Here is a 71,075-nt window from a genome sequence, read left to right on the forward strand (position 1 = left end):
GAGCATTTCCTTCATGGAGCAACAGGGACACTGTGTGGCCATGCGGGGTAATGCACAGAGCATTTCCTTAAGGAGCAAAAGTGACACTGGGTGGCCACGCGGGGTAATGCACAAACCATTTTCTACATGGAGCAACAGTGACACTGTGTGGCCACGTGGGGTAATGCACAAAGCATTTCCTTCATGAGGGGTCTGGGGTGGAGGTGTGGATGAGGAGTTTGGGATGTGGGAGGGGCTTAAGGCTGGGGCAGAGGGTTGGGATGCAGGGTTCAGGAGGGGGCTCAGGGCTGGGGCAGAGGCTTGGGATGCGGGGGGAGGGGGGAGAGCTCTGACTGGGGGTTCAGGCTCTAGGGTGGGGCCAGGGAGGAGCAGTTTGGGGTGCAGGCAGGCTGCCCTAAGGCTGGTGCCAGAGGACTCCCCCCAGCCGGAGGGCCGACAGGGAGGGAGCAGGGGGCTCCGGAGAAGGGCCCGCTCTCCCCCTTGCCGGCAGCAGGGAGCTCCGGGCCTGGGGAGAGGCCCACAGCAGCCCTGCAAGCCCCAACTTGCTCCCCTACCCAGTTCCCGCCCACCCCCTATCTCTCTCCTCTTCAGGTCCCTGCCGCGTGGCCCTTTAGAGCTGCTGCACGGCTAGTTATAGCCAGCTGCGCGGCCGCGCAGCTTAGAGGGAATTTAGCACACTTAGGGTCGATGGGAGCCGCCACTGGCTCGCGGGCCTTGCAATGCAGAACATTGATTTATTATCTGAATTATCGTAGCAAATGGCCCATGACCCCATTGTGCTAGGCGCTGTACGCAAAGGGAATAAAGAGACAGTCCCTGCCCCTGCCCTAGTCTATGCCATCTCTAACAATAACAACTCCTGGCTAATGTCCCATGTAAGGGACAGCCCCAAATCCCTGCCTTTGTATCTCCTCTGAACAACCCGGGAATAGCAACACTTGCTTCTCCAGTCCCATGACGCACCCAAACAACCCTGTAGTTCAGTTAACAGCACAGCTGCAGGGGCTGGGGGCGCTGCCCTCACAGGTGTTCCCCTTACCTTGCGCTCTGATGGGCTGGGAGCACAGAGCGCAGTTTGTATGGGAGCAGGGCAGCAGCAGCTGCTCCTGAGGACTTCCAATAAAAGTCATAAGAACTTAAGAATGGCCCTACCGGGTCAGACCCAGGGTCCATCTAGCCCAGTATCCTGTCTTCCCACAGTGGCCAGTGCCAGGTGCCCCAGAGGTAATGAACAGAACAGGGAATCATCAAGAGATCCATCCCCTGTCGCCCATTCCCAGCTTCTGGCAAACAGAGGCTAGGGACACCATCCCTGCCCCTCCTGGCTAATAGCCATTGATGCATTTATCCTCCGTGAACTTATCTAGTTCTTTTTTGAACCCTGTTATAGTCTTGGCCTTCACAACATCCTCTGGCAAGGAGTTCCACAGGCTGACTGTGCATTGTGTGAAGAAATACTTGCTTTTATTTCTTTTAAACCTGCTGCCTATTAATTTCATTTGGTGACCCCTAGTTCTTGTATTATGAGAAGTAGTAAACAACACTTCCTTATCTACTTTCTCTACACCAGTCATGATTTTATAGACCTCAATCATATCTCCCCTTAGCCGTCTCTTTTCCATGCTGAAAAGTCCCAGTCTTATTCATCTCTCCTCATACGGAAGCCGTTCCATACCCCTAATCATTTTTGTTGCCCTTTTCTGAATCTTATATTAGAATTGGATATCTTTTTTGAGATGGGGTGACCACATCTGCACACAGTATTCAAGATGTGGGCGTACCATGGATTTATATAGAGGCAACATGATATTTTCTACCCTATCTTTTAACCAGTTACCAATCCATAAGAGCACCTTCCCTCTTATCCCATGACAGCTTACTTTGCGTAAGAGCCTTTGGTGAGGGACCTTGTCAAAGGCTTTCTGAAAATCTAAGTACACTATAGCCACTGGATCCTCTTGGTCCACGTGCTTGTTGACCCCCTCAAAGAAGTCAACGTTCAGTGGTCCGGCGCTTCTCCCTGTTGTCTGCGTATGTCCCTGTCATAAACATACAACTAAGGGTAGCATAAAATCCCTCTTTACCCTGTAAAGGGTTAATTCCTCTTTTACCTGCCCTGTTGTCATTTGTGCCCCCTAAACTCGCACCCTGCTCTGCCATTGCCTGAATGTGCTGCTGAATGGGGGTCTCTTGCAGGGCAGACAATGCATTGCCTCTGCCCTGGTGCAATCTAGCCTTCGAGGGGAAGGAGGACCGGTCATCAGGCTGAGCAGGGCTGACTTTGTCAGCTCCTTGGAGTTATTATGCTGATCTAGTGCTCTTTAATCCAGTCATCTAAGTAGAAAAGCATATGCTTGTCCAAAAAGCCCCTGACAGATTGCAGCCTGCAGTGGTCTAAAGATGTACGGAGCAACTTGGCACCACATCAGCCAGTAAACCGATTGCCCACTGAGCTGAAAATACAGACGTATCAACTGCAAAACTGACCATGCAAAAACAATAACAAAAGTCTGGTTTTTGATCAATACAATGCTGGCAACTGCACTGCCAAGGTCACCCAGCGTCCCTGGGCTTACCCCACTGGGCCCAGAGCTGCAACTCCTCCTGTATTTTTATAGCACCTTTTATCCCCAAATGCGTTCCAACCCTACGCAAAGAGCACCGCTGAAATGCAGCCACATCTGGGGGTCAGGGTGACAGCTGACTGGCTAAGTAGCAGATTGTAGAACAGGGACGGCTGGGAGAAGGGATATTTCGCTAAGGACTTCCAAGGAAAACCCCATCCTCTTGCAGAAAAAAACATCTCTGGCAGGTCCTGCTGCTCTAAGGACTTACCTGGAAGCCCCACACAGAATACTGTACGGTGTATGGAGCTCAGCTTCTCCAGCTATCTGCCGCCAATAGCAGGCTCACTGGAAATAGCTACAACAGGGAGCTTAGAGGCCGTCATAAAGTGAAGGGCTGGGCCCATGCTGTCATTTACCAAAGAGTCCTGGAGAGTTCACACCAGGTGGTCCAGTCCCCAAAGCCATCCCCTCCTGCATTCCATGGCTCTCAGCATGGCAGTGAGGATCATATGCATACAAAAGAGCCAGGCCTGGGCAAAGCAGCTAACTTTGGCAGGGCCGCCCAGAGGATTCAGGGGGCCTGGGGTTTTCGGCGGCGGGGGGTCCCTGCCGCCGAAGACCCGGCACTTCGGCGTCGGGTCCCGGGGCGGAAGGACCCCCCGCTGCGGGTCTTCAGGGCACTTCGGCGTCGGGTCCCGGAGTGGAAGAAGCTTCGGGGGCCCGGGCCCCGCAAGAGTTTTCCGGGGCCCCCGGAGCGAGTGAAGAACCCCGCTCCAGGGGCCCCGAAAAACTCTCGTGGGGGCCCCTGTGGGGCCCGGGGCAAATTGCCCCACTTGCCCCCCCCCCCCCCCCTCTGGGCAGCCCTGAACTTTGGGCCCATTCCTGCTCCAGCTGGACTCAGCAGCAAAGCTCCAATTGGTTTCAATGGCAGCAGGATCAGACCCGGTGGATTCACCCCCGCCCCCACCCACCCCCGAACCCTCCAGGTACAGCCTTTCTCCGCTGACATTCCTTAGCCAAAATCCGCTCCTGCCCATGTTTTTAGACTAGAAATGTCTCCTACAACAGCACTTTAATGTACACTAATGTAGGAAACTGCACTGCCTGGCTTCCTGCCCCTCAGTCATCTAGGCCCTAACATTCAGAGCTGAGCTACATTTCCAAATATATTGATTTCAGTTACAACACAGAATGCAAAGTGTACAGTGCTCACTTTATATTACTTTTGATTACAAATATTTGCATTGTAAACAGATAAAAGAGGTGTTGGGAGGAAAAATCACTAAGGGGGCTGGCGCTGACAGGGCAGGATGTGTTGGGAGGGAAATCCCAGAGGTAGGTTTTGCTGATTGGGCAGGAGGTGGTGGGCGGGGAAATCACTGAGGCACCTTGCACTGATTGGGTAGGAGGCGCTGGGCGGGAAAAGTCACTGAGGTGGCTGGCGCTGACTGGGCAGAAGATGTTGGGAGGGAAAGTCCAGAGGTGGGTCGTGCTGACTGGGTGGGAGGTGCTGGGCTAGAAAATCACTGAGGGGGCTGGTGCTGACTAGGTAGGAAGCGCTGGGCGGGAAAGCCCTGAGGTGGGTTTTGCTGGTTGGGCAGGAGGTGCTGGGCAGGAAAATCACTGAGGCAGCTCGCACTGACAGGGTAGGAGGCGCAGGGCGGGAAAAGTCACTGAGGGGATTGGCGCTGACTGGGTAGGAGGTGTTGGGAGGGAAAGCCCAGAGGTGGGTTTCGCTGACTGGGTGGGAGGTGCTGGGCTAGAAAATCACTGAGGGGGCTGGTGCTGACTAGGTAGGAAGCGCTGGGCGGGAAAGCCCTGAGGTGGGTTTTGCTGATTGGGCAGGAGGTGCTGGGCAGGAAAATCACTGAGGCAGCTCGCGCTGACAGGGTAGGAGGCGCAGGGCGGGAAAAGTCACTGAGGGGGTTGGCGCTGACTGGGTAGGAGGAGTTGGGAGGGAAAGCCCAGAGGTGGGTTGCGCAGACTGGGTAAGAGGTGTTGGGTGGGAAGATCACTAAGGCTGCTCGCGCTGACTGGGTAGTAGGCGCTGGGCAGGAAAGGTCACTGAGACGGCTGGTGCTGATTCGGTAGGTGGTGCTGGGCAGGAAAAGTCACTGAGGGGCTGGCACTGACTGGGCAGGAGTCTCTGACTGGGAAAATCACTGAGGTGGCTCGTGCTGAGTGGGTAGAGGTGTTGGGAGGGAAAGCCCAGAGGTGGGTTTTGCTGACTGGGTGGGAGGTGTTGGGCTGGAAAATCACTGAGAGGGCTGGTGCTGACTAGGTAGGAGGCGCTGAGCGGGAAAGCCCTGAGGTGGGTTTTGCTGACAGGGCAGGAGGTGTTGGGCGGGAAAAGTCACTGAGGGGGTTGGCGCTGACTGGGTAGGCGGTGTTGGGAGGGAAGCCCAGAAGTGTGTTTTGCTGATTGGGCAGGAGGTGCTGGGCAGAAAAATCACTGAGGCATCTCCTGTTGACTGGGCAGAAGGTGATGGGTCAAAAACCATGGAAGCCAACCTCAAGGAGTGGGCAGGAGGTACTGGGCAGGTAACCCTGTAGATGATACCCTTACTGGAGAAGAGACATGGAAAGGAAAGGGGAACAGACTCTACTACTGATATTACAAAAAGTACTGGGTAGGAAACTCCTAAAGCAGCTTGCACTCACTAGACAAATGGCCCTAGGGGGCAAATGTGTGTGCAGGCTTGAGCTTACCCAAAAAAAGATGCTAAGCAGGAAACCTAAAGCAGTTTGTGCTGACTAGGCAGAAGGTGCTGAGTTCTCGAGAAAGCACTCCTAACTTCTGCAACACACAAGTGCTGAAAACTAGGAATTAGGCTAATTTCCATACGGGAAGATTACCTTGTAATCCTGCTGTCTAATGAGCCACACCTAAACTAGGGGAGCCTTTCTGGGCCTGTGGCTGAGAGATTCCCCATTCCCCTCCCCCATAAGAAGGATTGAGGTTCTGTTTCTATTAGTCACAGTAAATTCCCCCAGAATGATTTCTATTTGGCTTTTTTGAGATTTGAAGTGAAATCTTACTTCGGACCTATTCCGGTCAGATGGAACATGGTGTGGCGAAGGGGCGGCTGTAAGGGGATGGCGGAGGCCGTGGAAAATTCGCCCCTTTTCTCAAAAAAGACAAGAAATGGCCCAACCAAGCAAATGTCACAAAGTATGGAAATGAACAGGTGAGGTGGGGGGCTCCTTTCAGACCCTCACTTCCGTCTAATCCTTCCTCAAGTCCTTTTGCCCTGCCCAATTTACACCGCTCAACCAACCACAACTTTCACCCTTTGTTTTCTTGTGCACAATAAAGAACACTGTCGGACTGATGAGTGTCAACTGTAGGGATTCGGACAGCTCCGTTAGTTGTGTCCGAATTCCAGGCCTTGTGTCTCTTTGGTGATAAAGAGAGGAGATTCCTCGGGCTACGTTCGAAGAGATTCATGTGGCGGTCCTTTCTGAAATGTGTGGATGTTGAGATGTTGTAGGTAGATGCGGTGGTTTTCAGAGCTGGCACGTGGGTGCACCTAACCCTACTAACAGGACCGCGTCACAAGTAAGAGGGGTCTTTTCTGGTAAAGGTAGGGGGCACAAAGTTGTCATTTTCTTGGTGGGGTAGGAGGTAAGTCGGGAAGGGTGTCGCTGAGGGATGGAGGATTGATTGGAAAGGGGACACTCAGCAGGATCCCTCCCTTACCTGTTCATTTCCAGATCTTTTCACATTGGGGACTCCCCCCCCGCCCCATTGTGTACAGGAGGAGTATTTTACTAAAGAAAGGGTGACTGCCCTGTAATCAGGGTTCAGGTCGCTTTCCCTTTTCTCCTCTCTGCATTGGCCCTCTTCACGCCAAGGTCCAAAGTGAGCTCCCTCTAACTAGGGGTGGGTCTTTCCCTGCCTTTCACAAGGTAACACTGCCATTTGGAAGGTAGTTCTAGAAACCAGCCTCTTGAGAGGGTTCAGGGTTTGTCCTACTAGCTGTCCCGTGCCCTCCTCACTCACGCACTCAGCCAAGTCAAAGCCCGCGTCCTCTGCATCCACCTGGACCCGCGTTCTGCCGCAAGCTCTCCTGCGCTCTGAAAGAGATCGGTGCCGAAAAGTAGGTATTGGGGTCATTTCCGGCAGGGCCGTGTACCTTGCCAATGTAATCTGAATGTACACTGTACACGTGCTCTCTACTGAGCCACACCTAACCCGCTTCACCTCTCTCTTTCTAGCAACTCAAAGGACAAAATGGACAAGACGACACAAGCACCAAAGAAACTGCAGGAAAAGGGAAGAAAAAGCCACGGCCAAAGGCTGCACACACCGCACACCTGTACCGTGGGCTCGGGTTCGACACTTCTCCGCACAGGCTTAATCCCCCTTCAGGTGCCCGGTAAAAGGACCTCCCTGTAAATAAGGATCAAGGTCCATTCCTTGCCAACCAAAATGCTTTATGGGTCCCTTCCATAGCTGAGGCTGAGCGACCCCCCTTTAAAAAGGGTTGAGGTCTCTCTGGGTTTGAGCTCCTTAGGACCTATTCTTTAAAATGCCCCGTGCCGTTGACCTCTCCCTGTCAGAAGGGTGCAGGTCTCCCCTTTCTAATTCCTCTTGGGCCGTTGGCACTCGCTGGGCAACGAGACCACCCACTTCTGAGGGAACGGAGGTCTCTCCTTTACAGCGCTTTTCGCTCTGGCCCATTGGAACGCCCCTGGCTTAAGGACCACCCTGTAAGGAGGGTTTCGGTCTCCTTTGCCATGCAAATTAAGCCACAGGTCACTTTGACAAGCCCGGCAAAATGACCGCCCTGTAACCAGGGTGTAAGGTCTTATACCTCTCACGCTTAAGCTAGGGGAGCCTTTCTGTGCCTGCGGCTGAGCGACTCCCCCTGACCACACACCCCTTGAGAAGGGTTGAACTTCTGTTTCTCTTAGTCACAGTAAATTCCCACAGAATGATTTCTACTTGGCTTTTTTGAGATTTGAAGTGAAAGCTTACTTGGGACCTATCCCGGTCAGATGGAACATGGTGTGGCGAAGGGGCGGCTGTAAGGGGATGGCGGAGGCCGTGGAAAATTCGCCCCTTTTCTCAAAAAAAGCCAAGAAATGGCCCAACCAAGCAAATGTCACAAAGTCTGGAAATGAACAGGTGAGGTGCGGGGCTCCTTGCAGACCCTCACTTCCGTGTAATCCTTCCTCAAGTCCTTTTGCCCTGCCCAATTTACACCGCTCAACCAACCACAACTTTCACCCTTTGTTTTCTTGTGCACAAGAAAGAACACTGTCGGACTGATGAGTGTCTACTGTAGGGATTCGGACAGCTCCGTTAGTTGTGTCCGAATTCCAGGCCTTGTGTCTCTTTGGTGATAAAGAGAGGAGATTCCTCGGGCTACGTTCGAAGAGATTGATGTGGCGGTCCTTTCTGAAATGTGTTGATGTTGAGATGTTGTAGGTAGATGCGGTGGTTTTCAGAGCCGGCACGTGGGTGCACCTAACCCTACTAACAGGACCGCGTCACAAGTAAGAGAGGTCTTTTCTGGTAAAGGTTAGGGGGCACAAAGTTGTCATTTTCTTGGTGGGGTAGGAAGGTAAGTCGGGAAGGGTGTCGCTGAGGGACGGAGGATTGATTGGAAAGGGGACACTCAGCAGGATCCCTCCCTTACCTGTTCATTTCCAGATCTTTTCACATTGGGGACTCCCCCCCCCCCCGCCCCATTGTGTACAGGAGGAGTATTTTACTAAAGAAAGGGTGACTGCCCTGTAATCAGGGTTCAGGTCGCTTTCCCTTTTCTCCTCTCTGCATTGGCCCTCTTCACGCCAAGGTCCAAAGTGAGCTCCCTCTAACTAGGGGGTGGGTCTTTCCCTGCCTTTCACAAGGTAACACTGCCATTTGGAAGGTAGTTCTAGAAACCAGCCTCTTGAGAGGGTTCAGGGTTTGTCCTACTAGCTGTCCCGTGCCCTCCTCACTCACGCACTCAGCCAAGTCAAAGCCCGCGTCCTCTGCATCCACCTGGACCCGCGTTCTGCCGCAAGCTCTCCTGCGCTCTGAAAGAGATCGGTGCCGAAAAGTAGGTATTGGGGTCATTTCCGGCAGGGCCGTGTACCTTGCCAATGTAATCTGAATGTACACTGTACACGTGCTCTCTACTGAGCCACACCTAACCCGCTTCACCTCTCTCTTTCTAGCAACTCAAAGGACAAAATGGACAAGACGACACAAGCACCAAAGAAACTGCAGGAAAAGGGAAGAAAAAGCCACGGCCAAAGGCTGCACACACCGCACACACCGCACCCCTGTACCGTGGGCTCGGGTTCGACACTTCTCCGCACAGGCTTAATCCCCCTTCAGGTGCCCGGTAAAAGGACCTCCCTGTAAATAAGGATCAAGGTCCATTCCTTGCCAACCAAAATGCTTTATGGGTCCCTTCCATAGCTGAGGCTGAGCGACCCCCCTTTAAAAAGGGTTGAGGTCTCTCTGGGTTTGAGCTCCTTAGGACCTAGCCTTTAAAATGCCCCGTGCCGTTGACCTCTCCCTGTCAGAAGGGTGCAGGTCTCCCCTTTCTAATTCCTCTTGGGCCGTTGGCACTCGCTGGGCAACGAGACCACCCACTTCTGAGGGAAGGGAGGTCTCTCCTTTACTGCGCTTTTCGCTCTGGCCCATTGGAACGCCCCTGGCTTAAGGACCACCCTGTAAGGAGGGTTTCGGTCTCCTTTGCCATGCAAATTAAGCCACAGGTCACTTTGACAAGCCCGGCAAAATGACCGCCCTGTAACCAGGGTGTAAGGTCTTATACCTCTCACGCTTAAGCTAGGGGAGCCTTTCTGTGCCTGCGGCTGAGCGACTCCCCCTGACCACACACCCCTTGAGAAGGGTTGAACTTCTGTTTCTCTTAGTCACAGTAAATTCCCACAGAATGATTTCTACTTGGCTTTTTTGAGATTTGAAGTGAAAGCTTACTTGGGACCTATCCCGGTCAGATGGAACATGGTGTGGCGAAGGGGCGGCTGTAAGGGGATGGCGGAGGCCGTGGAAAATTCGCCCCTTTTCTCAAAAAAAGCCAAGAAATGGCCCAACCAAGCAAATGTCACAAAGTCTGGAAATGAACAGGTGAGGTGCGGGGCTCCTTGCAGACCCTCACTTCCGTGTAATCCTTCCTCAAGTCCTTTTGCCCTGCCCAATTTACACCGCTCAACCAACCACAACTTTCACCCTTTGTTTTCTTGTGCACAAGAAAGAACACTGTCGGACTGATGAGTGTCTACTGTAGGGATTCGGACAGCTCCGTTAGTTGTGTCCGAATTCCAGGCCTTGTGTCTCTTTGGTGATAAAGAGAGGAGATTCCTCGGGCTACGTTCGAAGAGATTGATGTGGCCGTCCTTTCTGAAATGTGTTGATGTTGAGATGTTGTAGGTAGATGCGGTGGTTTTCAGAGCCGGCACGTGGGTGCACCTAACCCTACTAACAGGACCGCGTCACAAGTAAGAGAGGTCTTTTCTGGTAAAGGTTAGGGGGCACAAAGTTGTCATTTTCTTGGTGGGGTAGGAAGGTAAGTCGGGAAGGGTGTCGCTGAGGGACGGAGGATTGATTGGAAAGGGGACACTCAGCAGGATCCCTCCCTTACCTGTTCATTTCCAGATCTTTTCACATTGGGGACTCCCCCCCCCCGCCCCATTGTGTACAGGAGGAGTATTTTACTAAAGAAAGGGTGACTGCCCTGTAATCAGGGTTCAGGTCGCTTTCCCTTTTCTCCTCTCTGCATTGGCCCTCTTCACGCCAAGGTCCAAAGTGAGCTCCCTCTAACTAGGGGGTGGGTCTTTCCCTGCCTTTCACAAGGTAACACTGCCATTTGGAAGGTAGTTCTAGAAACCAGCCTCTTGAGAGGGTTCAGGGTTTGTCCTACTAGCTGTCCCGTGCCCTCCTCACTCACGCACTCAGCCAAGTCAAAGCCCGCGTCCTCTGCATCCACCTGGACCCGCGTTCTGCCGCAAGCTCTCCTGCGCTCTGAAAGAGATCGGTGCCGAAAAGTAGGTATTGGGGTCATTTCCGGCAGGGCCGTGTACCTTGCCAATGTAATCTGAATGTACACTGTACACGTGCTCTCTACTGAGCCACACCTAACCCGCTTCACCTCTCTCTTTCTAGCAACTCAAAGGACAAAATGGACAAGACGACACAAGCACCAAAGAAACTGCAGGAAAAGGGAAGAAAAAGCCACGGCCAAAGGCTGCACACACCGCACACACCGCACCCCTGTACCGTGGGCTCGGGTTCGACACTTCTCCGCACAGGCTTAATCCCCCTTCAGGTGCCCGGTAAAAGGACCTCCCTGTAAATAAGGATCAAGGTCCATTCCTTGCCAACCAAAATGCTTTATGGGTCCCTTCCATAGCTGAGGCTGAGCGACCCCCCTTTAAAAAGGGTTGAGGTCTCTCTGGGTTTGAGCTCCTTAGGACCTAGCCTTTAAAATGCCCCGTGCCGTTGACCTCTCCCTGTCAGAAGGGTGCAGGTCTCCCCTTTCTAATTCCTCTTGGGCCGTTGGCACTCGCTGGGCAACGAGACCACCCACTTCTGAGGGAAGGGAGGTCTCTCCTTTACAGCGCTTTTCGCTCTGGCCCATTGGAACGCCCCTGGCTTAAGGACCACCCTGTAAGGAGGGTTTCGGTCTCCTTTGCCATGCAAATTAAGCCACAGGTCACTTTGACAAGCCCGGCAAAATGACCGCCCTGTAACCAGGGTGTAAGGTCTTATACCTCTCACGCTTAAGCTAGGGGAGCCTTTCTGTGCCTGCGGCTGAGCGACTCCCCCTGACCACACACCCCTTGAGAAGGGTTGAACTTCTGTTTCTCTTAGTCACAGTAAATTCCCACAGAATGATTTCTACTTGGCTTTTTTGAGATTTGAAGTGAAAGCTTACTTGGGACCTATCCCGGTCAGATGGAACATGGTGTGGCGAAGGGGCGGCTGTAAGGGGATGGCGGAGGCCGTGGAAAATTCGCCCCTTTTCTCAAAAAAGCCAAGAAATGGCCCAACCAAGCAAATGTCACAAAGTCTGGAAATGAACAGGTGAGGTGCGGGGCTCCTTGCAGACCCTCACTTCCGTGTAATCCTTCCTCAAGTCCTTTTGCCCTGCCCAATTTACACCGCTCAACCAACCACAACTTTCACCCTTTGTTTTCTTGTGCACAAGAAAGAACACTGTCGGACTGATGAGTGTCTACTGTAGGGATTCGGACAGCTCCGTTAGTTGTGTCCGAATTCCAGGCCTTGTGTCTCTTTGGTGATAAAGAGAGGAGATTCCTCGGGCTACGTTCGAAGAGATTGATGTGGCGGTCCTTTCTGAAATGTGTTGATGTTGAGATGTTGTAGGTAGATGCGGTGGTTTTCAGAGCCGGCACGTGGGTGCACCTAACCCTACTAACAGGACCGCGTCACAAGTAAGAGAGGTCTTTTCTGGTAAAGGTTAGGGGGCACAAAGTTGTCATTTTCTTGGTGGGGTAGGAAGGTAAGTCGGGAAGGGTGTCGCTGAGGGACGGAGGATTGATTGGAAAGGGGACACTCAGCAGGATCCCTCCCTTACCTGTTCATTTCCAGATCTTTTCACATTGGGGACTCCCCCCCCCCCCCGCCCCATTGTGTACAGGAGGAGTATTTTACTAAAGAAAGGGTGACTGCCCTGTAATCAGGGTTCAGGTCGCTTTCCCTTTTCTCCTCTCTGCATTGGCCCTCTTCACGCCAAGGTCCAAAGTGAGCTCCCTCTAACTAGGGGGTGGGTCTTTCCCTGCCTTTCACAAGGTAACACTGCCATTTGGAAGGTAGTTCTAGAAACCAGCCTCTTGAGAGGGTTCAGGGTTTGTCCTACTAGCTGTCCCGTGCCCTCCTCACTCACGCACTCAGCCAAGTCAAAGCCCGCGTCCTCTGCATCCACCTGGACCCGCGTTCTGCCGCAAGCTCTCCTGCGCTCTGAAAGAGATCGGTGCCGAAAAGTAGGTATTGGGGTCATTTCCGGCAGGGCCGTGTACCTTGCCAATGTAATCTGAATGTACACTGTACACGTGCTCTCTACTGAGCCACACCTAACCCGCTTCACCTCTCTCTTTCTAGCAACTCAAAGGACAAAATGGACAAGACGACACAAGCACCAAAGAAACTGCAGGAAAAGGGAAGAAAAAGCCACGGCCAAAGGCTGCACACACCGCACACACCGCACCCCTGTACCGTGGGCTCGGGTTCGACACTTCTCCGCACAGGCTTAATCCCCCTTCAGGTGCCCGGTAAAAGGACCTCCCTGTAAATAAGGATCAAGGTCCATTCCTTGCCAACCAAAATGCTTTATGGGTCCCTTCCATAGCTGAGGCTGAGCGACCCCCCTTTAAAAAGGGTTGAGGTCTCTCTGGGTTTGAGCTCCTTAGGACCTAGCCTTTAAAATGCCCCGTGCCGTTGACCTCTCCCTGTCAGAAGGGTGCAGGTCTCCCCTTTCTAATTCCTCTTGGGCCGTTGGCACTCGCTGGGCAACGAGACCACCCACTTCTGAGGGAAGGGAGGTCTCTCCTTTACAGCGCTTTTCGCTCTGGCCCATTGGAACGCCCCTGGCTTAAGGACCACCCTGTAAGGAGGGTTTCGGTCTCCTTTGCCATGCAAATTAAGCCACAGGTCACTTTGACAAGCCCGGCAAAATGACCGCCCTGTAACCAGGGTGTAAGGTCTTATACCTCTCACGCTTAAGCTAGGGGAGCCTTTCTGTGCCTGCGGCTGAGCGACTCCCCCTGACCACACACCCCTTGAGAAGGGTTGAACTTCTGTTTCTCTTAGTCACAGTAAATTCCCACAGAATGATTTCTACTTGGCTTTTTTGAGATTTGAAGTGAAAGCTTACTTGGGACCTATCCCGGTCAGATGGAACATGGTGTGGCGAAGGGGCGGCTGTAAGGGGATGGCGGAGGCCGTGGAAAATTCGCCCCTTTTCTCAAAAAAGCCAAGAAATGGCCCAACCAAGCAAATGTCACAAAGTCTGGAAATGAACAGGTGAGGTGCGGGGCTCCTTGCAGACCCTCACTTCCGTGTAATCCTTCCTCAAGTCCTTTTGCCCTGCCCAATTTACACCGCTCAACCAACCACAACTTTCACCCTTTGTTTTCTTGTGCACAAGAAAGAACACTGTCGGACTGATGAGTGTCTACTGTAGGGATTCGGACAGCTCCGTTAGTTGTGTCCGAATTCCAGGCCTTGTGTCTCTTTGGTGATAAAGAGAGGAGATTCCTCGGGCTACGTTCGAAGAGATTGATGTGGCGGTCCTTTCTGAAATGTGTTGATGTTGAGATGTTGTAGGTAGATGCGGTGGTTTTCAGAGCCGGCACGTGGGTGCACCTAACCCTACTAACAGGACCGCGTCACAAGTAAGAGGGGTCTTTTCTGGTAAAGGTTAGGGGGCACAAAGTTGTCATTTTCTTGGTGGGGTAGGAAGGTAAGTCGGGAAGGGTGTCGCTGAGGGACGGAGGATTGATTGGAAAGGGGACACTCAGCAGGATCCCTCCCTTACCTGTTCATTTCCAGATCTTTTCACATTGGGGACTCCCCCCCCCCGCCCCATTGTGTACAGGAGGAGTATTTTACTAAAGAAAGGGTGACTGCCCTGTAATCAGGGTTCAGGTCGCTTTCCCTTTTCTCCTCTCTGCATTGGCCCTCTTCACGCCAAGGTCCAAAGTGAGCTCCCTCTAACTAGGGGGTGGGTCTTTCCCTGCCTTTCACAAGGTAACACTGCCATTTGGAAGGTAGTTCTAGAAACCAGCCTCTTGAGAGGGTTCAGGGTTTGTCCTACTAGCTGTCCCGTGCCCTCCTCACTCACGCACTCAGCCAAGTCAAAGCCCGCGTCCTCTGCATCCACCTGGACCCGCGTTCTGCCGCAAGCTCTCCAGCGCTCTGAAAGAGATCGGTGCCGAAAAGTAGGTATTGGGGTCATTTCCGGCAGGGCCGTGTACCTTGCCAATGTAATCTGAATGTACACTGTACACGTGCTCTCTACTGAGCCACACCTAACCCGCTTCACCTCTCTCTTTCTAGCAACTCAAAGGACAAAATGGACAAGACGACACAAGCACCAAAGAAACTGCAGGAAAAGGGAAGAAAAAGCCACGGCCAAAGGCTGCACACACCGCACACACCGCACCCCTGTACCGTGGGCTCGGGTTCGACACTTCTCCGCACAGGCTTAATCCCCCTTCAGGTGCCCGGTAAAAGGACCTCCCTGTAAATAAGGATCAAGGTCCATTCCTTGCCAACCAAAATGCTTTATGGGTCCCTTCCATAGCTGAGGCTGAGCGACCCCCCTTTAAAAAGGGTTGAGGTCTCTCTGGGTTTGAGCTCCTTAGGACCTAGCCTTTAAAATGCCCCGTGCCGTTGACCTCTCTCTGTCAGAAGGGTGCAGGTCTCCCCTTTCTAATTCCTCTTGGGCCGTTGGCACTCGCTGGGCAACGAGACCACCCACTTCTGAGGGAAGGGAGGTCTCTCCTTTACAGCGCTTTTCGCTCTGGCCCATTGGAACGCCCCTGGCTTAAGGACCACCCTGTAAGGAGGGTTTCGGTCTCCTTTGCCATGCAAATTAAGCCACAGGTCACTTTGACAAGCCCGGCAAAATGACCGCCCTGTAACCAGGGTGTAAGGTCTTATACCTCTCACGCTTAAGCTAGGGGAGCCTTTCTGTGCCTGCGGCTGAGCGACTCCCCCTGACCACACACCCCTTGAGAAGGGTTGAACTTCTGTTTCTCTTAGTCACAGTAAATTCCCACAGAATGATTTCTACTTGGCTTTTTTGAGATTTGAAGTGAAAGCTTACTTGGGACCTATCCCGGTCAGATGGAACATGGTGTGGCGAAGGGGCGGCTGTAAGGGGATGGCGGAGGCCGTGGAAAATTCGCCCCTTTTCTCAAAAAAGCCAAGAAATGGCCCAACCAAGCAAATGTCACAAAGTCTGGAAATGAACAGGTGAGGTGCGGGACTCCTTGCAGACCCTCACTTCCGTGTAATCCTTCCTCAAGTCCTTTTGCCCTGCCCAATTTACACCGCTCAACCAACCACAACTTTCACCCTTTGTTTTCTTGTGCACAAGAAAGAACACTGTCGGACTGATGAGTGTCTACTGTAGGGATTCGGACAGCTCCGTTAGTTGTGTCCGAATTCCAGGCCTTGTGTCTCTTTGGTGATAAAGAGAGGAGATTCCTCGGGCTACGTTCGAAGAGATTGATGTGGCGGTCCTTTCTGAAATGTGTTGATGTTGAGATGTTGTAGGTAGATGCGGTGGTTTTCAGAGCCGGCACGTGGGTGCACCTAACCCTACTAACAGGACCGCGTCACAAGTAAGAGAGGTCTTTTCTGGTAAAGGTTAGGGGGCACAAAGTTGTCATTTTCTTGGTGGGGTAGGAAGGTAAGTCGGGAAGGGTGTCGCTGAGGGACGGAGGATTGATTGGAAAGGGGACACTCAGCAGGATCCCTCCCTTACCTGTTCATTTCCAGATCTTTTCACATTGGGGACTCCCCCCCCCCCCGCCCCATTGTGTACAGGAGGAGTATTTTACTAAAGAAAGGGTGACTGCCCTGTAATCAGGGTTCAGGTCGCTTTCCCTTTTCTCCTCTCTGCATTGGCCCTCTTCACGCCAAGGTCCAAAGTGAGCTCCCTCTAACTAGGGGGTGGGTCTTTCCCTGCCTTTCACAAGGTAACACTGCCATTTGGAAGGTAGTTCTAGAAACCAGCCTCTTGAGAGGGTTCAGGGTTTGTCCTACTAGCTGTCCCGTGCCCTCCTCACTCACGCACTCAGCCAAGTCAAAGCCCGCGTCCTCTGCATCCACCTGGACCCGCGTTCTGCCGCAAGCTCTCCTGCGTTCTGAAAGAGATCGGTGCCGAAAAGTAGGTATTGGGGTCATTTCCGGCAGGGCCGTGTACCTTGCCAATGTAATCTGAATGTACACTGTACACGTGCTCTCTACTGAGCCACACCTAACCCGCTTCACCTCTCTCTTTCTAGCAACTCAAAGGACAAAATGGACAAGACGACACAAGCACCAAAGAAACTGCAGGAAAAGGGAAGAAAAAGCCACGGCCAAAGGCTGCACACACCGCACACACCGCACCCCTGTACCGTGGGCTCGGGTTCGACACTTCTCCGCACAGGCTTAATCCCCCTTCAGGTGCCCGGTAAAAGGACCTCCCTGTAAATAAGGATCAAGGTCCATTCCTTGCCAACCAAAATGCTTTATGGGTCCCTTCCATAGCTGAGGCTGAGCGACCCCCCTTTAAAAAGGGTTGAGGTCTCTCTGGGTTTGAGCTCCTTAGGACCTAGCCTTTAAAATGCCCCGTGCCGTTGACCTCTCCCTGTCAGAAGGGTGCAGGTCTCCCCTTTCTAATTCCTCTTGGGCCGTTGGCACTCGCTGGGCAACGAGACCACCCACTTCTGAGGGAAGGGAGGTCTCTCCTTTACAGCGCTTTTCGCTCTGGCCCATTGGAACGCCCCTGGCTTAAGGACCACCCTGTAAGGAGGGTTTCGGTCTCCTTTGCCATGCAAATTAAGCCACAGGTCACTTTGACAAGCCCGGCAAAATGACCGCCCTGTAACCAGGGTGTAAGGTCTTATACCTCTCACGCTTAAGCTAGGGGAGCCTTTCTGTGCCTGCGGCTGAGCGACTCCCCCTGACCACACACCCCTTGAGAAGGGTTGAACTTCTGTTTCTCTTAGTCACAGTAAATTCCCACAGAATGATTTCTACTTGGCTTTTTTGAGATTTGAAGTGAAAGCTTACTTGGGACCTATCCCGGTCAGATGGAACATGGTGTGGCGAAGGGGCGGCTGTAAGGGGATGGCGGAGGCCGTGGAAAATTCGCCCCTTTTCTCAAAAAAGCCAAGAAATGGCCCAACCAAGCAAATGTCACAAAGTCTGGAAATGAACAGGTGAGGTGCGGGGCTCCTTGCAGACCCTCACTTCCGTGTAATCCTTCCTCAAGTCCTTTTGCCCTGCCCAATTTACACCGCTCAACCAACCACAACTTTCACCCTTTGTTTTCTTGTGCACAAGAAAGAACACTGTCGGACTGATGAGTGTCTACTGTAGGGATTCGGACAGCTCCGTTAGTTGTGTCCGAATTCCAGGCCTTGTGTCTCTTTGGTGATAAAGAGAGGAGATTCCTCGGGCTACGTTCGAAGAGATTGATGTGGCGGTCCTTTCTGAAATGTGTTGATGTTGAGATGTTGTAGGTAGATGCGGTGGTTTTCAGAGCCGGCACGTGGTGCACCTAACCCTACTAACAGGACCGCGTCACAAGTAAGAGAGGTCTTTTCTGGTAAAGGTTAGGGGGCACAAAGTTGTCATTTTCTTGGTGGGGTAGGAAGGTAAGTCGGGAAGGGTGTCGCTGAGGGACGGAGGATTGATTGGAAAGGGGACACTCAGCAGGATCCCTCCCTTACCTGTTCATTTCCAGATCTTTTCACATTGGGGACTCCCCCCCCCCCCCCGCCCCATTGTGTACAGGAGGAGTATTTTACTAAAGAAAGGGTGACTGCCCTGTAATCAGGGTTCAGGTCGCTTTCCCTTTTCTCCTCTCTGCATTGGCCCTCTTCACGCCAAGGTCCAAAGTGAGCTCCCTCTAACTAGGGGGTGGGTCTTTCCCTGCCTTTCACAAGGTAACACTGCCATTTGGAAGGTAGTTCTAGAAACCAGCCTCTTGAGAGGGTTCAGGGTTTGTCCTACTAGCTGTCCCGTGCCCTCCTCACTCACGCACTCAGCCAAGTCAAAGCCCGCGTCCTCTGCATCCACCTGGACCCGCGTTCTGCCGCAAGCTCTCCTGCGCTCTGAAAGAGATCGGTGCCGAAAAGTAGGTATTGGGGTCATTTCCGGCAGGGCCGTGTACCTTGCCAATGTAATCTGAATGTACACTGTACACGTGCTCTCTACTGAGCCACACCTAACCCGCTTCACCTCTCTCTTTCTAGCAACTCAAAGGACAAAATGGACAAGACGACACAAGCACCAAAGAAACTGCAGGAAAAGGGAAGAAAAAGCCACGGCCAAAGGCTGCACACACCGCACACACCGCACCCCTGTACCGTGGGCTCGGGTTCGACACTTCTCCGCACAGGCTTAATCCCCCTTCAGGTGCCCGGTAAAAGGACCTCCCTGTAAATAAGGATCAAGGTCCATTCCTTGCCAACCAAAATGCTTTATGGGTCCCTTCCATAGCTGAGGCTGAGCGACCCCCCTTTAAAAAGGGTTGAGGTCTCTCTGGGTTTGAGCTCCTTAGGACCTAGCCTTTAAAATGCCCCGTGCCGTTGACCTCTCCCTGTCAGAAGGGTGCAGGTCTCCCCTTTCTAATTCCTCTTGGGCCGTTGGCACTCGCTGGGCAACGAGACCACCCACTTCTGAGGGAAGGGAGGTCTCTCCTTTACAGCGCTTTTCGCTCTGGCCCATTGGAACGCCCCTGGCTTAAGGACCACCCTGTAAGGAGGGTTTCGGTCTCCTTTGCCATGCAAATTAAGCCACAGGTCACTTTGACAAGCCCGGCAAAATGACCGCCCTGTAACCAGGGTGTAAGGTCTTATACCTCTCACGCTTAAGCTAGGGGAGCCTTTCTGTGCCTGCGGCTGAGCGACTCCCCCTGACCACACACCCCTTGAGAAGGGTTGAACTTCTGTTTCTCTTAGTCACAGTAAATTCCCACAGAATGATTTCTACTTGGCTTTTTTGAGATTTGAAGTGAAAGCTTACTTGGGACCTATCCCGGTCAGATGGAACATGGTGTGGCGAAGGGGCGGCTGTAAGGGGATGGCGGAGGCCGTGGAAAATTCGCCCCTTTTCTCAAAAAAGCCAAGAAATGGCCCAACCAAGCAAATGTCACAAAGTCTGGAAATGAACAGGTGAGGTGCGGGGCTCCTTGCAGACCCTCACTTCCGTGTAATCCTTCCTCAAGTCCTTTTGCCCTGCCCAATTTACACCGCTCAACCAACCACAACTTTCACCCTTTGTTTTCTTGTGCACAAGAAAGAACACTGTCGGACTGATGAGTGTCTACTGTAGGGATTCGGACAGCTCCGTTAGTTGTGTCCGAATTCCAGGCCTTGTGTCTCTTTGGTGATAAAGAGAGGAGATTCCTCGGGCTACGTTCGAAGAGATTGATGTGGCGGTCCTTTCTGAAATGTGTTGATGTTGAGATGTTGTAGGTAGATGCGGTGGTTTTCAGAGCCGGCACGTGGGTGCACCTAACCCTACTAACAGGACCGCGTCACAAGTAAGAGAGGTCTTTTCTGGTAAAGGTTAGGGGGCACAAAGTTGTCATTTTCTTGGTGGGGTAGGAAGGTAAGTCGGGAAGGGTGTCGCTGAGGGACGGAGGATTGATTGGAAAGGGGACACTCAGCAGGATCCCTCCCTTACCTGTTCATTTCCAGATCTTTTCACATTGGGGACTCCCCCCCCCCCGCCCCATTGTGTACAGGAGGAGTATTTTACTAAAGAAAGGGTGACTGCCCTGTAATCAGGGTTCAGGTCGCTTTCCCTTTTCTCCTCTCTGCATTGGCCCTCTTCACGCCAAGGTCCAAAGTGAGCTCCCTCTAACTAGGGGGTGGGTCTTTCCCTGCCTTTCACAAGGTAACACTGCCATTTGGAAGGTAGTTCTAGAAACCAGCCTCTTGAGAGGGTTCAGGGTTTGTCCTACTAGCTGTCCCGTGCCCTCCTCACTCACGCACTCAGCCAAGTCAAAGCCCGCGTCCTCTGCATCCACCTGGACCCGCGTTCTGCCGCAAGCTCTCCTGCGCTCTGAAAGAGATCGGTGCCGAAAAGTAGGTATTGGGGTCATTTCCGGCAGGGCCGTGTACCTTGCCAATGTAATCTGAATGTACACTGTACACGTGCTCTCTACTGAGCCACACCTAACCCGCTTCACCTCTCTCTTTCTAGCAACTCAAAGGACAAAATGGACAAGACGACACAAGCACCAAAGAAACTGCAGGAAAAGGGAAGAAAAAGCCACGGCCAAAGGCTGCACACACCGCACACACCGCACCCCTGTACCGTGGGCTCGGGTTCGACACTTCTCCGCACAGGCTTAATCCCCCTTCAGGTGCCCGGTAAAAGGACCTCCCTGTAAATAAGGATCAAGGTCCATTCCTTGCCAACCAAAATGCTTTATGGGTCCCTTCCATAGCTGAGGCTGAGCGACCCCCCTTTAAAAAGGGTTGAGGTCTCTCTGGGTTTGAGCTCCTTAGGACCTAGCCTTTAAAATGCCCCGTGCCGTTGACCTCTCCCTGTCAGAAGGGTGCAGGTCTCCCCTTTCTAATTCCTCTTGGGCCGTTGGCACTCGCTGGGCAACGAGACCACCCACTTCTGAGGGAAGGGAGGTCTCTCCTTTACAGCGCTTTTCGCTCTGGCCCATTGGAACGCCCCTGGCTTAAGGACCACCCTGTAAGGAGGGTTTCGGTCTCCTTTGCCATGCAAATTAAGCCACAGGTCACTTTGACAAGCCCGGCAAAATGACCGCCCTGTAAGGTCTTATACCTCTCACGCTTAAGCTAGGGGAGCCTTTCTGTGCCTGCGGCTGAGCGACTCCCCCTGACCACACACCCCTTGAGAAGGGTTGAACTTCTGTTTCTCTTAGTCACAGTAAATTCCCACAGAATGATTTCTACTTGGCTTTTTTGAGATTTGAAGTGAAAGCTTACTTGGGACCTATCCCGGTCAGATGGAACATGGTGTGGCGAAGGGGCGGCTGTAAGGGGATGGCGGAGGCCGTGGAAAATTCGCCCCTTTTCTCAAAAAAGCCAAGAAATGGCCCAACCAAGCAAATGTCACAAAGTCTGGAAATGAACAGGTGAGGTGCGGGGCTCCTTGCAGACCCTCACTTCCGTGTAATCCTTCCTCAAGTCCTTTTGCCCTGCCCAATTTACACCGCTCAACCAACCACAACTTTCACCCTTTGTTTTCTTGTGCACAAGAAAGAACACTGTCGGACTGATGAGTGTCTACTGTAGGGATTCGGACAGCTCCGTTAGTTGTGTCCGAATTCCAGGCCTTGTGTCTCTTTGGTGATAAAGAGAGGAGATTCCTCGGGCTACGTTCGAAGAGATTGATGTGGCGGTCCTTTCTGAAATGTGTTGATGTTGAGATGTTGTAGGTAGATGCGGTGGTTTTCAGAGCCGGCACGTGGGTGCACCTAACCCTACTAACAGGACCGCGTCACAAGTAAGAGAGGTCTTTTCTGGTAAAGGTTAGGGGGCACAAAGTTGTCATTTTCTTGGTGGGGTAGGAAGGTAAGTCGGGAAGGGTGTCGCTGAGGGACGGAGGATTGATTGGAAAGGGGACACTCAGCAGGATCCCTCCCTTACCTGTTCATTTCCAGATCTTTTCACATTGGGGACTCCCCCCCCACCCCCCGCCCCATTGTGTACAGGAGGAGTATTTTACTAAAGAAAGGGTGACTGCCCTGTAATCAGGGTTCAGGTCGCTTTCCCTTTTCTCCTCTCTGCATTGGCCCTCTTCACGCCAAGGTCCAAAGTGAGCTCCCTCTAACTAGGGGGTGGGTCTTTCCCTGCCTTTCACAAGGTAACACTGCCATTTGGAAGGTAGTTCTAGAAACCAGCCTCTTGAGAGGGTTCAGGGTTTGTCCTACTAGCTGTCCCGTGCCCTCCTCACTCACGCACTCAGCCAAGTCAAAGCCCGCGTCCTCTGCATCCACCTGGACCCGCGTTCTGCCGCAAGCTCTCCTGCGCTCTGAAAGAGATCGGTGCCGAAAAGTAGGTATTGGGGTCATTTCCGGCAGGGCCGTGTACCTTGCCAATGTAATCTGAATGTACACTGTACACGTGCTCTCTACTGAGCCACACCTAACCCGCTTCACCTCTCTCTTTCTAGCAACTCAAAGGACAAAATGGACAAGACGACACAAGCACCAAAGAAACTGCAGGAAAAGGGAAGAAAAAGCCACGGCCAAAGGCTGCACACACCGCACACACCGCACCCCTGTACCGTGGGCTCGGGTTCGACACTTCTCCGCACAGGCTTAATCCCCCTTCAGGTGCCCGGTAAAAGGACCTCCCTGTAAATAAGGATCAAGGTCCATTCCTTGCCAACCAAAATGCTTTATGGGTCCCTTCCATAGCTGAGGCTGAGCGACCCCCCTTTAAAAAGGGTTGAGGTCTCTCTGGGTTTGAGCTCCTTAGGACCTATTCTTTAAAATGCCCCGTGCCGTTGACCTCTCCCTGTCAGAAGGGTGCAGGTCTCCCCTTTCTAATTCCTCTTGGTCCGTTGGCACTCGCTGGGCAACGAGACCACCCACTTCTGAGGGAAGGGAGGTCTCTCCTTTACAGCGCTTTTCGCTCTGGCCCATTGGAACGCCCCTGGCTTAAGGACCACCCTGTAAGGAGGGTTTCGGTCTCCTTTGCCATGCAAATTAAGCCACAGGTCACTTTGACAAGCCCGGCAAAATGACCGCCCTGTAACCAGGGTGTAAGGTCTTATACCTCTCACGCTTAAGCTAGGGGAGCCTTTCTGTGCCTGCGGCTGAGCGACTCCCCCTGACCACACACCCCTTGAGAAGGGTTGAACTTCTGTTTCTCTTAGTCACAGTAAATTCCCACAGAATGATTTCTACTTGGCTTTTTTGAGATTTGAAGTGAAAGCTTACTTGGGACCTATCCCGGTCAGATGGAACATGGTGTGGCGAAGGGGCGGCTGTAAGGGGATGGCGGAGGCCGTGGAAAATTCGCCCCTTTTCTCAAAAAAAGCCAAGAAATGGCCCAACCAAGCAAATGTCACAAAGTCTGGAAATGAACAGGTGAGGTGCGGGGCTCCTTGCAGACCCTCACTTCCGTGTAATCCTTCCTCAAGTCCTTTTGCCCTGCCCAATTTACACCGCTCAACCAACCACAACTTTCACCCTTTGTTTTCTTGTGCACAAGAAAGAACACTGTCGGACTGATGAGTGTCTACTGTAGGGATTCGGACAGCTCCGTTAGTTGTGTCCGAATTCCAGGCCTTGTGTCTCTTTGGTGATAAAGAGAGGAGATTCCTCGGGCTACGTTCGAAGAGATTGATGTGGCGGTCCTTTCTGAAATGTGTTGATGTTGAGATGTTGTAGGTAGATGCGGTGGTTTTCAGAGCCGGCACGTGGGTGCACCTAACCCTACTAACAGGACCGCGTCACAAGTAAGAGAGGTCTTTTCTGGTAAAGGTTAGGGGGCACAAAGTTGTCATTTTCTTGGTGGGGTAGGAAGGTAAGTCGGGAAGGGTGTCGCTGAGGGACGGAGGATTGATTGGAAAGGGGACACTCAGCAGGATCCCTCCCTTACCTGTTCATTTCCAGATCTTTTCACATTGGGGACTCCCCCCCCCCCGCCCCATTGTGTACAGGAGGAGTATTTTACTAAAGAAAGGGTGACTGCCCTGTAATCAGGGTTCAGGTCGCTTTCCCTTTTCTCCTCTCTGCATTGGCCCTCTTCACGCCAAGGTCCAAAGTGAGCTCCCTCTAACTAGGGGGTGGGTCTTTCCCTGCCTTTCACAAGGTAACACTGCCATTTGGAAGGTAGTTCTAGAAACCAGCCTCTTGAGAGGGTTCAGGGTTTGTCCTACTAGCTGTCCCGTGCCCTCCTCACTCACGCACTCAGCCAAGTCAAAGCCCGCGTCCTCTGCATCCACCTGGACCCGCGTTCTGCCGCAAGCTCTCCTGCGCTCTGAAAGAGATCGGTGCCGAAAAGTAGGTATTGGGGTCATTTCCGGCAGGGCCGTGTACCTTGCCAATGTAATCTGAATGTACACTGTACACGTGCTCTCTACTGAGCCACACCTAACCCGCTTCACCTCTCTCTTTCTAGCAACTCAAAGGACAAAATGGACAAGACGACACAAGCACCAAAGAAACTGCAGGAAAAGGGAAGAAAAAGCCACGGCCAAAGGCTGCACACACCGCACACACCGCACCCCTGTACCGTGGGCTCGGGTTCGACACTTCTCCGCACAGGCTTAATCCCCCTTCAGGTGCCCGGTAAAAGGACCTCCCTGTAAATAAGGATCAAGGTCCATTCCTTGCCAACCAAAATGCTTTATGGGTCCCTTCCATAGCTGAGGCTGAGCGACCCCCCTTTAAAAAGGGTTGAGGTCTCTCTGGGTTTGAGCTCCTTAGGACCTAGCCTTTAAAATGCCCCGTGCCGTTGACCTCTCCCTGTCAGAAGGGTGCAGGTCTCCCCTTTCTAATTCCTCTTGGGCCGTTGGCACTCGCTGGGCAACGAGACCACCCACTTCTGAGGGAAGGGAGGTCTCTCCTTTACAGCGCTTTTCGCTCTGGCCCATTGGAACGCCCCTGGCTTAAGGACCACCCTGTAAGGAGGGTTTCGGTCTCCTTTGCCATGCAAATTAAGCCACAGGTCACTTTGACAAGCCCGGCAAAATGACCGCCCTGTAACCAGGGTGTAAGGTCTTATACCTCTCACGCTTAAGCTAGGGGAGCCTTTCTGTGCCTGCGGCTGAGCGACTCCCCCTGACCACACACCCCTTGAGAAGGGTTGAACTTCTGTTTCTCTTAGTCACAGTAAATTCCCACAGAATGATTTCTACTTGGCTTTTTTGAGATTTGAAGTGAAAGCTTACTTGGGACCTATCCCGGTCAGATGGAACATGGTGTGGCGAAGGGGCGGCTGTAAGGGGATGGCGGAGGCCGTGGAAAATTCGCCCCTTTTCTCAAAAAAGCCAAGAAATGGCCCAACCAAGCAAATGTCACAAAGTCTGGAAATGAACAGGTGAGGTGCGGGGCTCCTTGCAGACCCTCACTTCCGTGTAATCCTTCCTCAAGTCCTTTTGCCCTGCCCAATTTACACCGCTCAACCAACCACAACTTTCACCCTTTGTTTTCTTGTGCACAAGAAAGAACACTGTCGGACTGATGAGTGTCTACTGTAGGGATTCGGACAGCTCCGTTAGTTGTGTCCGAATTCCAGGCCTTGTGTCTCTTTGGTGATAAAGAGAGGAGATTCCTCGGGCTACGTTCGAAGAGATTGATGTGGCGGTCCTTTCTGAAATGTGTTGATGTTGAGATGTTGTAGGTAGATGCGGTGGTTTTCAGAGCCGGCACGTGGGTGCACCTAACCCTACTAACAGGACCGCGTCACAAGTAAGAGAGGTCTTTTCTGGTAAAGGTTAGGGGGCACAAAGTTGTCATTTTCTTGGTGGGGTAGGAAGGTAAGTCGGGAAGGGTGTCGCTGAGGGACGGAGGATTGATTGGAAAGGGGACACTCAGCAGGATCCCTCCCTTACCTGTTCATTTCCAGATCTTTTCACATTGGGGACTCCCCCCCCCCCCCCCGCCCCATTGTGTACAGGAGGAGTATTTTACTAAAGAAAGGGTGACTGCCCTGTAATCAGGGTTCAGGTCGCTTTCCCTTTTCTCCTCTCTGCATTGGCCCTCTTCACGCCAAGGTCCAAAGTGAGCTCCCTCTAACTAGGGGGTGGGTCTTTCCCTGCCTTTCACAAGGTAACACTGCCATTTGGAAGGTAGTTCTAGAAACCAGCCTCTTGAGAGGGTTCAGGGTTTGTCCTACTAGCTGTCCCGTGCCCTCCTCACTCACGCACTCAGCCAAGTCAAAGCCCGCGTCCTCTGCATCCACCTGGACCCGCGTTCTGCCGCAAGCTCTCCTGCGCTCTGAAAGAGATCGGTGCCGAAAAGTAGGTATTGGGGTCATTTCCGGCAGGGCCGTGTACCTTGCCAATGTAATCTGAATGTACACTGTACACGTGCTCTCTACTGAGCCACACCTAACCCGCTTCACCTCTCTCTTTCTAGCAACTCAAAGGACAAAATGGACAAGACGACACAAGCACCAAAGAAACTGCAGGAAAAGGGAAGAAAAAGCCACGGCCAAAGGCTGCACACACCGCACACACCGCACCCCTGTACCGTGGGCTCGGGTTCGACACTTCTCCGCACAGGCTTAATCCCCCTTCAGGTGCCCGGTAAAAGGACCTCCCTGTAAATAAGGATCAAGGTCCATTCCTTGCCAACCAAAATGCTTTATGGGTCCCTTCCATAGCTGAGGCTGAGCGACCCCCCTTTAAAAAGGGTTGAGGTCTCTCTGGGTTTGAGCTCCTTAGGACCTAGCCTTTAAAATGCCCCGTGCCGTTGACCTCTCCCTGTCAGAAGGGTGCAGGTCTCCCCTTTCTAATTCCTCTTGGGCCGTTGGCACTCGCTGGGCAACGAGACCACCCACTTCTGAGGGAAGGGAGGTCTCTCCTTTACAGCGCTTTTCGCTCTGGCCCATTGGAACGCCCCTGGCTTAAGGACCACCCTGTAAGGAGGGTTTCGGTCTCCTTTGCCATGCAAATTAAGCCACAGGTCACTTTGACAAGCCCGGCAAAATGACCGCCCTGTAAGGTCTTATACCTCTCACGCTTAAGCTAGGGGAGCCTTTCTGTGCCTGCGGCTGAGCGACTCCCCCTGACCACACACCCCTTGAGAAGGGTTGAACTTCTGTTTCTCTTAGTCACAGTAAATTCCCACAGAATGATTTCTACTTGGCTTTTTTGAGATTTGAAGTGAAAGCTTACTTGGGACCTATCCCGGTCAGATGGAACATGGTGTGGCGAAGGGGCGGCTGTAAGGGGATGGCGGAGGCCGTGGAAAATTCGCCCCTTTTCTCAAAAAAGCCAAGAAATGGCCCAACCAAGCAAATGTCACAAAGTCTGGAAATGAACAGGTGAGGTGCGGGGCTCCTTGCAGACCCTCACTTCCGTGTAATCCTTCCTCAAGTCCTTTTGCCCTGCCCAATTTACACCGCTCAACCAACCACAACTTTCACCCTTTGTTTTCTTGTGCACAAGAAAGAACACTGTCGGACTGATGAGTGTCTACTGTAGGGATTCGGACAGCTCCGTTAGTTGTGTCCGAATTCCAGGCCTTGTGTCTCTTTGGTGATAAAGAGAGGAGATTCCTCGGGCTACGTTCGAAGAGATTGATGTGGCGGTCCTTTCTGAAATGTGTTGATGTTGAGATGTTGTAGGTAGATGCGGTGGTTTTCAGAGCCGGCACGTGGGTGCACCTAACCCTACTAACAGGACCGCGTCACAAGTAAGAGAGGTCTTTTCTGGTAAAGGTTAGGGGGCACAAAGTTGTCATTTTCTTGGTGGGGTAGGAAGGTAAGTCGGGAAGGGTGTCGCTGAGGGACGGAGGATTGATTGGAAAGGGGACACTCAGCAGGATCCCTCCCTTACCTGTTCATTTCCAGATCTTTTCACATTGGGGACTCCCCCCCCACCCCCCGCCCCATTGTGTACAGGAGGAGTATTTTACTAAAGAAAGGGTGACTGCCCTGTAATCAGGGTTCAGGTCGCTTTCCCTTTTCTCCTCTCTGCATTGGCCCTCTTCACGCCAAGGTCCAAAGTGAGCTCCCTCTAACTAGGGGGTGGGTCTTTCCCTGCCTTTCACAAGGTAACACTGCCATTTGGAAGGTAGTTCTAGAAACCAGCCTCTTGAGAGGGTTCAGGGTTTGTCCTACTAGCTGTCCCGTGCCCTCCTCACTCACGCACTCAGCCAAGTCAAAGCCCGCGTCCTCTGCATCCACCTGGACCCGCGTTCTGCCGCAAGCTCTCCTGCGCTCTGAAAGAGATCGGTGCCGAAAAGTAGGTATTGGGGTCATTTCCGGCAGGGCCGTGTACCTTGCCAATGTAATCTGAATGTACACTGTACACGTGCTCTCTACTGAGCCACACCTAACCCGCTTCACCTCTCTCTTTCTAGCAACTCAAAGGACAAAATGGACAAGACGACACAAGCACCAAAGAAACTGCAGGAAAAGGGAAGAAAAAGCCACGGCCAAAGGCTGCACACACCGCACACACCGCACCCCTGTACCGTGGGCTCGGGTTCGACACTTCTCCGCACAGGCTTAATCCCCCTTCAGGTGCCCGGTAAAAGGACCTCCCTGTAAATAAGGATCAAGGTCCATTCCTTGCCAACCAAAATGCTTTATGGGTCCCTTCCATAGCTGAGGCTGAGCGACCCCCCTTTAAAAAGGGTTGAGGTCTCTCTGGGTTTGAGCTCCTTAGGACCTATTCTTTAAAATGCCCCGTGCCGTTGACCTCTCCCTGTCAGAAGGGTGCAGGTCTCCCCTTTCTAATTCCTCTTGGGCCGTTGGCACTCGCTGGGCAACGAGACCACCCACTTCTGAGGGAACGGAGGTCTCTCCTTTACAGCGCTTTTCGCTCTGGCCCATTGGAACGCCCCTGGCTTAAGGACCACCCTGTAAGGAGGGTTTCGGTCTCCTTTGCCATGCAAATTAAGCCACAGGTCACTTTGACAAGCCCGGCAAAATGACCGCCCTGTAACCAGGGTGTAAGGTCTTATACCTCTCACGCTTAAGCTAGGGGAGCCTTTCTGTGCCTGCGGCTGAGCGACTCCCCCTGACCACACACCCCTTGAGAAGGGTTGAACTTCTGTTTCTCTTAGTCACAGTAAATTCCCACAGAATGATTTCTACTTGGCTTTTTTGAGATTTGAAGTGAAAGCTTACTTGGGACCTATCCCGGTCAGATGGAACATGGTGTGGCGAAGGGGCGGCTGTAAGGGGATGGCGGAGGCCGTGGAAAATTCGCCCCTTTTCTCAAAAAAAGCCAAGAAATGGCCCAACCAAGCAAATGTCACAAAGTCTGGAAATGAACAGGTGAGGTGCGGGGCTCCTTGCAGACCCTCACTTCCGTGTAATCCTTCCTCAAGTCCTTTTGCCCTGCCCAATTTACACCGCTCAACCAACCACAACTTTCACCCTTTGTTTTCTTGTGCACAAGAAAGAACACTGTCGGACTGATGAGTGTCTACTGTAGGGATTCGGACAGCTCCGTTAGTTGTGTCCGAATTCCAGGCCTTGTGTCTCTTTGGTGATAAAGAGAGGAGATTCCTCGGGCTACGTTCGAAGAGATTGATGTGGCGGTCCTTTCTGAAATGTGTTGATGTTGAGATGTTGTAGGTAGATGCGGTGGTTTTCAGAGCCGGCACGTGGGTGCACCTAACCCTACTAACAGGACCGCGTCACAAGTAAGAGAGGTCTTTTCTGGTAAAGGTTAGGGGGCACAAAGTTGTCATTTTCTTGGTGGGGTAGGAAGGTAAGTCGGGAAGGGTGTCGCTGAGGGACGGAGGATTGATTGGAAAGGGGACACTCAGCAGGATCCCTCCCTTACCTGTTCATTTCCAGATCTTTTCACATTGGGGACTCCCCCCCCGCCCCATTGTGTACAGGAGGAGTATTTTACTAAAGAAAGGGTGACTGCCCTGTAATCAGGGTTCAGGTCTCTTTCCCTTTTCTCCTCCCTGTATTGGCCCCCTTAACAGCACCCGACATAGTCACTCTGCAGAGTAGACTCTTGCCCCTCCGCAGCCTTGATACCACAGAGCCCATACCCAACGTGGAAGCACACGGTCTGTGAAGAAAACTAGAGGGAGCACACATGAGGAATTCAAAGCACTGACCTCTTACTCATAGCCAATTATCTGGGAGGCGGAAACCTGAGGACTGTTCATATCTGCTTAGAAGGATGTCCAGGTTGCTCAGGTCCACTTGTGCCAGCTTCTTCTGTGGCTGGGGCTCCTGGCCAATTCCTCTGCAAGCGCAGCTTCAAAAGCCAAGCATGAGCCATCACTACACAAATCTCTATTGGTGTGTGAAATCTTGCCCTCATCCCTGCCTCCCTCTCCCATCCCATCTACATCAGCCCCACTGGATGAACAGAAACTGAGTGATCATTTCTCTCGTGGAGCAACAGTGACACCAGGTGGCCTGCCAGGGGAATGCACAAAGCATTTCCCTTAGGCAGTAACAGTGCCACCAGGTGGCCACTCGGTGTAATTGCACATAGAATTTCCCACATGAAGTAACAATGACACCATGTGGCCACTTTGGGTAATGCACAAAGCATTACCCTACTGGAGCAACAGTGACACTGGGTGGCTAATCCAGGTAATTCACAAAGCATTTCAGGGAGCAAGACTGACTAGGTGGCCACAAGGGGTAATGCACAAAGAATTTCCCCCATTGATCAACAGTGACACTGTGTTGTCACCTGCAGTACCCTCAGAGCAATCCCTTAAGAAGCAGCAGTGACATTGGGTGGCCAGTTGGACGACTGCACAGAGCATTTCTTTCATGGAGCAACAGAGACACTAGGTGGCCACTCGGGGAAATGGACAGAGCTTTTCCCCCATGGAACAGCAGTGACGCCCGGTGGCCACTCAGTGTAATTGCACAGAACATTTCTCTCATGAAGCAAAAATGAGACTGCGTGGCTACCCCGGGTAATCACAGAGTATTTCCTTCATGGAGCAATATTGACACCGGGTGGACACTCTGTATAGTTGCACAGAGCATTTCCCAAATAAAGCAACAGTGACACTGGGTGGCTAATCCAGGTAATGCACAAAGCATTTCCCCCATGGAGCAACAGTGGCACTGGGTGGACACCTGGGGTAATGCACAGAGCATTTCCTTAAGGAGGGCCAGAGAGCAGCAGGAGAATGGTAGAAGAAAACTAGAGTGGTACGGATGAGCAATAGAGTGCCATAATTGTTCACTCACAGCCAGTCATGGAGAAGACAAAGCGGAGGACTGTTCATCTCTGCTTACAAGGATGTCCAGGCTGCTCAGGTTCACTTCTTCCAGTTTCTCCTCCGGCTGGGGCTCCTGGGCGATTCCTCTGCAAACACAGCATATAACCCAAGCAGGAGCCATCACTGCCCAAAGTTCTACTGGTGTACGAGATACTGCCCTCCCTCTCCCATCCACTGTACATCAGCCCCACTTGATGAACAGTGACAGTCAACTCCCACAGTCACCCCCACCACTACCAATGGAGGATCTAGTACCATCATGCTTCTCTTCCCCCTCCCAATGCCCCAGTGGGTTGCAGACGCCCCAGACCAAGCCAGTGAGCATGCACCATTGCCCATGTTCTATGCAAGGAGACAGGACAAGGGGGGAGAGAGAGAGTATGTTGGCCAACATATGAGAGCTCAAAGAGAGACACATAGGAAGAAGGACAAACTCACCACCTGTACTCACCTTTCCGGTTCCAGGCCTCTGCTCAGGTGAACATGCTCCTCCCTGTCCAAGAAGATCAGCTGCTCCCAAGATAGGGAAATTCTCCCTCTGCACCCAGAACAAGGAGGAAAACTTTTATTACAAACCGAGCCCCACCTAAAGGGAAGCAGATGTTTGTACTCAGCCTTTACCACACATGTATCTTAGAGGCCACCTGGGGTATTTCTCAGAATGTAGTTGCCCTGGACCAACAGTGACACCCAGTGGCCAATCACGGCAATGCACAGAGCATGTCCCCCAGGCAGCAGCAGTGACACTTGGTGGCCACTCGCGGCAAAGCACAAAGAATTTCCCTCGTCGAGCAACACAGACACTACGTGGCCACTCAGGGTATGGCAGAAACCATTTCCCCCCCACAGCGCTGCAGTGATACTCGGTGGCCAGCCGGGGTAATGCCTGTGCTGTCTGCCTTGGACCATCAATGCCATCCGGTGGCCAGGCAGGGTAACATACAGACTGTGTTTCTCCTGGAGCAGCGGTGACACCCGGTGGCCAGTTGGGGAAAAGCGCAGCGTGCATCTGCCCTGGAGGAGCAGTGACAGCCTGTGGGCAGCAGGGGCAGCACCAGCCCCTTCCTCATTGGGGGAGCTGAGGTGGGGTAGACAGAAAATTGTGGCAGTTGCATCCCCACCACCACCACGAGGCCTCACCCCTCACTGAAGTGCAAGTTCCGCCTCCTCCCCTCAAAGGCTCCGGCCCTTCACCAGCCCAGAGGCCAGAAGCCAGAGCCAGGCAGGGTAGGGCGACTGCTGCGCTAGGTGGCGCAATGATGCAGGCAGCCACAGCGCTCCCCACTCTTGTCCTTGTGCTGGGTGGGGTCCCGGGGCTGTGGCTGCTCCTCAGTTCCCGGCCGCCCTTCGACCGCTCACAGACCTTAAGAGCCGCTCGGGTTGGGGTCGGGCTCCAGGGCCAGCAGAGCCCTCGGGGAGCAGTAACCACGAGGGTTAGGACCCAGGAGCCCAGGCTGGAGCAGGTCAGCCCGGAGTGCTGTGCAGAGCCCTGGACCCTCCACATAACGTGTGTGGTGCAACTTGGTGACTGGAGACACAGGCCAAGGGCTACTCTCAGACCCCTGCTCACGTCCGCTACTGAATATTGCCTGCTTCAGAGAGGATACCTAGAGTGGCATGACCAGGGAAGCTCACCCAGTGATAGAGAAGGAAGAGACTTGAGGACTGAGCATATCCGCCCTCAACCCTCTTCCCGTTACACCTTTAGCATTACAACCAAAAAGCACCCCTTGCAACGGCACCCGACATAGTCACTCTGCAGAGCAGACTCTGGCCCCTCCCCAGCCTCAATCCCACAGAGCCCCGTGCCCAGTGAGGAAGCTCACGGCCTGTGAAGAAAACTAGAGCGAGCACAGATGAGGAATTCCAAGCACTGACGGCTTACTCACAGTCAGTTATGCGGAAGGCAGAAAGCGGAGGACTGTTAATCTCCGCTTACAAGGATGTCCAGGCTGCTCAGGTCCACCTCTGCCAGCTTTTCCTTCGGCTGCTGCTCGACTGTTCCTCTGCAAGCGCCACAAATAAACCAAGCAGGAGCCATCACTCCACAAAACTCAATTGATGGGCAAAATCTTGCCCTCATCCCTGCCTCCCTCTCCCATCCCGTCTACATCGACCCCACTCGATGAACAGAGACTGCGTCAACACTGACAGTGATGCTCCACTCTCGCGCGCACTGCCCCGCGTGATTTTTGTCCCCTCCCACTTCTACATGGCTTCCGAGACCTAGCCAGTGGGGCTGCACACCTAGCACGCCTGCCCGTGTTCAACGAAAGGAGACCGAACAAGTAGAGACAAGGACAGACCGAGAAAGTGGGTCAGACAACACACTAGAGAAGAGAGAGAGAAACATGGAAGGAAGGCAAGAAACTCACCAGCTAGAGTCATCCTCCTAGATGCAATCTTTCGCTGCGGTGGACACACCGCTCCTGGCCAGACAAAATGAGCAGCCCCTGATAACGGGGACCTTGTCTCCCTCGTAGCCACAGCTAGACGGGAACCTTTTCTTACAAACACAGACCAAGCTAACGGCGCATCCCTGCCTGGAGCCATGTGGGCCGTGACCAGACTCCTCACCAAACCAGACACTTAGCTCACTGACAGTGACGGCTGCTCCGCTTCCAGCTAGATGGCATCGCCATAGCCTGGCATCAACAATGCTCACTGTCTCATGGCTCTTGCGCGCCTTCCATCTCACAACGGGGGTGGGCTCTTACCCTTGACTTCTTTCTCCATCCTACTAAGCAGAACACAAGAGGGAAAAACAAAAGTTATCATCGGTGTATGTTCTTCTTCTCCCTGTCCCATTACACCTTTATAGATACAATTAAAAAGCACACAACACACACTCAACCTCTGGAATTGCTGGCCAGAGAATGTTGTGAAAGCCAAGACTATAATAGGGTTCAAAAAAGGATTAGGTCAATTCATGGAGAATAGGTCCATCAATGGCTATTAGTCAGGATGGGCAGGGACGGTGTCCTTATCCTCTGTTTGCCAGAAGCTGGGAATGGGCGACACAGGATGGATCACTTCACGATTACCTGTTCTATTCATTCCCTCTGAAGCACCTGGTATTAGCCAGTCGGAAGACAGGATACTGGGCTAGATGGACCTTTGGTCTGACCCAGTATTGCCATTCTTACGTTCTAATGTTAAGCAGCCCGTTGCACCTGCACCCAAGAGAGTCACTGTGCAGAGGAGACTATTGTCTCTTCCCCTGGTCGTAATCCCACAGCTAATCCCAAAATAGGTAAATTCTCCTCCCACACCCAGAACAAGGAGGAAAACTTTTATGAGAAACCAAGCCTCACCTAAAGGGAAGCAGCCGTCTGTACTCAGCCTCTACCATGCATTTATCTTAGGCTTCAGCCGTGCCGCTAAAAGTCGTGAAGTGTAGTTATGAGGGAGGCAGAAAGCTGAGGACTGTTCATATCTGCTTAGAAGGATGTCCAAGCTGCTCAGATCCACTTCTGCCAGCTTCTCCTCTGGCTAGGGCTCCTGAACAACAATTCCTCTGTAAGAGCAGCTGCAAAAGCCAAGCAGGAGCCGTCATTACACAGAGCTCTTGCCCTCATCCCTGCCTCCCTCTTCCATCCTATCTACATCTGCCCCCCTCAATGAACAGAGACCGAGTTAACACCGACAGTCACCGCTCCACTCTCGCACCCACTGCCCTGCATGATTTTCGTCCCCTCCTACTTCTCCATGGCTCTCGAGACCTAGCCTGTGGGGACGCACACCTACCACACCTGCCCTTGTCCTATGAAGGGAGACGGCAAAATGAGAGGAGAGGACAGAAAGAGTCCATGGGGCTGGTCTATGGATAAGTTCAGTAGGCATCAGTGGCTTAGTCATATGCAGGGCCGGTGCAACCACTAGGCGAACTAGGCGGTCGCCTAGGGCGCCAAGTGGTTGGGGGCGCCCACTGGGTCTTAGTGTCCACCCTTCTGGTTTTCCTATCCCTTTTCTGACCCTTCCTGCAGGCTCGGAGTCTTCCTGGGAAGGGGATCTAGTAGTTAAAAGAGAAAAAGCCTCCAGCCTGCCAGACCTATTAGCACAACACTGAAATTGTTAAAGAGCCATTCAAGGGGTAATGAAGCCACTGAACAGGCAGTTGCCAACCCCCAGGTATATACTGTCAGTTTCTGAATGTACTGACAAAAACAGTTGTGCATGACGGTCATATTTACTCAGGACATGTCAGTCTACAGGATCTTAGTTTAAAATTTGCTTTAAAAATATTTCATTAGTGAGTTGGTGAAGATTATAAAATCACATCTCTAAAAAATCCTTGCATAGATTTTTAGATGCACCATCATCTTTAGCCTTAAATGCTTGGATCTTCAGACATATGATTTTTTTAAATAAATCCTTCAAAAGACCTCCCTTATCTAAAATACACATTTTAATTACTATAGTAAAAAAAATTACTTCCAAAGTCTTCCAGTCCTTTCTGCTCATCCATTTCTCCCTTCACCCCCTCTCCCCCAACCCCCATTGAAGAGAGCCCTTAAATGGACAACAGCCCTTTGCTTCCAGATAGCTGGACAAAGAGTTTCCCTTTCTTTACTTCTGACTATCTTTTGATGAACTAGTTTTAAGCAAAATCAGTACCTTAGTAAGATATAAAATCCTTTGTTATGCCTAAAATCTTTGGAAACATATTTTTTAAAGTTGGTGAAATTTCATAAACATGTGTATTGTTATGGAGATCACACACAGAAAATTAGTGTTCCCTTTTTCTAAAAGCAATGAACATTGTTATGAACACACTAAACCTCTGTAACTGATTAATTTAAAATATTGTCTGTTTCAGTGAGTTAAATATGTAGTAATCTGGAATGATAACTTTATGAAGGTTTAAGAGTACATTTAAAATATAAAATCAGCTTAGAAATACTGATTAAGAAAATGTAAAACAGAGAAGAGCTGCATCATGTATTCCATAATATTTAATGTTGTATTCAGAAAGACAGCTTACTCACCCTTACTACAAAGTTTTTGCAAATAAATGTCTGACAAACTTCAGGGCATATCAAAAAACCTGTGACTGACATTTTTTATTCCCAAGTTTAGTGCTTTTAATTAGGTACCTTCTGCATGTCCATTCCACGTGAGGGAGAGGATACAGGGATCTCTGTGGGGAACTGTGACTCTAAGCCACCGTGAGGCGGGCCGGGCATCTTGTTATTCTTTCTGCTTTGTCCCTCCGCCCCCGCCGGGCTGCAAGCTCAGGCTGCCGTCAGGCATAGGGGCACCAGTTTAATAATACTGCATAGGGCCCCATAAATCCTAAGGATGGCCCTAGGGGCGCCAAAAAGCGGTGCCCTTGCTCGGCAGGGAGGAACTGCCTTCCGGAGACCCCAGAGAGCCAGAACGTCAGCTTGCGGGGGCGGCGAGCCCCAGCCATGGAGGAGCCAGCGCGGCGCAGGGGGGCAGCAGCCCTGCAAAGGCGGCAGCGCCGCTAGCGGGTAGCAGCCGTGCCCCTTGCCCCTCCTGCCCAGGTTGCGGACAGGCGCCCCCCCGGGGGTTCCTGCAGGCTGCAGCAGATGCATGCGGGCAGAGGCCCCCGTGTGTCCCCCAGGTCCCCCCTCGCTGTGCTCGGGGTCTGCGGCTCCCGGGCATGTGAGCCACTGCCGGGGCGCGGGGCCCTGAGCCTGCTCTTGGAGCGGCAGCAATGGTGGCAGCTCACACTCCCGGGAGCCAAAAAGCCCAAGCGCAGCGAGGGAGGAGCCGGGGGACGCATGGAGACCACTGCCCGCATGCATTCACTGCATGGAGCAACAGTGACACTTTGTGGCCACCGAAGGTAATCCACAAAGCATTTCCTTCATGGAGCAACAGTGACAGTGTGTGGCCCCAAGGGGTAATGCACAGAGCATTTCCTTCATGGAGCAACAGGGATACTGTGTGCCCATGCGGGGTAATGCACAGAGCATTTCCTTCAGGACCAACAGTGACACTGTGTGCCATGCGAGGTAATGCACAGAGCATTTCCTTCATGGAGCAACAGTGACACTGTGCGGCCACACGAGGTAATGCACAGAGCATTTCATTCATGGTACAACAGTGACACCATGTGGCCACCGAAGGTAATGCACACAGCATTTCCTTCATGGAGCAACAGCGACACCATGTGGCCATGCGAGGTAATGCACAGAGTATTTTCTGCCTGGAGCAACAGTGACACTGTGTGGCCACGCGGGGTAATGCACAGAGCATTTCCTTAAGGAGCAACAGTGACACTGTGTGGCCATGCGGGGTAATGCACAGAGCATTTCCTTAAGGAGCAGAAGTGACACTGGGTGGCCACGCGGGGTAATGCACAGAGCATTTCCTTAAGGAGCAACAGTGACACTGTGTGCCATGCGAGGTAATGCACAGAGCATTTCCTTCATGGAGCAACAGTGACACTGTGTGGCCACACGAGGTAAAGCACAGAGCATTTCCTTAATGGATCAACAGTGACACTGGGTGGCTACGCGGGTAATGCACAGAGCATTTTCTACATGGAGCAACAGTGACACTGTGTGGCCATGCGGGGTAATGCACAGAGCATTTCCTTAAGGAGCAACAGTGACACTGGGTGGCCACGCGGGGTAATGCACAGAGCATTTCCTTAAGGAGCAACAGTGACACTGTGTGCCATGCGAGGTAATGCACAGAGCATTTCCTTCATGGAGCAACAGTGACACTGTGTGGCCACACGAGGTAAAGCACAGAGCATTTCCTTAATGGATCAACAGTGACACTGGGTGGCTACGCGGGTAATGCACAGAGCATTTTCTACATGGAGCAACAGTGACACTGGGTGGCCATGCAGGGTAATGCACAGAGCATTTCCTTAAGGAGCAACAGTGACACTGTGTGGCCACCGAAGTTAATGCACAGAGCATTTCCTTCATGGAGCAACAGCGACACCATGTGGCCACGCGAGGTAATGCACAGAGCATTTCAATCATGGTACAACAGTGTCACTCTGTGGCCACCGAAGGTAATGCACACAGCATTTCCTTCATGGATCAACAGGGACACAGTGTGGCCATGCAGGGTAATGCACAGAGCATTTCCTTAAGGAGCAACAGTGACACCGTGTGGCCACGCCGGGTAATGCACAGAGCATTTCTTTAAGGAGCAACAGTGACACCGTGTGGCCACACGAGGTAATGCACAGAGCATTTCCTTCATGGAGCAACAGTGACACTGTGTGGCCACGTGAGGTAATGCACAGAGCATTTCTTTAAGGAGCAACAGTGACACCGTGTGGCCACACGAGGTAATGCACAGAGCAATTCCTTCATGGAGCAACAGTGACACTGGGTGGCCACGCGGGGTAATGCACAAACCATTTTCTACATGGAGCACGAGTGACACCGTGTGGCCACGCACGGTAATGCACAGAGCATTTCCTTTATTGAGCAACAGTGACACTGTGTGGACGCTTGGGGTAATGCACGAGCATTTCCTTAAGGAGCAACAGTGACACCGTGTGGCCACGCGAAGTAATGCACAGAGCATTTCCTGCATGGAGGAACAGTGACACTAGGTGGCCACGTGGGGTAATGCACAGAGCATTTTCTGCATGCAGCAACACTGACACTGTGGCCACGCGAGGTAATGCACAGAGCATTTTCTGCATGCAGCAACAGTGACACCGTGTGGCCACGCCGGGTAATGCACAGAGCATTTCTTTAAGGAGCAACAGTGACACCGTGTGGCCACACGAGGTAATGCACAGAGCATTTCCTTCATGGAGCAACAGTGACACTGTGTGGCCACGTGAGGTAATGCACAGAGCATTTCTTTAAGGAGCAACAGTGACACCGTGTGGCCACACAAGGTAATGCACAGAGCATTTCCTTCATGGAGCAACAGTGACACTGTGTGGCCACCGAAGGTAATGCACAGAGCATTTCCTTCATGGAGCAACAGTGACACTGTGTGGCCACGCGGGGTAATGCACAGAGCATTTCATTCATGGTACAACAGTGACACTGTGTGGCCACCGAAGGTAATGCACAGAGCATTTCCTTCATGGAGCAACAGTGACACCGTGTGGCCACGCCAGGTAATGCACAGAGCATTTCCTTCATGGAGTAACTGTGACACCATGTGGCCACGCGAGGTAATGCACAGAGCATTTCCTTCATGGAGCAACAGTGACACCGTGTGGCCACGCGAGGTAATGCACAGAGCATTTCCTTTATGGAGCAACAGTGACACTGTGTGGCCACGCGAGGTAAAGCACAGAGCATTTCCTTCATGGAGCAACAGTGACACTGTGTGGCCACGCGGGATAATGCAGAGAGCATTTCCTTAAGGAGCAACAGTGACACTGTGTGGCCACGCGGGGTAATGCACAGAGCATTTCATTCATGGTACAACAGTGACACTGTGTGGCCACCGAAGGTAATGCACAGAGCATTTCCTTCATGGAGCAACAGTGACACCGTGTGGCCACGCCGGGTAATGCACAGAGCATTTCTTTAAGGAGCAACAGTGACACCGTATGGCCATGCGGGATAATGCACACAGCATTTCCTTCATGGAGTAACTGTGACACCATGTGGCCACGCGAGGTAATGCACAGAGCATTTCCTTCATGGAGCAACAGTGACACTGTGTGGCCACGCGGGGTAATGCACAGAGCATTTCCTTCATGAAGCAACAGTGACACTGTGTGGCCACGCTAGGTAATGCACAGAGCATTTCCTGCATGGAGCAACAGTGACACTGTGTGGCCACGTGAAGTAATGCACAGAGCATTTCCTGCATGGAGGAACAGTGACACTAGGTGGCCACGTGGGGTAATGCACAGAGCATTTTCTGCATGCAGCAACACTGACACTGTGTGGCCACGCGAGGTAATGCACAGAACATTTCCCTAAGGAGCAACAGTGACACTGTGTGGCCACCGAAGGTAATGCACAGAGCATTTCCTTCATGGAGCAACAGTGACACCGTATGGCCATGTGGGGTAATGCACAGAGCATTTCCTTAAGGAGCAACAGTGACACTGTGTGGCCACGCGGGGTAATGCAAAGAGCATTTCCTTCATGGAGCAACAGGGACACTGTGTGGCCATGCGGGGTAATGCACAGAGCATTTCCTTAAGGAGCAAAAGTGACACTGGGTGGCCACGCGGGGTAATGCACAAACCATTTTCTACATGGAGCAACAGTGACACTGTGTGGCCACGTGGGGTAATGCACAAAGCATTTCCTTCATGAGGGGTCTGGGGTGGAGGTGTGGATGAGGAGTTTGGGATGTGGGAGGGGCTTAAGGCTGGGGCAGAGGGTTGGGATGCAGGGTTCAGGAGGGGGCTCAGGGCTGGGGCAGAGGCTTGGGATGCGGGGGGAGGGGGGAGAGCTCTGACTGGGGGTTCAGGCTCTAGGGTGGGGCCAGGGAGGAGCAGTTTGGGGTGCAGGCAGGCTGCCCTAAGGCTGGTGCCAGAGGACTCCCCCCAGCCGGAGGGCCGACAGGGAGGGAGCAGGGGGCTCCGGAGAAGGGCCCGCTCTCCCCCTTGCCGGCAGCAGGGAGCTCCGGGCCTGGGGAGAGGCCCACAGCAGCCCTGCAAGCCCCAACTTGCTCCCCTACCCAGTTCCCGCCCACCCCCTATCTCTCTCCTCTTCAGGTCCCTGCCGCGTGGCCCTTTAGAGCTGCTGCACGACTAGTTATAGCCAGCTGCGCGGCCGCGCAGCTTAGAGGGAATTTAGCACACTTAGGGTCGATGGGAGCCGCCACTGGCTCGCGGGCCTTGCAATGCAGAACATTGATTTATTATCTGAATTATCGTAGCAAATGGCCCATGACCCCATTGTGCTAGGCGCTGTACGCAAAGGGAATAAAGAGACAGTCCCTGCCCCTGCCCTAGTCTATGCCATCTCTAACAATAACAACTCCTGGCTAATGTCCCATGTAAGGGACAGCCCCAAATCCCTGCCTTTGTATCTCCTCTGAACAACCCGGGAATAGCAACACTTGCTTCTCCAGTCCCATGACGCACCCAAACAACCCTGTAGTTCAGTTAACAGCACAGCTGCAGGGGCTGGGGGCGCTGCCCTCACAGGTGTTCCCCTTACCTTGCGCTCTGATGGGCTGGGAGCACAGAGCGCAGTTTGTATGGGAGCAGGGCAGCAGCAGCTGCTCCTGAGGACTTCCAATAAAAGTCATAAGAACTTAAGAATGGCCCTACCGGGTCAGACCCAGGGTCCATCTAGACCAGTATCCTGTCTTCCCACAGTGGCCAGTGCCAGGTGCCCCAGAGGTAATGAACAGAACAGGGAATCATCAAGAGATCCATCCCCTGTCGCCCATTCCCAGCTTCTGGCAAACAGAGGCTAGGGACACCATCCCTGCCCCTCCTGGCTAATAGCCATTGATGCATTTATCCTCCGTGAACTTATCTAGTTCTTTTTTGAACCCTGTTATAGTCTTGGCCTTCACAACATCCTCTGGCAAGGAGTTCCACAGGCTGACTGTGCATTGTGTGAAGAAATACTTGCTTTTATTTCTTTTAAACCTGCTGCCTATTAATTTCATTTGGTGACCCCTAGTTCTTGTATTATGAGAAGTAGTAAACAACACTTCCTTATCTACTTTCTCTACACCAGTCATGATTTTATAGACCTCAATCATATCTCCCCTTAGCCGTCTCTTTTCCATGCTGAAAAGTCCCAGTCTTATTCATCTCTCCTCATACGGAAGCCGTTCCATACCCCTAATCATTTTTGTTGCCCTTTTCTGAATCTTATATTAGAATTGGATATCTTTTTTGAGATGGGGTGACCACATCTGCACACAGTATTCAAGATGTGGGCGTACCATGGATTTATATAGAGGCAACATGATATTTTCTACCCTATCTTTTAACCAGTTACCAATCCATAAGAGCACCTTCCCTCTTATCCCATGACAGCTTACTTTGCGTAAGAGCCTTTGGTGAGGGACCTTGTCAAAGGCTTTCTGAAAATCTAAGTACACTATAGCCACTGGATCCTCTTGGTCCACGTGCTTGTTGACCCCCTCAAAGAAGTCAACGTTCAGTGGTCCGGCGCTTCTCCCTGTTGTCTGCGTATGTCCCTGTCATAAACATACAACTAAGGGTAGCATAAAATCCCTCTTTACCCTGTAAAGGGTTAATTCCTCTTTTACCTGCCCTGTTGTCATTTGTGCCCCCTAAACTCGCACCCTGCTCTGCCATTGCCTGAATGTGCTGCTGAATGGGGGTCTCTTGCAGGGCAGACAATGCATTGCCTCTGCCCTGGTGCAATCTAGCCTTCGAGGGGAAGGAGGACCGGTCATCAGGCTGAGCAGGGCTGACTTTGTCAGCTCCTTGGAGTTATTATGCTGATCTAGTGCTCTTTAATCCAGTCATCTAAGTAGAAAAGCATATGCTTGTCCAAAAAGCCCCTGACAGATTGCAGCCTGCAGTGGTCTAAAGATGTACGGAGCAACTTGGCACCACATCAGCCAGTAAACCGATTGCCCACTGAGCTGAAAATACAGACGTATCAACTGCAAAACTGACCATGCAAAAACAATAACAAAAGTCTGGTTTTTGATCAATACAATGCTGGCAACTGCACTGCCAAGGTCACCCAGCGTCCCTGGGCTTACCCCACTGGGCCCAGAGCTGCAACTCCTCCTGTATTTTTATAGCACCTTTTATCCCCAAATGCGTTCCAACCCTACGCAAAGAGCACCGCTGAAATGCAGCCACATCTGGGGGTCAGGGTGACAGCTGACTGGCTAAGTAGCAGATTGTAGAACAGGGACGGCTGGGAGAAGGGATATTTCGCTAAGGACTTCCAAGGAAAACCCCATCCTCTTGCAGAAAAAAACATCTCTGGCAGGTCCTGCTGCTCTAAGGACTTACCTGGAAGCCCCACACAGAATACTGTACGGTGTATGGAGCTCAGCTTCTCCAGCTATCTGCCGCCAATAGCAGGCTCACTGGAAATAGCTACAACAGGGAGCTTAGAGGCCGTCATAAAGTGAAGGGCTGGGCCCATGCTGTCATTTACCAAAGAGTCCTGGAGAGTTCACACCAGGTGGTCCAGTCCCCAAAGCCATCCCCTCCTGCATTCCATGGCTCTCAGCATGGCAGTGAGGATCATATGCATACAAAAGAGCCAGGCCTGGGCAAAGCAGCTAACTTTGGCAGGGCCGCCCAGAGGATTCAGGGGGCCTGGGGTTTTCGGCGGCGGGGGGTCCCTGCCGCCGAAGACCCGGCACTTCGGCGTCGGGTCCCGGGGCGGAAGGACCCCCCGCTGCGGGTCTTCAGGGCACTTCGGCGTCGGGTCCCGGAGTGGAAGAAGCTTCGGGGGCCCGGGCCCCGCAAGAGTTTTCCGGGGCCCCCGGAGCGAGTGAAGAACCCCGCTCCAGGGGCCCCGAAAAACTCTCGTGGGGGCCCCTGTGGGGCCCGGGGCAAATTGCCCCACTTGCCCCCCCCCCCCTCTGGGCAGCCCTGAACTTTGGGCCCATTCCTGCTCCAGCTGGACTCAGCAGCAAAGCTCCAATTGGTTTCAATGGCAGCAGGATCAGACCCGGTGGATTCACCCCCGCCCCCACCCACCCCCGAACCCTCCAGGTACAGCCTTTCTCCGCTGACATTCCTTAGCCAAAATCCGCTCCTGCCCATGTTTTTAGACTAGAAATGTCTCCTACAACAGCACTTTAATGTACACTAATGTAGGAAACTGCACTGCCTGGCTTCCTGCCCCTCAGTCATCTAGGCCCTAACATTCAGAGCTGAGCTACATTTCCAAATATATTGATTTCAGTTACAACACAGAATGCAAAGTGTACAGTGCTCACTTTATATTACTTTTGATTACAAATATTTGCATTGTAAACAGATAAAAGAGGTGTTGGGAGGAAAAATCACTAAGGGGGCTGGCGCTGACAGGGCAGGATGTGTTGGGAGGGAAATCCCAGAGGTAGGTTTTGCTGATTGGGCAGGAGGTGGTGGGCGGGGAAATCACTGAGGCACCTTGCACTGATTGGGTAGGAGGCGCTGGGCGGGAAAAGTCACTGAGGTGGCTGGCGCTGACTGGGCAGAAGATGTTGGGAGGGAAAGTCCAGAGGTGGGTCGTGCTGACTGGGTGGGAGGTGCTGGGCTAGAAAATCACTGAGGGGGCTGGTGCTGACTAGGTAGGAAGCGCTGGGCGGGAAAGCCCTGAGGTGGGTTTTGCTGGTTGGGCAGGAGGTGCTGGGCAGGAAAATCACTGAGGCAGCTCGCACTGACAGGGTAGGAGGCGCAGGGCGGGAAAAGTCACTGAGGGGATTGGCGCTGACTGGGTAGGAGGTGTTGGGAGGGAAAGCCCAGAGGTGGGTTTCGCTGACTGGGTGGGAGGTGCTGGGCTAGAAAATCACTGAGGGGGCTGGTGCTGACTAGGTAGGAAGCGCTGGGCGGGAAAGCCCTGAGGTGGGTTTTGCTGATTGGGCAGGAGGTGCTGGGCAGGAAAATCACTGAGGCAGCTCGCGCTGACAGGGTAGGAGGCGCAGGGCGGGAAAAGTCACTGAGGGGGTTGGCGCTGACTGGGTAGGAGGAGTTGGGAGGGAAAGCCCAGAGGTGGGTTGCGCAGACTGGGTAAGAGGTGTTGGGTGGGAAGATCACTAAGGCTGCTCGCGCTGACTGGGTAGTAGGCGCTGGGCAGGAAAGGTCACTGAGACGGCTGGTGCTGATTCGGTAGGTGGTGCTGGGCAGGAAAAGTCACTGAGGGGCTGGCACTGACTGGGCAGGAGTCTCTGACTGGGAAAATCACTGAGGTGGCTCGTGCTGAGTGGGTAGAGGTGTTGGGAGGGAAAGCCCAGAGGTGGGTTTTGCTGACTGGGTGGGAGGTGTTGGGCTGGAAAATCACTGAGAGGGCTGGTGCTGACTAGGTAGGAGGCGCTGAGCGGGAAAGCCCTGAGGTGGGTTTTGCTGACAGGGCAGGAGGTGTTGGGCGGGAAAAGTCACTGAGGGGGTTGGCGCTGACTGGGTAGGCGGTGTTGGGAGGGAAGCCCAGAAGTGTGTTTTGCTGATTGGGCAGGAGGTGCTGGGCAGAAAAATCACTGAGGCATCTCCTGTTGACTGGGCAGAAGGTGATGGGTCAAAAACCATGGAAGCCAACCTCAAGGAGTGGGCAGGAGGTACTGGGCAGGTAACCCTGTAGATGATACCCTTACTGGAGAAGAGACATGGAAAGGAAAGGGGAACAGACTCTACTACTGATATTACAAAAAGTACTGGGTAGGAAACTCCTAAAGCAGCTTGCACTCACTAGACAAATGGCCCTAGGGGGCAAATGTGTGTGCAGGCTTGAGCTTACCCGAAAAAAGATGCTAAGCAGGAAACCTAAAGCAGTTTGTGCTGACTAGGCAGAAGGTGCTGAGTTCTCGAGAAAGCACTCCTAACTTCTGCAACACACAAGTGCTGAAAACTAGGAATTAGGCTAATTTCCATACGGGAAGATTACCTTGTAATCCTGCTGTCTAATGAGCCACACCTAAACTAGGGGAGCCTTTCTGGGCCTGTGGCTGAGAGATTCCCCATTCCCCTCCCCCATAAGAAGGATTGAGGTTCTGTTTCTATTAGTCACAGTAAATTCCCCCAGAATGATTTCTATTTGGCTTTTTTGAGATTTGAAGTGAAATCTTACTTCGGACCTATTCCGGTCAGATGGAACATGGTGTGGCGAAGGGGCGGCTGTAAGGGGATGGCGGAGGCCGTGGAAAATTCGCCCCTTTTCTCAAAAAAGACAAGAAATGGCCCAACCAAGCAAATGTCACAAAGTATGGAAATGAACAGGTGAGGTGGGGGGCTCCTTTCAGACCCTCACTTCCGTCTAATCCTTCCTCAAGTCCTTTTGCCCTGCCCAATTTACACCGCTCAACCAACCACAACTTTCACCCTTTGTTTTCTTGTGCACAATAAAGAACACTGTCGGACTGATGAGTGTCAACTGTAGGGATTCGGACAGCTCCGTTAGTTGTGTCCGAATTCCAGGCCTTGTGTCTCTTTGGTGATAAAGAGAGGAGATTCCTCGGGCTACGTTCGAAGAGATTCATGTGGCGGTCCTTTCTGAAATGTGTGGATGTTGAGATGTTGTAGGTAGATGCGGTGGTTTTCAGAGCTGGCACGTGGGTGCACCTAACCCTACTAACAGGACCGCGTCACAAGTAAGAGGGGTCTTTTCTGGTAAAGGTAGGGGGCACAAAGTTGTCATTTTCTTGGTGGGGTAGGAGGTAAGTCGGGAAGGGTGTCGCTGAGGGATGGAGGATTGATTGGAAAGGGGACACTCAGCAGGATCCCTCCCTTACCTGTTCATTTCCAGATCTTTTCACATTGGGGACTCCCCCCCCGCCCCATTGTGTACAGGAGGAGTATTTTACTAAAGAAAGGGTGACTGCCCTGTAATCAGGGTTCAGGTCGCTTTCCCTTTTCTCCTCTCTGCATTGGCCCTCTTCACGCCAAGGTCCAAAGTGAGCTCCCTCTAACTAGGGGTGGGTCTTTCCCTGCCTTTCACAAGGTAACACTGCCATTTGGAAGGTAGTTCTAGAAACCAGCCTCTTGAGAGGGTTCAGGGTTTGTCCTACTAGCTGTCCCGTGCCCTCCTCACTCACGCACTCAGCCAAGTCAAAGCCCGCGTCCTCTGCATCCACCTGGACCCGCGTTCTGCCGCAAGCTCTCCTGCGCTCTGAAAGAGATCGGTGCCGAAAAGTAGGTATTGGGGTCATTTCCGGCAGGGCCGTGTACCTTGCCAATGTAATCTGAATGTACACTGTACACGTGCTCTCTACTGAGCCACACCTAACCCACTTCACCTCTCTCTTTCTAGCAACTCAAAGGACAAAATGGACAAGACGACACAAGCACCAAAGAAACTGCAGGAAAAGGGAAGAAAAAGCCACGGCCAAAGGCTGCACACACCGCACACCTGTACCGTGGGCTCGGGTTCGACACTTCTCCGCACAGGCTTAATCCCCCTTCAGGTGCCCGGTAAAAGGACCTCCCTGTAAATAAGGATCAAGGTCCATTCCTTGCCAACCAAAATGCTTTATGGGTCCCTTCCATAGCTGAGAATGAGCGACCCCCCTTTAAAAAGGGTTGAGGTCTCTCTGGGTTTGAGCTCCTTAGGGCCTATTCTTTAAAATGCCCCGTGCCGTTGACCTCTCCCTGTCAGAAGGGTGCAGGTCTCCCCTTTCTAATTCCTCTTGGGCCGTTGGCACTCGCTGGGCAACGAGACCACCCACTTCTGAGGGAACGGAGGTCTCTCCTTTACAGCGCTTTTCGCTCTGGCCCATTGGAACGCCCCTGGCTTAAGGACCACCCTGTAAGGAGGGTTTCGGTCTCCTTTGCCATGCAAATTAAGCCACAGGTCACTTTGACAAGCCCGGCAAAATGACCGCCCTGTAACCAGGGTGTAAGGTCTTATACCTCTCACGCTTAAGCTAGGGGAGCCTTTCTTTGCCTTCGGCTGAGCGACTCCCCCTGACCACACACCCCTTGAGAAGGGTTGAACTTCTGTTTCTCTTAGTCACAGTAAATTCCCACAGAATGATTTCTACTTGGCTTTTTTGAGATTTGAAGTGAAAGCTTACTTGGGACCTATCCCGGTCAGATGGAACATGGTGTGGCGAAGGGGCGGCTGTAAGGGGATGGCGGAGGCCGTGGAAAATTCGCCCCTTTTCTCAAAAAAGCCAAGAAATGGCCCAACCAAGCAAATGTCACAAAGTCTGGAAATGAACAGGTGAGGTGCGGGGCTCCTTGCAGACCCTCACTTCCGTGTAATCCTTCCTCAAGTCCTTTTGCCCTGCCCAATTTACACCGCTCAACCAACCACAACTTTCACCCTTTGTTTTCTTGTGCACAAGAAAGAACACTGTCGGACTGATGAGTGTCTACTGTAGGGATTCGGACAGCTCCGTTAGTTGTGTCCGAATTCCAGGCCTTGTGTCTCTTTGGTGATAAAGAGAGGAGATTCCTCGGGCTACGTTCGAAGAGATTGATGTGGCGGTCCTTTCTGAAATGTGTTGATGTTGAGATGTTGTAGGTAGATGCGGTGGTTTTCAGAGCCGGCACGTGGTGCACCTAACCCTACTAACAGGACCGCGTCACAAGTAAGAGAGGTCTTTTCTGGTAAAGGTTAGGGGGCACAAAGTTGTCATTTTCTTGGTGGGGTAGGAAGGTAAGTCGGGAAGGGTGTCGCTGAGGGACGGAGGATTGATTGGAAAGGGGACACTCAGCAGGATCCCTCCCTTACCTGTTCATTTCCAGATCTTTTCACATTGGGGACTCCCCCCCCCCCCCCCGCCCCATTGTGTACAGGAGGAGTATTTTACTAAAGAAAGGGTGACTGCCCTGTAATCAGGGTTCAGGTCGCTTTCCCTTTTCTCCTCTCTGCATTGGCCCTCTTCACGCCAAGGTCCAAAGTGAGCTCCCTCTAACTAGGGGGTGGGTCTTTCCCTGCCTTTCACAAGGTAACACTGCCATTTGGAAGGTAGTTCTAGAAACCAGCCTCTTGAGAGGGTTCAGGGTTTGTCCTACTAGCTGTCCCGTGCCCTCCTCACTCACGCACTCAGCCAAGTCAAAGCCCGCGTCCTCTGCATCCACCTGGACCCGCGTTCTGCCGCAAGCTCTCCTGCGCTCTGAAAGAGATCGGTGCCGAAAAGTAGGTATTGGGGTCATTTCCGGCAGGGCCGTGTACCTTGCCAATGTAATCTGAATGTACACTGTACACGTGCTCTCTACTGAGCCACACCTAACCCGCTTCACCTCTCTCTTTCTAGCAACTCAAAGGACAAAATGGACAAGACGACACAAGCACCAAAGAAACTGCAGGAAAAGGGAAGAAAAAGCCACGGCCAAAGGCTGCACACACCGCACACACCGCACCCCTGTACCGTGGGCTCGGGTTCGACACTTCTCCGCACAGGCTTAATCCCCCTTCAGGTGCCCGGTAAAAGGACCTCCCTGTAAATAAGGATCAAGGTCCATTCCTTGCCAACCAAAATGCTTTATGGGTCCCTTCCATAGCTGAGGCTGAGCGACCCCCCTTTAAAAAGGGTTGAGGTCTCTCTGGGTTTGAGCTCCTTAGGACCTAGCCTTTAAAATGCCCCGTGCCGTTGACCTCTCTCTGTCAGAAGGGTGCAGGTCTCCCCTTTCTAATTCCTCTTGGGCCGTTGGCACTCGCTGGGCAACGAGACCACCCACTTCTGAGGGAAGGGAGGTCTCTCCTTTACAGCGCTTTTCGCTCTGGCCCATTGGAACGCCCCTGGCTTAAGGACCACCCTGTAAGGAGGGTTTCGGTCTCCTTTGCCATGCAAATTAAGCCACAGGTCACTTTGACAAGCCCGGCAAAATGACCGCCCTGTAACCAGGGTGTAAGGTCTTATACCTCTCACGCTTAAGCTAGGGGAGCCTTTCTGTGCCTGCGGCTGAGCGACTCCCCCTGACCACACACCCCTTGAGAAGGGTTGAACTTCTGTTTCTCTTAGTCACAGTAAATTCCCACAGAATGATTTCTACTTGGCTTTTTTGAGATTTGAAGTGAAAGCTTACTTGGGACCTATCCCGGTCAGATGGAACATGGTGTGGCGAAGGGGCGGCTGTAAGGGGATGGCGGAGGCCGTGGAAAATTCGCCCCTTTTCTCAAAAAAGCCAAGAAATGGCCCAACCAAGCAAATGTCACAAAGTCTGGAAATGAACAGGTGAGGTGCGGGACTCCTTGCAGACCCTCACTTCCGTGTAATCCTTCCTCAAGTCCTTTTGCCCTGCCCAATTTACACCGCTCAACCAACCACAACTTTCACCCTTTGTTTTCTTGTGCACAAGAAAGAACACTGTCGGACTGATGAGTGTCTACTGTAGGGATTCGGACAGCTCCGTTAGTTGTGTCCGAATTCCAGGCCTTGTGTCTCTTTGGTGATAAAGAGAGGAGATTCCTCGGGCTACGTTCGAAGAGATTGATGTGGCGGTCCTTTCTGAAATGTGTTGATGTTGAGATGTTGTAGGTAGATGCGGTGGTTTTCAGAGCCGGCACGTGGGTGCACCTAACCCTACTAACAGGACCGCGTCACAAGTAAGAGAGGTCTTTTCTGGTAAAGGTTAGGGGGCACAAAGTTGTCATTTTCTTGGTGGGGTAGGAAGGTAAGTCGGGAAGGGTGTCGCTGAGGGACGGAGGATTGATTGGAAAGGGGACACTCAGCAGGATCCCTCCCTTACCTGTTCATTTCCAGATCTTTTCACATTGGGGACTCCCCCCCCACCCCCCGCCCCATTGTGTACAGGAGGAGTATTTTACTAAAGAAAGGGTGACTGCCCTGTAATCAGGGTTCAGGTCGCTTTCCCTTTTCTCCTCTCTGCATTGGCCCTCTTCACGCCAAGGTCCAAAGTGAGCTCCCTCTAACTAGGGGGTGGGTCTTTCCCTGCCTTTCACAAGGTAACACTGCCATTTGGAAGGTAGTTCTAGAAACCAGCCTCTTGAGAGGGTTCAGGGTTTGTCCTACTAGCTGTCCCGTGCCCTCCTCACTCACGCACTCAGCCAAGTCAAAGCCCGCGTCCTCTGCATCCACCTGGACCCGCGTTCTGCCGCAAGCTCTCCTGCGCTCTGAAAGAGATCGGTGCCGAAAAGTAGGTATTGGGGTCATTTCCGGCAGGGCCGTGTACCTTGCCAATGTAATCTGAATGTACACTGTACACGTGCTCTCTACTGAGCCACACCTAACCCGCTTCACCTCTCTCTTTCTAGCAACTCAAAGGACAAAATGGACAAGACGACACAAGCACCAAAGAAACTGCAGGAAAAGGGAAGAAAAAGCCACGGCCAAAGGCTGCACACACCGCACACACCGCACCCCTGTACCGTGGGCTCGGGTTCGACACTTCTCCGCACAGGCTTAATCCCCCTTCAGGTGCCCGGTAAAAGGACCTCCCTGTAAATAAGGATCAAGGTCCATTCCTTGCCAACCAAAATGCTTTATGGGTCCCTTCCATAGCTGAGGCTGAGCGACCCCCCTTTAAAAAGGGTTGAGGTCTCTCTGGGTTTGAGCTCCTTAGGACCTAGCCTTTAAAATGCCCCGTGCCGTTGACCTCTCCCTGTCAGAAGGGTGCAGGTCTCCCCTTTCTAATTCCTCTTGGGCCGTTGGCACTCGCTGGGCAACGAGACCACCCACTTCTGAGGGAAGGGAGGTCTCTCCTTTACAGCGCTTTTCGCTCTGGCCCATTGGAACGCCCCTGGCTTAAGGACCACCCTGTAAGGAGGGTTTCGGTCTCCTTTGCCATGCAAATTAAGCCACAGGTCACTTTGACAAGCCCGGCAAAATGACCGCCCTGTAACCAGGGTGTAAGGTCTTATACCTCTCACGCTTAAGCTAGGGGAGCCTTTCTGTGCCTGCGGCTGAGCGACTCCCCCTGACCACACACCCCTTGAGAAGGGTTGAACTTCTGTTTCTCTTAGTCACAGTAAATTCCCACAGAATGATTTCTACTTGGCTTTTTTGAGATTTGAAGTGAAAGCTTACTTGGGACCTATCCCGGTCAGATGGAACATGGTGTGGCGAAGGGGCGGCTGTAAGGGGATGGCGGAGGCCGTGGAAAATTCGCCCCTTTTCTCAAAAAAGCCAAGAAATGGCCCAACCAAGCAAATGTCACAAAGTCTGGAAATGAACAGGTGAGGTGCGGGGCTCCTTGCAGACCCTCACTTCCGTGTAATCCTTCCTCAAGTCCTTTTGCCCTGCCCAATTTACACCGCTCAACCAACCACAACTTTCACCCTTTGTTTTCTTGTGCACAAGAAAGAACACTGTCGGACTGATGAGTGTCTACTGTAGGGATTCGGACAGCTCCGTTAGTTGTGTCCGAATTCCAGGCCTTGTGTCTCTTTGGTGATAAAGAGAGGAGATTCCTCGGGCTACGTTCGAAGAGATTGATGTGGCGGTCCTTTCTGAAATGTGTTGATGTTGAGATGTTGTAGGTAGATGCGGTGGTTTTCAGAGCCGGCACGTGGTGCACCTAACCCTACTAACAGGACCGCGTCACAAGTAAGAGAGGTCTTTTCTGGTAAAGGTTAGGGGGCACAAAGTTGTCATTTTCTTGGTGGGGTAGGAAGGTAAGTCGGGAAGGGTGTCGCTGAGGGACGGAGGATTGATTGGAAAGGGGACACTCAGCAGGATCCCTCCCTTACCTGTTCATTTCCAGATCTTTTCACATTGGGGACTCCCCCCCCCCCCCGCCCCATTGTGTACAGGAGGAGTATTTTACTAAAGAAAGGGTGACTGCCCTGTAATCAGGGTTCAGGTCGCTTTCCCTTTTCTCCTCTCTGCATTGGCCCTCTTCACGCCAAGGTCCAAAGTGAGCTCCCTCTAACTAGGGGGTGGGTCTTTCCCTGCCTTTCACAAGGTAACACTGCCATTTGGAAGGTAGTTCTAGAAACCAGCCTCTTGAGAGGGTTCAGGGTTTGTCCTACTAGCTGTCCCGTGCCCTCCTCACTCACGCACTCAGCCAAGTCAAAGCCCGCGTCCTCTGCATCCACCTGGACCCGCGTTCTGCCGCAAGCTCTCCTGCGCTCTGAAAGAGATCGGTGCCGAAAAGTAGGTATTGGGGTCATTTCCGGCAGGGCCGTGTACCTTGCCAATGTAATCTGAATGTACACTGTACACGTGCTCTCTACTGAGCCACACCTAACCCGCTTCACCTCTCTCTTTCTAGCAACTCAAAGGACAAAATGGACAAGACGACACAAGCACCAAAGAAACTGCAGGAAAAGGGAAGAAAAAGCCACGGCCAAAGGCTGCACACACCGCACACACCGCACCCCTGTACCGTGGGCTCGGGTTCGACACTTCTCCGCACAGGCTTAATCCCCCTTCAGGTGCCCGGTAAAAGGACCTCCCTGTAAATAAGGATCAAGGTCCATTCCTTGCCAACCAAAATGCTTTATGGGTCCCTTCCATAGCTGAGGCTGAGCGACCCCCCTTTAAAAAGGGTTGAGGTCTCTCTGGGTTTGAGCTCCTTAGGACCTAGCCTTTAAAATGCCCCGTGCCGTTGACCTCTCCCTGTCAGAAGGGTGCAGGTCTCCCCTTTCTAATTCCTCTTGGGCCGTTGGCACTCGCTGGGCAACGAGACCACCCACTTCTGAGGGAAGGGAGGTCTCTCCTTTACTGCGCTTTTCGCTCTGGCCCATTGGAACGCCCCTGGCTTAAGGACCACCCTGTAAGGAGGGTTTCGGTCTCCTTTGCCATGCAAATTAAGCCACAGGTCACTTTGACAAGCCCGGCAAAATGACCGCCCTGTAACCAGGGTGTAAGGTCTTATACCTCTCACGCTTAAGCTAGGGGAGCCTTTCTGTGCCTGCGGCTGAGCGACTCCCCCTGACCACACACCCCTTGAGAAGGGTTGAACTTCTGTTTCTCTTAGTCACAGTAAATTCCCACAGAATGATTTCTACTTGGCTTTTTTGAGATTTGAAGTGAAAGCTTACTTGGGACCTATCCCGGTCAGATGGAACATGGTGTGGCGAAGGGGCGGCTGTAAGGGGATGGCGGAGGCCGTGGAAAATTCGCCCCTTTTCTCAAAAAAGCCAAGAAATGGCCCAACCAAGCAAATGTCACAAAGTCTGGAAATGAACAGGTGAGGTGCGGGGCTCCTTGCAGACCCTCACTTCCGTGTAATCCTTCCTCAAGTCCTTTTGCCCTGCCCAATTTACACCGCTCAACCAACCACAACTTTCACCCTTTGTTTTCTTGTGCACAAGAAAGAACACTGTCGGACTGATGAGTGTCTACTGTAGGGATTCGGACAGCTCCGTTAGTTGTGTCCGAATTCCAGGCCTTGTGTCTCTTTGGTGATAAAGAGAGGAGATTCCTCGGGCTACGTTCGAAGAGATTGATGTGGCGGTCCTTTCTGAAATGTGTTGATGTTGAGATGTTGTAGGTAGATGCGGTGGTTTTCAGAGCCGGCACGTGGGTGCACCTAACCCTACTAACAGGACCGCGTCACAAGTAAGAGAGGTCTTTTCTGGTAAAGGTTAGGGGGCACAAAGTTGTCATTTTCTTGGTGGGGTAGGAAGGTAAGTCGGGAAGGGTGTCGCTGAGGGACGGAGGATTGATTGGAAAGGGGACACTCAGCAGGATCCCTCCCTTACCTGTTCATTTCCAGATCTTTTCACATTGGGGACTCCCCCCCCCCCGCCCCATTGTGTACAGGAGGAGTATTTTACTAAAGAAAGGGTGACTGCCCTGTAATCAGGGTTCAGGTCGCTTTCCCTTTTCTCCTCTCTGCATTGGCCCTCTTCACGCCAAGGTCCAAAGTGAGCTCCCTCTAACTAGGGGGTGGGTCTTTCCCTGCCTTTCACAAGGTAACACTGCCATTTGGAAGGTAGTTCTAGAAACCAGCCTCTTGAGAGGGTTCAGGGTTTGTCCTACTAGCTGTCCCGTGCCCTCCTCACTCACGCACTCAGCCAAGTCAAAGCCCGCGTCCTCTGCATCCACCTGGACCCGCGTTCTGCCGCAAGCTCTCCTGCGCTCTGAAAGAGATCGGTGCCGAAAAGTAGGTATTGGGGTCATTTCCGGCAGGGCCGTGTACCTTGCCAATGTAATCTGAATGTACACTGTACACGTGCTCTCTACTGAGCCACACCTAACCCGCTTCACCTCTCTCTTTCTAGCAACTCAAAGGACAAAATGGACAAGACGACACAAGCACCAAAGAAACTGCAGGAAAAGGGAAGAAAAAGCCACGGCCAAAGGCTGCACACACCGCACACACCGCACCCCTGTACCGTGGGCTCGGGTTCGACACTTCTCCGCACAGGCTTAATCCCCCTTCAGGTGCCCGGTAAAAGGACCTCCCTGTAAATAAGGATCAAGGTCCATTCCTTGCCAACCAAAATGCTTTATGGGTCCCTTCCATAGCTGAGGCTGAGCGACCCCCCTTTAAAAAGGGTTGAGGTCTCTCTGGGTTTGAGCTCCTTAGGACCTAGCCTTTAAAATGCCCCGTGCCGTTGACCTCTCCCTGTCAGAAGGGTGCAGGTCTCCCCTTTCTAATTCCTCTTGGGCCGTTGGCACTCGCTGGGCAACGAGACCACCCACTTCTGAGGGAAGGGAGGTCTCTCCTTTACAGCGCTTTTCGCTCTGGCCCATTGGAACGCCCCTGGCTTAAGGACCACCCTGTAAGGAGGGTTTCGGTCTCCTTTGCCATGCAAATTAAGCCACAGGTCACTTTGACAAGCCCGGCAAAATGACCGCCCTGTAAGGTCTTATACCTCTCACGCTTAAGCTAGGGGAGCCTTTCTGTGCCTGCGGCTGAGCGACTCCCCCTGACCACACACCCCTTGAGAAGGGTTGAACTTCTGTTTCTCTTAGTCACAGTAAATTCCCACAGAATGATTTCTACTTGGCTTTTTTGAGATTTGAAGTGAAAGCTTACTTGGGACCTATCCCGGTCAGATGGAACATGGTGTGGCGAAGGGGCGGCTGTAAGGGGATGGCGGAGGCCGTGGAAAATTCGCCCCTTTTCTCAAAAAAGCCAAGAAATGGCCCAACCAAGCAAATGTCACAAAGTCTGGAAATGAACAGGTGAGGTGCGGGGCTCCTTGCAGACCCTCACTTCCGTGTAATCCTTCCTCAAGTCCTTTTGCCCTGCCCAATTTACACCGCTCAACCAACCACAACTTTCACCCTTTGTTTTCTTGTGCACAAGAAAGAACACTGTCGGACTGATGAGTGTCTACTGTAGGGATTCGGACAGCTCCGTTAGTTGTGTCCGAATTCCAGGCCTTGTGTCTCTTTGGTGATAAAGAGAGGAGATTCCTCGGGCTACGTTCGAAGAGATTGATGTGGCGGTCCTTTCTGAAATGTGTTGATGTTGAGATGTTGTAGGTAGATGCGGTGGTTTTCAGAGCCGGCACGTGGGTGCACCTAACCCTACTAACAGGACCGCGTCACAAGTAAGAGAGGTCTTTTCTGGTAAAGGTTAGGGGGCACAAAGTTGTCATTTTCTTGGTGGGGTAGGAAGGTAAGTCGGGAAGGGTGTCGCTGAGGGACGGAGGATTGATTGGAAAGGGGACACTCAGCAGGATCCCTCCCTTACCTGTTCATTTCCAGATCTTTTCACATTGGGGACTCCCCCCCCCCCCCGCCCCATTGTGTACAGGAGGAGTATTTTACTAAAGAAAGGGTGACTGCCCTGTAATCAGGGTTCAGGTCGCTTTCCCTTTTCTCCTCTCTGCATTGGCCCTCTTCACGCCAAGGTCCAAAGTGAGCTCCCTCTAACTAGGGGGTGGGTCTTTCCCTGCCTTTCACAAGGTAACACTGCCATTTGGAAGGTAGTTCTAGAAACCAGCCTCTTGAGAGGGTTCAGGGTTTGTCCTACTAGCTGTCCCGTGCCCTCCTCACTCACGCACTCAGCCAAGTCAAAGCCCGCGTCCTCTGCATCCACCTGGACCCGCGTTCTGCCGCAAGCTCTCCTGCGCTCTGAAAGAGATCGGTGCCGAAAAGTAGGTATTGGGGTCATTTCCGGCAGGGCCGTGTACCTTGCCAATGTAATCTGAATGTACACTGTACACGTGCTCTCTACTGAGCCACACCTAACCCGCTTCACCTCTCTCTTTCTAGCAACTCAAAGGACAAAATGGACAAGACGACACAAGCACCAAAGAAACTGCAGGAAAAGGGAAGAAAAAGCCACGGCCAAAGGCTGCACACACCGCACACACCGCACCCCTGTACCGTGGGCTCGGGTTCGACACTTCTCCGCACAGGCTTAATCCCCCTTCAGGTGCCCGGTAAAAGGACCTCCCTGTAAATAAGGATCAAGGTCCATTCCTTGCCAACCAAAATGCTTTATGGGTCCCTTCCATAGCTGAGGCTGAGCGACCCCCCTTTAAAAAGGGTTGAGGTCTCTCTGGGTTTGAGCTCCTTAGGACCTAGCCTTTAAAATGCCCCGTGCCGTTGACCTCTCCCTGTCAGAAGGGTGCAGGTCTCCCCTTTCTAATTCCTCTTGGGCCGTTGGCACTCGCTGGGCAACGAGACCACCCACTTCTGAGGGAAGGGAGGTCTCTCCTTTACAGCGCTTTTCGCTCTGGCCCATTGGAACGCCCCTGGCTTAAGGACCACCCTGTAAGGAGGGTTTCGGTCTCCTTTGCCATGCAAATTAAGCCACAGGTCACTTTGACAAGCCCGGCAAAATGACCGCCCTGTAACCAGGGTGTAAGGTCTTATACCTCTCACGCTTAAGCTAGGGGAGCCTTTCTGTGCCTGCGGCTGAGCGACTCCCCCTGACCACACACCCCTTGAGAAGGGTTGAACTTCTGTTTCTCTTAGTCACAGTAAATTCCCACAGAATGATTTCTACTTGGCTTTTTTGAGATTTGAAGTGAAAGCTTACTTGGGACCTATCCCGGTCAGATGGAACATGGTGTGGCGAAGGGGCGGCTGTAAGGGGATGGCGGAGGCCGTGGAAAATTCGCCCCTTTTCTCAAAAAAGCCAAGAAATGGCCCAACCAAGCAAATGTCACAAAGTCTGGAAATGAACAGGTGAGGTGCGGGGCTCCTTGCAGACCCTCACTTCCGTGTAATCCTTCCTCAAGTCCTTTTGCCCTGCCCAATTTACACCGCTCAACCAACCACAACTTTCACCCTTTGTTTTCTTGTGCACAAGAAAGAACACTGTCGGACTGATGAGTGTCTACTGTAGGGATTCGGACAGCTCCGTTAGTTGTGTCCGAATTCCAGGCCTTGTGTCTCTTTGGTGATAAAGAGAGGAGATTCCTCGGGCTACGTTCGAAGAGATTGATGTGGCGGTCCTTTCTGAAATGTGTTGATGTTGAGATGTTGTAGGTAGATGCGGTGGTTTTCAGAGCCGGCACGTGGGTGCACCTAACCCTACTAACAGGACCGCGTCACAAGTAAGAGAGGTCTTTTCTGGTAAAGGTTAGGGGGCACAAAGTTGTCATTTTCTTGGTGGGGTAGGAAGGTAAGTCGGGAAGGGTGTCGCTGAGGGACGGAGGATTGATTGGAAAGGGGACACTCAGCAGGATCCCTCCCTTACCTGTTCATTTCCAGATCTTTTCACATTGGGGACTCCCCCCCCCCCCCCCCCCCCGCCCCATTGTGTACAGGAGGAGTATTTTACTAAAGAAAGGGTGACTGCCCTGTAATCAGGGTTCAGGTCGCTTTCCCTTTTCTCCTCTCTGCATTGGCCCTCTTCACGCCAAGGTCCAAAGTGAGCTCCCTCTAACTAGGGGGTGGGTCTTTCCCTGCCTTTCACAAGGTAACACTGCCATTTGGAAGGTAGTTCTAGAAACCAGCCTCTTGAGAGGGTTCAGGGTTTGTCCTACTAGCTGTCCCGTGCCCTCCTCACTCACGCACTCAGCCAAGTCAAAGCCCGCGTCCTCTGCATCCACCTGGACCCGCGTTCTGCCGCAAGCTCTCCTGCGCTCTGAAACAGATCGGTGCCGAAAAGTAGGTATTGGGGTCATTTCCGGCAGGGCCGTGTACCTTGCCAATGTAATCTGAATGTACACTGTACACGTGCTCTCTACTGAGCCACACCTAACCCGCTTCACCTCTCTCTTTCTAGCAACTCAAAGGACAAAATGGACAAGACGACACAAGCACCAAAGAAACTGCAGGAAAAGGGAAGAAAAAGCCACGGCCAAAGGCTGCACACACCGCACACACCGCACCCCTGTACCGTGGGCTCGGGTTCGACACTTCTCCGCACAGGCTTAATCCCCCTTCAGGTGCCCGGTAAAAGGACCTCCCTGTAAATAAGGATCAAGGTCCATTCCTTGCCAACCAAAATGCTTTATGGGTCCCTTCCATAGCTGAGGCTGAGCGACCCCCCTTTAAAAAGGGTTGAGGTCTCTCTGGGTTTGAGCTCCTTAGGACCTATTCTTTAAAATGCCCCGTGCCGTTGACCTCTCCCTGTCAGAAGGGTGCAGGTCTCCCCTTTCTAATTCCTCTTGGTCCGTTGGCACTCGCTGGGCAACGAGACCACCCACTTCTGAGGGAACGGAGGTCTCTCCTTTACAGCGCTTTTCGCTCTGGCCCATTGGAACGCCCCTGGCTTAAGGACCACCCTGTAAGGAGGGTTTCGGTCTCCTTTGCCATGCAAATTAAGCCACAGGTCACTTTGACAAGCCCGGCAAAATGACCGCCCTGTAACCAGGGTGTAAGGTCTTATACCTCTCACGCTTAAGCTAGGGGAGCCTTTCTGTGCCTGCGGCTGAGCGACTCCCCCTGACCACACACCCCTTGAGAAGGGTTGAACTTCTGTTTCTCTTAGTCACAGTAAATTCCCACAGAATGATTTCTACTTGGCTTTTTTGAGATTTGAAGTGAAAGCTTACTTGGGACCTATCCCGGTCAGATGGAACATGGTGTGGCGAAGGGGCGGCTGTAAGGGGATGGCGGAGGCCGTGGAAAATTCGCCCCTTTTCTCAAAAAAGCCAAGAAATGGCCCAACCAAGCAAATGTCACAAAGTCTGGAAATGAACAGGTGAGGTGCGGGGCTCCTTGCAGACCCTCACTTCCGTGTAATCCTTCCTCAAGTCCTTTTGCCCTGCCCAATTTACACCGCTCAACCAACCACAACTTTCACCCTTTGTTTTCTTGTGCACAAGAAAGAACACTGTCGGACTGATGAGTGTCTACTGTAGGGATTCGGACAGCTCCGTTAGTTGTGTCCGAATTCCAGGCCTTGTGTCTCTTTGGTGATAAAGAGAGGAGATTCCTCGGGCTACGTTCGAAGAGATTGATGTGGCGGTCCTTTCTGAAATGTGTTGATGTTGAGATGTTGTAGGTAGATGCGGTGGTTTTCAGAGCCGGCACGTGGGTGCACCTAACCCTACTAACAGGACCGCGTCACAAGTAAGAGAGGTCTTTTCTGGTAAAGGTTAGGGGGCACAAAGTTGTCATTTTCTTGGTGGGGTAGGAAGGTAAGTCGGGAAGGGTGTCGCTGAGGGACGGAGGATTGATTGGAAAGGGGACACTCAGCAGGATCCCTCCCTTACCTGTTCATTTCCAGATCTTTTCACATTGGGGACTCCCCCCCCACCCCCCGCCCCATTGTGTACAGGAGGAGTATTTTACTAAAGAAAGGGTGACTGCCCTGTAATCAGGGTTCAGGTCGCTTTCCCTTTTCTCCTCTCTGCATTGGCCCTCTTCACGCCAAGGTCCAAAGTGAGCTCCCTCTAACTAGGGGGTGGGTCTTTCCCTGCCTTTCACAAGGTAACACTGCCATTTGGAAGGTAGTTCTAGAAACCAGCCTCTTGAGAGGGTTCAGGGTTTGTCCTACTAGCTGTCCCGTGCCCTCCTCACTCACGCACTCAGCCAAGTCAAAGCCCGCGTCCTCTGCATCCACCTGGACCCGCGTTCTGCCGCAAGCTCTCCTGCGCTCTGAAAGAGATCGGTGCCGAAAAGTAGGTATTGGGGTCATTTCCGGCAGGGCCGTGTACCTTGCCAATGTAATCTGAATGTACACTGTACACGTGCTCTCTACTGAGCCACACCTAACCCGCTTCACCTCTCTCTTTCTAGCAACTCAAAGGACAAAATGGACAAGACGACACAAGCACCAAAGAAACTGCAGGAAAAGGGAAGAAAAAGCCACGGCCAAAGGCTGCACACACCGCACACACCGCACCCCTGTACCGTGGGCTCGGGTTCGACACTTCTCCGCACAGGCTTAATCCCCCTTCAGGTGCCCGGTAAAAGGACCTCCCTGTAAATAAGGATCAAGGTCCATTCCTTGCCAACCAAAATGCTTTATGGGTCCCTTCCATAGCTGAGGCTGAGCGACCCCCCTTTAAAAAGGGTTGAGGTCTCTCTGGGTTTGAGCTCCTTAGGACCTAGCCTTTAAAATGCCCCGTGCCGTTGACCTCTCCCTGTCAGAAGGGTGCAGGTCTCCCCTTTCTAATTCCTCTTGGGCCGTTGGCACTCGCTGGGCAACGAGACCACCCACTTCTGAGGGAAGGGAGGTCTCTCCTTTACAGCGCTTTTCGCTCTGGCCCATTGGAACGCCCCTGGCTTAAGGACCACCCTGTAAGGAGGGTTTCGGTCTCCTTTGCCATGCAAATTAAGCCACAGGTCACTTTGACAAGCCCGGCAAAATGACCGCCCTGTAACCAGGGTGTAAGGTCTTATACCTCTCACGCTTAAGCTAGGGGAGCCTTTCTGTGCCTGCGGCTGAGCGACTCCCCCTGACCACACACCCCTTGAGAAGGGTTGAACTTCTGTTTCTCTTAGTCACAGTAAATTCCCACAGAATGATTTCTACTTGGCTTTTTTGAGATTTGAAGTGAAAGCTTACTTGGGACCTATCCCGGTCAGATGGAACATGGTGTGGCGAAGGGGCGGCTGTAAGGGGATGGCGGAGGCCGTGGAAAATTCGCCCCTTTTCTCAAAAAAGCCAAGAAATGGCCCAACCAAGCAAATGTCACAAAGTCTGGAAATGAACAGGTGAGGTGCGGGGCTCCTTGCAGACCCTCACTTCCGTGTAATCCTTCCTCAAGTCCTTTTGCCCTGCCCAATTTACACCGCTCAACCAACCACAACTTTCACCCTTTGTTTTCTTGTGCACAAGAAAGAACACTGTCGGACTGATGAGTGTCTACTGTAGGGATTCGGACAGCTCCGTTAGTTGTGTCCGAATTCCAGGCCTTGTGTCTCTTTGGTGATAAAGAGAGGAGATTCCTCGGGCTACGTTCGAAGAGATTGATGTGGCGGTCCTTTCTGAAATGTGTTGATGTTGAGATGTTGTAGGTAGATGCGGTGGTTTTCAGAGCCGGCACGTGGGTGCACCTAACCCTACTAACAGGACCGCGTCACAAGTAAGAGAGGTCTTTTCTGGTAAAGGTTAGGGGGCACAAAGTTGTCATTTTCTTGGTGGGGTAGGAAGGTAAGTCGGGAAGGGTGTCGCTGAGGGACGGAGGATTGATTGGAAAGGGGACACTCAGCAGGATCCCTCCCTTACCTGTTCATTTCCAGATCTTTTCACATTGGGGACTCCCCCCCCCCCGCCCCATTGTGTACAGGAGGAGTATTTTACTAAAGAAAGGGTGACTGCCCTGTAATCAGGGTTCAGGTCGCTTTCCCTTTTCTCCTCTCTGCATTGGCCCTCTTCACGCCAAGGTCCAAAGTGAGCTCCCTCTAACTAGGGGGTGGGTCTTTCCCTGCCTTTCACAAGGTAACACTGCCATTTGGAAGGTAGTTCTAGAAACCAGCCTCTTGAGAGGGTTCAGGGTTTGTCCTACTAGCTGTCCCGTGCCCTCCTCACTCACGCACTCAGCCAAGTCAAAGCCCGCGTCCTCTGCATCCACCTGGACCCGCGTTCTGCCGCAAGCTCTCCTGCGCTCTGAAAGAGATCGGTGCCGAAAAGTAGGTATTGGGGTCATTTCCGGCAGGGCCGTGTACCTTGCCAATGTAATCTGAATGTACACTGTACACGTGCTCTCTACTGAGCCACACCTAACCCGCTTCACCTCTCTCTTTCTAGCAACTCAAAGGACAAAATGGACAAGACGACACAAGCACCAAAGAAACTGCAGGAAAAGGGAAGAAAAAGCCACGGCCAAAGGCTGCACACACCGCACACACCGCACCCCTGTACCGTGGGCTCGGGTTCGACACTTCTCCGCACAGGCTTAATCCCCCTTCAGGTGCCCGGTAAAAGGACCTCCCTGTAAATAAGGATCAAGGTCCATTCCTTGCCAACCAAAATGCTTTATGGGTCCCTTCCATAGCTGAGGCTGAGCGACCCCCCTTTAAAAAGGGTTGAGGTCTCTCTGGGTTTGAGCTCCTTAGGACCTAGCCTTTAAAATGCCCCGTGCCGTTGACCTCTCCCTGTCAGAAGGGTGCAGGTCTCCCCTTTCTAATTCCTCTTGGGCCGTTGGCACTCGCTGGGCAACGAGACCACCCACTTCTGAGGGAAGGGAGGTCTCTCCTTTACAGCGCTTTTCGCTCTGGCCCATTGGAACGCCCCTGGCTTAAGGACCACCCTGTAAGGAGGGTTTCGGTCTCCTTTGCCATGCAAATTAAGCCACAGGTCACTTTGACAAGCCCGGCAAAATGACCGCCCTGTAAGGTCTTATACCTCTCACGCTTAAGCTAGGGGAGCCTTTCTGTGCCTGCGGCTGAGCGACTCCCCCTGACCACACACCCCTTGAGAAGGGTTGAACTTCTGTTTCTCTTAGTCACAGTAAATTCCCACAGAATGATTTCTACTTGGCTTTTTTGAGATTTGAAGTGAAAGCTTACTTGGGACCTATCCCGGTCAGATGGAACATGGTGTGGCGAAGGGGCGGCTGTAAGGGGATGGCGGAGGCCGTGGAAAATTCGCCCCTTTTCTCAAAAAAGCCAAGAAATGGCCCAACCAAGCAAATGTCACAAAGTCTGGAAATGAACAGGTGAGGTGCGGGGCTCCTTGCAGACCCTCACTTCCGTGTAATCCTTCCTCAAGTCCTTTTGCCCTGCCCAATTTACACCGCTCAACCAACCACAACTTTCACCCTTTGTTTTCTTGTGCACAAGAAAGAACACTGTCGGACTGATGAGTGTCTACTGTAGGGATTCGGACAGCTCCGTTAGTTGTGTCCGAATTCCAGGCCTTGTGTCTCTTTGGTGATAAAGAGAGGAGATTCCTCGGGCTACGTTCGAAGAGATTGATGTGGCGGTCCTTTCTGAAATGTGTTGATGTTGAGATGTTGTAGGTAGATGCGGTGGTTTTCAGAGCCGGCACGTGGGTGCACCTAACCCTACTAACAGGACCGCGTCACAAGTAAGAGAGGTCTTTTCTGGTAAAGGTTAGGGGGCACAAAGTTGTCATTTTCTTGGTGGGGTAGGAAGGTAAGTCGGGAAGGGTGTCGCTGAGGGACGGAGGATTGATTGGAAAGGGGACACTCAGCAGGATCCCTCCCTTACCTGTTCATTTCCAGATCTTTTCACATTGGGGACTCCCCCCCCACCCCCCGCCCCATTGTGTACAGGAGGAGTATTTTACTAAAGAAAGGGTGACTGCCCTGTAATCAGGGTTCAGGTCGCTTTCCCTTTTCTCCTCTCTGCATTGGCCCTCTTCACGCCAAGGTCCAAAGTGAGCTCCCTCTAACTAGGGGGTGGGTCTTTCCCTGCCTTTCACAAGGTAACACTGCCATTTGGAAGGTAGTTCTAGAAACCAGCCTCTTGAGAGGGTTCAGGGTTTGTCCTACTAGCTGTCCCGTGCCCTCCTCACTCACGCACTCAGCCAAGTCAAAGCCCGCGTCCTCTGCATCCACCTGGACCCGCGTTCTGCCGCAAGCTCTCCTGCGCTCTGAAAGAGATCGGTGCCGAAAAGTAGGTATTGGGGTCATTTCCGGCAGGGCCGTGTACCTTGCCAATGTAATCTGAATGTACACTGTACACGTGCTCTCTACTGAGCCACACCTAACCCGCTTCACCTCTCTCTTTCTAGCAACTCAAAGGACAAAATGGACAAGACGACACAAGCACCAAAGAAACTGCAGGAAAAGGGAAGAAAAAGCCACGGCCAAAGGCTGCACACACCGCACACACCGCACCCCTGTACCGTGGGCTCGGGTTCGACACTTCTCCGCACAGGCTTAATCCCCCTTCAGGTGCCCGGTAAAAGGACCTCTCTGTAAATAAGGATCAAGGTCCATTCCTTGCCAACCAAAATGCTTTATGGGTCCCTTCCATAGCTGAGGCTGAGCGACCCCCCTTTAAAAAGGGTTGAGGTCTCTCTGGGTTTGAGCTCCTTAGGACCTATTCTTTAAAATGCCCCGTGCCGTTGACCTCTCCCTGTCAGAAGGGTGCAGGTCTCCCCTTTCTAATTCCTCTTGGTCCGTTGGCACTCGCTGGGCAACGAGACCACCCACTTCTGAGGGAAGGGAGGTCTCTCCTTTACAGCGCTTTTCGCTCTGGCCCATTGGAACGCCCCTGGCTTAAGGACCACCCTGTAAGGAGGGTTTCGGTCTCCTTTGCCATGCAAATTAAGCCACAGGTCACTTTGACAAGCCCGGCAAAATGACCGCCCTGTAACCAGGGTGTAAGGTCTTATACCTCTCACGCTTAAGCTAGGGGAGCCTTTCTGTGCCTGCGGCTGAGCGACTCCCCCTGACCACACACCCCTTGAGAAGGGTTGAACTTCTGTTTCTCTTAGTCACAGTAAATTCCCACAGAATGATTTCTACTTGGCTTTTTTGAGATTTGAAGTGAAAGCTTACTTGGGACCTATCCCGGTCAGATGGAACATGGTGTGGCGAAGGGGCGGCTGTAAGGGGATGGCGGAGGCCGTGGAAAATTCGCCCCTTTTCTCAAAAAAAGCCAAGAAATGGCCCAACCAAGCAAATGTCACAAAGTCTGGAAATGAACAGGTGAGGTGCGGGGCTCCTTGCAGACCCTCACTTCCGTGTAATCCTTCCTCAAGTCCTTTTGCCCTGCCCAATTTACACCGCTCAACCAACCACAACTTTCACCCTTTGTTTTCTTGTGCACAAGAAAGAACACTGTCGGACTGATGAGTGTCTACTGTAGGGATTCGGACAGCTCCGTTAGTTGTGTCCGAATTCCAGGCCTTGTGTCTCTTTGGTGATAAAGAGAGGAGATTCCTCGGGCTACGTTCGAAGAGATTGATGTGGCGGTCCTTTCTGAAATGTGTTGATGTTGAGATGTTGTAGGTAGATGCGGTGGTTTTCAGAGCCGGCACGTGGGTGCACCTAACCCTACTAACAGGACCGCGTCACAAGTAAGAGAGGTCTTTTCTGGTAAAGGTTAGGGGGCACAAAGTTGTCATTTTCTTGGTGGGGTAGGAAGGTAAGTCGGGAAGGGTGTCGCTGAGGGACGGAGGATTGATTGGAAAGGGGACACTCAGCAGGATCCCTCCCTTACCTGTTCATTTCCAGATCTTTTCACATTGGGGACTCCCCCCCCCCCGCCCCATTGTGTACAGGAGGAGTATTTTACTAAAGAAAGGGTGACTGCCCTGTAATCAGGGTTCAGGTCGCTTTCCCTTTTCTCCTCTCTGCATTGGCCCTCTTCACGCCAAGGTCCAAAGTGAGCTCCCTCTAACTAGGGGGTGGGTCTTTCCCTGCCTTTCACAAGGTAACACTGCCATTTGGAAGGTAGTTCTAGAAACCAGCCTCTTGAGAGGGTTCAGGGTTTGTCCTACTAGCTGTCCCGTGCCCTCCTCACTCACGCACTCAGCCAAGTCAAAGCCCGCGTCCTCTGCATCCACCTGGACCCGCGTTCTGCCGCAAGCTCTCCTGCGCTCTGAAAGAGATCGGTGCCGAAAAGTAGGTATTGGGGTCATTTCCGGCAGGGCCGTGTACCTTGCCAATGTAATCTGAATGTACACTGTACACGTGCTCTCTACTGAGCCACACCTAACCCGCTTCACCTCTCTCTTTCTAGCAACTCAAAGGACAAAATGGACAAGACGACACAAGCACCAAAGAAACTGCAGGAAAAGGGAAGAAAAAGCCACGGCCAAAGGCTGCACACACCGCACACACCGCACCCCTGTACCGTGGGCTCGGGTTCGACACTTCTCCGCACAGGCTTAATCCCCCTTCAGGTGCCCGGTAAAAGGACCTCCCTGTAAATAAGGATCAAGGTCCATTCCTTGCCAACCAAAATGCTTTATGGGTCCCTTCCATAGCTGAGGCTGAGCGACCCCCCTTTAAAAAGGGTTGAGGTCTCTCTGGGTTTGAGCTCCTTAGGACCTAGCCTTTAAAATGCCCCGTGCCGTTGACCTCTCCCTGTCAGAAGGGTGCAGGTCTCCCCTTTCTAATTCCTCTTGGGCCGTTGGCACTCGCTGGGCAACGAGACCACCCACTTCTGAGGGAAGGGAGGTCTCTCCTTTACAGCGCTTTTCGCTCTGGCCCATTGGAACGCCCCTGGCTTAAGGACCACCCTGTAAGGAGGGTTTCGGTCTCCTTTGCCATGCAAATTAAGCCACAGGTCACTTTGACAAGCCCGGCAAAATGACCGCCCTGTAACCAGGGTGTAAGGTCTTATACCTCTCACGCTTAAGCTAGGGGAGCCTTTCTGTGCCTGCGGCTGAGCGACTCCCCCTGACCACACACCCCTTGAGAAGGGTTGAACTTCTGTTTCTCTTAGTCACAGTAAATTCCCACAGAATGATTTCTACTTGGCTTTTTTGAGATTTGAAGTGAAAGCTTACTTGGGACCTATCCCGGTCAGATGGAACATGGTGTGGCGAAGGGGCGGCTGTAAGGGGATGGCGGAGGCCGTGGAAAATTCGCCCCTTTTCTCAAAAAAGCCAAGAAATGGCCCAACCAAGCAAATGTCACAAAGTCTGGAAATGAACAGGTGAGGTGCGGGGCTCCTTGCAGACCCTCACTTCCGTGTAATCCTTCCTCAAGTCCTTTTGCCCTGCCCAATTTACACCGCTCAACCAACCACAACTTTCACCCTTTGTTTTCTTGTGCACAAGAAAGAACACTGTCGGACTGATGAGTGTCTACTGTAGGGATTCGGACAGCTCCGTTAGTTGTGTCCGAATTCCAGGCCTTGTGTCTCTTTGGTGATAAAGAGAGGAGATTCCTCGGGCTACGTTCGAAGAGATTGATGTGGCGGTCCTTTCTGAAATGTGTTGATGTTGAGATGTTGTAGGTAGATGCGGTGGTTTTCAGAGCCGGCACGTGGGTGCACCTAACCCTACTAACAGGACCGCGTCACAAGTAAGAGAGGTCTTTTCTGGTAAAGGTTAGGGGGCACAAAGTTGTCATTTTCTTGGTGGGGTAGGAAGGTAAGTCGGGAAGGGTGTCGCTGAGGGACGGAGGATTGATTGGAAAGGGGACACTCAGCAGGATCCCTCCCTTACCTGTTCATTTCCAGATCTTTTCACATTGGGGACTCCCCCCCCCCCCCCCCGCCCCATTGTGTACAGGAGGAGTATTTTACTAAAGAAAGGGTGACTGCCCTGTAATCAGGGTTCAGGTCGCTTTCCCTTTTCTCCTCTCTGCATTGGCCCTCTTCACGCCAAGGTCCAAAGTGAGCTCCCTCTAACTAGGGGGTGGGTCTTTCCCTGCCTTTCACAAGGTAACACTGCCATTTGGAAGGTAGTTCTAGAAACCAGCCTCTTGAGAGGGTTCAGGGTTTGTCCTACTAGCTGTCCCGTGCCCTCCTCACTCACGCACTCAGCCAAGTCAAAGCCCGCGTCCTCTGCATCCACCTGGACCCGCGTTCTGCCGCAAGCTCTCCTGCGCTCTGAAAGAGATCGGTGCCGAAAAGTAGGTATTGGGGTCATTTCCGGCAGGGCCGTGTACCTTGCCAATGTAATCTGAATGTACACTGTACACGTGCTCTCTACTGAGCCACACCTAACCCGCTTCACCTCTCTCTTTCTAGCAACTCAAAGGACAAAATGGACAAGACGACACAAGCACCAAAGAAACTGCAGGAAAAGGGAAGAAAAAGCCACGGCCAAAGGCTGCACACACCGCACACACCGCACCCCTGTACCGTGGGCTCGGGTTCGACACTTCTCCGCACAGGCTTAATCCCCCTTCAGGTGCCCGGTAAAAGGACCTCCCTGTAAATAAGGATCAAGGTCCATTCCTTGCCAACCAAAATGCTTTATGGGTCCCTTCCATAGCTGAGGCTGAGCGACCCCCCTTTAAAAAGGGTTGAGGTCTCTCTGGGTTTGAGCTCCTTAGGACCTAGCCTTTAAAATGCCCCGTGCCGTTGACCTCTCCCTGTCAGAAGGGTGCAGGTCTCCCCTTTCTAATTCCTCTTGGGCCGTTGGCACTCGCTGGGCAACGAGACCACCCACTTCTGAGGGAAGGGAGGTCTCTCCTTTACAGCGCTTTTCGCTCTGGCCCATTGGAACGCCCCTGGCTTAAGGACCACCCTGTAAGGAGGGTTTCGGTCTCCTTTGCCATGCAAATTAAGCCACAGGTCACTTTGACAAGCCCGGCAAAATGACCGCCCTGTAAGGTCTTATACCTCTCACGCTTAAGCTAGGGGAGCCTTTCTGTGCCTGCGGCTGAGCGACTCCCCCTGACCACACACCCCTTGAGAAGGGTTGAACTTCTGTTTCTCTTAGTCACAGTAAATTCCCACAGAATGATTTCTACTTGGCTTTTTTGAGATTTGAAGTGAAAGCTTACTTGGGACCTATCCCGGTCAGATGGAACATGGTGTGGCGAAGGGGCGGCTGTAAGGGGATGGCGGAGGCCGTGGAAAATTCGCCCCTTTTCTCAAAAAAGCCAAGAAATGGCCCAACCAAGCAAATGTCACAAAGTCTGGAAATGAACAGGTGAGGTGCGGGGCTCCTTGCAGACCCTCACTTCCGTGTAATCCTTCCTCAAGTCCTTTTGCCCTGCCCAATTTACACCGCTCAACCAACCACAACTTTCACCCTTTGTTTTCTTGTGCACAAGAAAGAACACTGTCGGACTGATGAGTGTCTACTGTAGGGATTCGGACAGCTCCGTTAGTTGTGTCCGAATTCCAGGCCTTGTGTCTCTTTGGTGATAAAGAGAGGAGATTCCTCGGGCTACGTTCGAAGAGATTGATGTGGCGGTCCTTTCTGAAATGTGTTGATGTTGAGATGTTGTAGGTAGATGCGGTGGTTTTCAGAGCCGGCACGTGGGTGCACCTAACCCTACTAACAGGACCGCGTCACAAGTAAGAGAGGTCTTTTCTGGTAAAGGTTAGGGGGCACAAAGTTGTCATTTTCTTGGTGGGGTAGGAAGGTAAGTCGGGAAGGGTGTCGCTGAGGGACGGAGGATTGATTGGAAAGGGGACACTCAGCAGGATCCCTCCCTTACCTGTTCATTTCCAGATCTTTTCACATTGGGGACTCCCCCCCCACCCCCCGCCCCATTGTGTACAGGAGGAGTATTTTACTAAAGAAAGGGTGACTGCCCTGTAATCAGGGTTCAGGTCGCTTTCCCTTTTCTCCTCTCTGCATTGGCCCTCTTCACGCCAAGGTCCAAAGTGAGCTCCCTCTAACTAGGGGGTGGGTCTTTCCCTGCCTTTCACAAGGTAACACTGCCATTTGGAAGGTAGTTCTAGAAACCAGCCTCTTGAGAGGGTTCAGGGTTTGTCCTACTAGCTGTCCCGTGCCCTCCTCACTCACGCACTCAGCCAAGTCAAAGCCCGCGTCCTCTGCATCCACCTGGACCCGCGTTCTGCCGCAAGCTCTCCTGCGCTCTGAAAGAGATCGGTGCCGAAAAGTAGGTATTGGGGTCATTTCCGGCAGGGCCGTGTACCTTGCCAATGTAATCTGAATGTACACTGTACACGTGCTCTCTACTGAGCCACACCTAACCCGCTTCACCTCTCTCTTTCTAGCAACTCAAAGGACAAAATGGACAAGACGACACAAGCACCAAAGAAACTGCAGGAAAAGGGAAGAAAAAGCCACGGCCAAAGGCTGCACACACCGCACACACCGCACCCCTGTACCGTGGGCTCGGGTTCGACACTTCTCCGCACAGGCTTAATCCCCCTTCAGGTGCCCGGTAAAAGGACCTCCCTGTAAATAAGGATCAAGGTCCATTCCTTGCCAACCAAAATGCTTTATGGGTCCCTTCCATAGCTGAGGCTGAGCGACCCCCCTTTAAAAAGGGTTGAGGTCTCTCTGGGTTTGAGCTCCTTAGGACCTATTCTTTAAAATGCCCCGTGCCGTTGACCTCTCCCTGTCAGAAGGGTGCAGGTCTCCCCTTTCTAATTCCTCTTGGGCCGTTGGCACTCGCTGGGCAACGAGACCACCCACTTCTGAGGGAACGGAGGTCTCTCCTTTACAGCGCTTTTCGCTCTGGCCCATTGGAACGCCCCTGGCTTAAGGACCACCCTGTAAGGAGGGTTTCGGTCTCCTTTGCCATGCAAATTAAGCCACAGGTCACTTTGACAAGCCCGGCAAAATGACCGCCCTGTAACCAGGGTGTAAGGTCTTATACCT

The sequence above is a fragment of the Emys orbicularis genome, chromosome 24, assembly GCF_028017835.1.
Source record: "Emys orbicularis isolate rEmyOrb1 chromosome 24, rEmyOrb1.hap1, whole genome shotgun sequence".
Classification (NCBI taxonomy): Eukaryota; Metazoa; Chordata; order Testudines; family Emydidae; genus Emys; species Emys orbicularis.